We start from the raw sequence: 72089 nt of genomic DNA on the forward strand, positions 1-72089 counted from the left end.
GATAATTTTGAGGTTCTGGTACTTTGACATTTCCAATCTGGCAACACTGACAGCCTTCTTCCTCTTGCTTTTGTTCACTGATAATGAAATCGAATAAAATAAATACATATCATCGTCTTATACAGCAGTGGTTATTTCTAAGTGCTCAGGTGTGTGCTTTTTTTAACAATGCTGTGACTAATAGGAAAAAGTACAGAGATCCCCATGGTAATTGAGGCAAAACAATCTGCTGGAAGAGAGGTGCTCACTGGGTGTGCATTAACAGGACACCACCTCATTACTTTAAAGGATCAGCCAATCAAAGCTTATGCTTCACTGACTGCACAGATGAGCAACATTAAATTTTAAATGTGAAAGTAATGGCAGTGAAGGCATTAAATTAACCTTCCTTTAAATCATTTCAATAAAGGCAGAAGGTGCGCTTAAGTCCAGGGTTATTAAAATCCAATATTTCATTGATCCTTCACCAGATTTCTATGAAGAAATAACTAAAAATGTTGATAAAGAGCTTTCAAGTGATTCCTAATGTCCTAAAAGCACATCAAAGACATTCTATTCAAAGTCCCTGTCATGAAACCAAACCGGCTTTCAAAAGTATTTGCAGTAAATCAAACAAAGTTGTCATTCATGACATGTAGCCAAATAAGTTGACCCATACTCAGAATTTGAGATCTGCATTTAATTCATCCAAAATAAACACAGCCGAGGACACAGAGGGAGCAGGGTTGTCACCTCAGTGATGATAGTGAGGATAAAAGACAGAACTGGATATACCAACCCAGGCTTATTCTGAATATGTACCTCTATAGATCGTTTTTATAGATAAAAAATACCCATTATGTTTTATGTGAATGCATAAGGAGGATGCTAGGAACTATCGATCAGCAGTTTCATGCGTATAGAGTCACATTTGGACACCTTTGAAATGATTTTACTTGCTTTTTAATGTTTTTGAACTAATACTGCTGTCGATCAGCGCCACCTCCTTGACTGATTATTTAAAAATGCGAATAATCAGTGGAATGAAAAACAACATCTACGAGTCATTTACTCTTACTGTCAAATGGCATCTTACCGTTTTTAACACCTCATCGTCACGAAAGTCATCTTTTTCTGTTTTTTTTTTCAAATATATAACCAACCCAAACAAATGGGTTTCACCAAAGTGTTTGACACACATGTACTGTCCCACTAACACATCGATTATGAGTGTCATAAAGTGAAAATAAAGTAGCATTTTGAAATGGCATACACATAACGTAGTAAATACTACTAATTATACAATACAAACTTACTGAATGGCTCCCGATTAGAATCAAGATGCAAATAGCCAGCAGAGTATGAGTAACTTACTTTTATTTTTTGGAAATTGCATGGCTTTTTTTTAATAATAATTTTTTAGGGGGCGGTTCATTCCGCTCTGGCGGGCAATGTGTCAGAGACCCTTAAAAATGTTCAACTCAACAATGAAACATTAAACATAGCTTAAAGACTGTACATAGTCAATCAAATTAACTTAATTTAAAAATTGCATAAAATATTTGTTTGGCCCCAAAATACAAATCTAAGTGTAAAAAAAAAGGTATTAGGCCTAGTTTTGCTTAAGTTGCACATTAGTTTGGTCATGTATAAATATCATTATAATCATATTGTAGAAATATTATTGTAACTATAAGCCCTCATCATGTTGACGAACAAAAACAAAATGTCATGATATCCCATGGGATTGTCTTCTGACCGAGTGCATGTTAAAATACATGAATGACACTCTTCATAGAGCTTGAGAAGCATACATTCTTTATGATATCCTCCTGAGACCCCACCCATTGACTTGTGACTTGTAGTGGACGTTGCATTTTTATGAACTTTCTTTGAATTTTTTGAGCTACTAGCTAGTCTTGAAGCCCTAAGATTACAATGAAATTCATTTTAATGTCATCCTAGACTTTCTAGTGATATGTCATTTGATTGGCTGGCATGCTAGGAACCACTTCTTACACTGCATTCAAAATGGCTGACATACAAAAAAGCCAATTTTATGGGAAGGAGAGAGGCATGTAAAATTTAGCTTTTTAAATGTTTTTTTTACTATTATTATTACATATATATTTGTTTATTAAAGTGTCAGGAACAATACATTTAGCTTTCAAAGCTGTTAACTTGTTTGTGTTTCAAAATATCCTTTTTTAAATGTCCACTATAGTAGACACCAGGACCATCTTAATGTAATTAATGACTGCATGTTGTAGGGGGCAGAACTGAAGCAGAGAGGATTCTTTATAAGATAGTTGAGGGAGACTCTGATTTAGAGTCTGGCAATCAGATAATTAGAGAATTAGAGACAATTAGAGAATGACGATCAGTTTTAAATCACTTTTATGTTAATTTGTTTTGGATTAACATCACTTTTTTTATTGTTTTTTTTTTTACTTCGGCTCTTTTTCAGACTAAACTGTTTTAGGAATTTCAATACAAAAGGAAAAAATGGCTTTTGTTTTGTTTTTGTTACATTAATGTTGGATTATTATCCCTTTACAGCCATATCCTGTACAGTTTTGTTGTCTAAGTCAGTGGTTCTCAAACTTTTAAACCAGCGACCCCCAATGTAAGATCGTCAAGAACTCGCGACCCCCCACTACCAAAGCATATACAAACAATAAAAATAGCTTTTTTAAGCTGTTCACAATACTTTAACTATATTTACTATACATTACAGGGCTTGAAATTAACATTTTTGCTTGGTAGTACTGGTGCTCCTAACTTTAAAAATGTAGGCGCACCATTTATCGCTATGTTACTACAAGTTTTATAAACAGATTTACTGCATTTGAAATCAACACTAATCAAAACTAACAAGCAAAAAAATATATATTCAAGCGTGAGGAAAATATGTCTCAATGAAATCCTGTTATCACAAGAAAATACATTTTTATAACATTATTGAGTGATCAAAAGATACACGGACAGACCACTCACCGGCCCTGCACGCACTGTTTGACATGAATTCATTAATGAATCTCTTAACGATAACTGTGCTGTGTTTCTCACGGGTGCTGTCTGATATTGCACAGATGCTTTTGACATATACCTTATTAAATGCATACCCCCAGTTTGAGAACCACTGGTCTAAGTGGCAGTCGTTTTGAACTAAAATGGTCCTGTGGTCCACTACAGTGGGCATGCTGTAAAATTAAAAATAAAAACAAAATGTAAAAACTCTAAATTGTAGAATTTTTTTTAACCCAAAGGATGTAGGAGATCACAGAAAAAAATGTTTTTTTTTTCTTCGGGCCTCAGGAAGATAAATTGTAAAATAAATAAATATATATAAATTGTAAAATAAAGACTTGCAGGTTAAAGAAACAGCATAGGAGGAAGTTGACGTGGGCCTTGGTGCAGATGGAAAGTAAAGAAAAGTATATTTATATAGAAAGATAGGTAACTAGATAGAATAGACAGGAATATATTGATCTGTGCTCCACTGCACACTGCAGATGCAAAAGGCAAACGCCTGCTCGCCGCTTCTGCTCTCCATACACGCGTGGGGTGAGAAACAAGCGTGACTCTTGAACTATTTTGACAAATACACACTGACGTTGCACACTTACACAGAGCCCAAAATGGAAGTTTGCGATTGGGTCAGCCCAATTTCAATGAAGAAAAGAACCAATGGGCTGCAGATTATGTCACATGGGCCGGTCTGTTCGAAAAAGAAACATCTTACTTTCAGAGCGTCACAGATCACAGCATCGTCAATTAATTAGCCAGAAAAACATGGTCTGCCAAGTGTTTTATGGGCCGATCAGATCATAAGATGATGATCAACCCGGCCAAAAAAGTACATTGGCCCAGCAGAAAACTGTCCAGTCTGCCAGATGGCCAGTCCGCCCCTGACCTATTTTCTTCCTTAAACCCAACCGACAGTGTTTTAAAAGCAACCATTTACTTGTTTATTTATTTTCTGCTTTTTTCTTACCTGCTTTCTTGTTCTTTTCCGGACTTGAACCTTATAGTCGCTGTCAACTCCACATCACATCACAAGTCCACCAATATACACAGTGAGCCACTGGAGAAACTGGTAGAAGCAGAAAAGCCATCAATATGGAGGTAATCGGCACCCTGTAGCATTCATTTTAAAGTAAAAATGCCACCATATGTACTTCTGGCTACATTATGCATGATCTCCAGAAATTTATATAGGGGCACGTTTTTTTTTAGAATGAGCCTATGTTGGGTTATAAACCACATACAATCACTGTCAGTATCAGGACTCAAACCTGTGATGTTTGGATCACAAGTCCAACAGTCTAACTGTTAGGCCACAACTGCTCCAACAGCTAAATAATATAAAAAATGTCTGGTAAAGTGTGTGATTTTTCCATTGTTCACAAAAGGCTGTCCACTGAATGAACATTCTGTAAATGAAACACATTTCAGGACATGCTGGGTGGATCTTTTTCCTTTTGATTTATGAAATGCAATCATCCTTTCTTTCCGTGTGTAAGAAATGGAATGATTAGTCAGTGTGTAAGCAACACCCTGCACCACAGAACCACTGTGTTACTTTTTTATTTATTACTTTTGAGAAATCAACCAAAGAATGGCTTATGAATAACACTACTTAAAAATCAGCTTGCAATATCTGATACATTCTTTTGTTATTGTGATTTATGTTTAACAGCCCCTGTTTACCATCTGCACTGATTCCATTAAGACTAGAACCGCCATGGGGTAAATTTTAACCATTGCTGTTTTCTTTTTTTCAAATATACAAAACAGAGCTTCAATAAAACTGTCAAGCCTCCCACTCATTGACTTTTACTAATATTATCTCATTTACAGTTTCCTAATGTTAAAAACTGGCAGACAAAAAAAAGGGCATCTAAGAGCTAGCATGGAACAAATACACTGCTATATAATGCCTTTATTGGGCGCTGCTTATCATTTAATTTTGTTTAGGCGATGGCTGAATTAGGCAAGCACACTGAATTAATGGTTGTCATAAAGTCATAACAAGTAAATAATTAAATTTGTAGAGGTATTAGAAGCACAAAAATGCAAGAATGATTGAGAGTCTGGCAGGAAAATAAGGGATGTGATCTGGGTGACCTCAGTTTATGATGTCTCATCTGACATCTGATCCAGAGCCTCCGAGACACACTTCATGATTGAGTTTAGACATGTTATCCCTCTCATGAATGTTCCAACTTTATTAATGTCGTTCTATTATTTAAACTATAAGTTATGAAACTAAACAAATGAATAATTATTAAGGTTAAGTTTTGCCCTTGAATTTGGCATTGATTATATATCATAATTAGTGGTAATTTATGATTCATTATTGTCTATAGCAGTGTTTCCCAACCCTGTTCCTGGAGACACACCAACAGTACATATTTTGGATGTCTGCCTTTTCTGACCCATTAACTTCGGTGTTGGAGTCTCTTCTGATGTTATGATAAGTTGATTCAGGTGTGTTTGATTAGGGAGAGGTTGAAAATGTGTACTGTTGGTGTGCCTTCAGGAACAGGGTTGGGAAACACTGGTCTATAGGCTATTGCTGGTTTTATTAATATATAATTAACAACCCCTATCACACTACCTGACAAAGTCTTGTCGCCTATGCAAGTGTTAGAAACAACAAATAATAACTTGACTTCTAGTTAATCTGTCACGATCACCAGCGATCATACTCCCAAGATCGTTGGATCTCACACACTAACACATTTGGACTACAACTTATGGACTACATATTCAATCATGCCACACACACACACACCTGCTCCAAGTCTCCACTGATTAGACTCCCACAGCTGATGCTGCTACTGGACTGATTACACAAACTACTTTAGCAGCGCACACACTCATTTCATTCGCTGAGTCTTGTTTTCTGTTACAGTGACAATTCAACGCGTTTCCTAGTCTTGTTTGCCCGTGTATTTACCTCGCCTTGTTTATCCAGTTCTCCCTGTCTGCCGCCTGCCTTCCGACCTCTCGCCTGTTATAGTGACTACGATTCTGGATCGCCTTTATACATCTGTTTGCACCTGTGTTGACCCTTGCTTGCCTGACTTCGAATAAACCTGCAAGTGGATCCAAACTTAAGTTGTCTGTGTCACTCCTCGTGTTACATAATCATTTGGTATCAGAAGTGGCTTATGAAAGGCAAAGGCCTGTAGATTTCTCTATACCAAAATAAAATATGATCATGCCTTAATTATTAATTATTTAATTAGGACAGTAAGGTCTGACTTTGCTTAAACAAAAGTCTTGTCACTTAACAGAAATAATGTACAGTATAGAATATAAAGTCACGGTGCAGTGGAAAAAGAATGAATATTGTGTATGACTCCTGTGAACTTGGAGGACTGCATTCATACATCTCTGCACTGACTCAAATCACTTAATAAAGTCATCTGGAATGGCAAAGAAAGTGTTCTTGCAGGACTCCCAGAGTTCATCAAGATTCTTTGGAGTCATCTTCAATGTCTCCTTCATCTTACCCCAGACAAGCTCAACCATGTTCATGTCTGGTGACTGGGCTGGCCAATCCTGGAGCACCTTGACCTTCAGGAACTTTGATATGGAGGCTGAAGTATGAGAAGGAGCCCTCTCCTGTGGTTGGTAATGTAATGGGCAGCACTGCTGATGTTGCCATTCACTTTGCAGATCTTTTGCACACACCCATACTGAATGTAAACCCAAACCATGATTTTTTTTTCCTTCACCAAACTTCTTGGGTCCATGCGGGTTCCAATAGGTCTTCTGCAGTATTTGTGATGATTGGGATGCAGTTCCACAGATGATTCAACAGAAACATCCACCTTCTGCCACTTTTCCAAATGATCAACTAGAAGTCAAGTTATTATTAGTTGCTCTTACAACTGGAATCAATGACTTTTGTCAGGTAGTGTATAATATTACACCATCCAAACATGTATTTACTACTAACTCTCTTTGTCAGGGCAGACTTGTTTAGCTTAAAGCTTACCATTCTGCAAGTAAAAGTGTAGGCTGCATAAAATACCTAAAAATATTGTTGATTACTTTTCATGATTCCATACACATCTTTGCTAACACATTAGCATAACACAGTAAAATAATTGTTTCTAAACAGAATTCATGCATGGGTAAAATTTGCGCATCCACAATTTTAGGTATACAACGACCTCTGGCGGTTCTAGTGTTAGGAGGTGCAGCTTAGAATTACTGCAAACATTCCTGTGTTGCTAAAATGAAATTAAGATCACTTTCAAACCACTTGAGAAAAAAAATATAAGTAACTTTTTGGGTGAACTCTTCAGAATGATGTGACAAATAGCAGCTTTTAACCAAACTAATGTACCTTTTTTTTTCTTTTGTGACATTTCATTTCATTTTCCTTCAGGTTAATCCCTTTATTCATCTAGGGTTGCCACAGCGGAATGTAGTCAACTTATCCAGCATAAGTTTTACACAGTGGATGCCCTTCCAGCTGCAACCTAGTACTGGGAAATATCCATCCACACTTATTCAGACACATACAGTATACTACGACCAATTTAGGTTATTCAATTCACCTGTAATGCATGTCTTTGGAAACCCTTTCGTGGAAACCCTCACGAACACGGAGAGAACATGCAAACTCCACTCAGAACGGACGCAGCTGCGACTTGAACCAGCAACCTTCTTGCTGTGAGGGGACATTGCTAACCACTGAACCACTGTGTCACCATTTTCTGACATTTTCACTAAAAATAACAGCCATTAAAAACTTATCAGTATGTTCATCAGCTGTTTTTCCTATTTGAAATAATCATCTAATTATTATTATTTATGTCTAATGTGTTAAACATGCACTGTAACATAAGCTCAGTGAAACAAATATTACGTTAATCAACATAACTGTGTAAAATGAACAATGTCTAATTAGTCACATAGGAGCAACTGTCCATCATATGGCTTGGAAAAAAATACTTGCTACCATTTCCGTGGCAAATAAATATGTACAGCAGGTCATGCTATTAGAGGGAGAGGGATATTTTACCATGCAACAGTGGGTGTCATCCAAACCAGTCAACCAAAGGAACACATGTTCAAGTTAGCCTACTTCATTAGTACTAATGTGTATAATAAGTCTGTGTGAATCATTAATATGTTTATGTGAAGCGATCAGAGTTCATCTTTCGGAGTTTGGGCGGCAGGTGTCCATCCATGCGGCCTCCTCCTCCAGACAGTCTCTGTAGTTTCGGTGGCAAGTCGGCAACTGATTTGCTGATGGCCTCGCTGGAAATCCTAGTCGTCTTGGTAACCTGCATTTCCTCTGAGACCCCAGGCACTGAACTGATGCGCTGGAGCTTTATAGGCAGTTCGCCAAGGCTGTATGTCATCTCTGATGTGGTGGAGCTCATTCTAAGGAGCTTTCTGGGAAGCCCATCTCTACCTGTCATCTTCTGAACTTTGGCTGGTAATTTGGTGGTGCTCTCTGGATCTTCCAGTAGTTCTAGGCAGTCAAGGGAGCTGTTCTTTTCTCCACTGTTGCACAGAGATGGGGCCATGAGTGGTGAGGACATGAGTAATGCCTCGTCCTGTTCCTTTGCACTGTAGGGAGGTGTGGGAACTTCAAATGTGGCATGGAACTGAGAATAATCCACTTTAAAGAAGCCCTCCTCCAGAGAGATGACTGGGAAGAATCTGTGGCCCCAAAGCACCTCGTCCTCTGTGTATGATGTCCGCGCTTGACAAGTCATGCCTATGGACAAAGAGACATAAAAAGGAATGTGAATAAATAGAGTCGACAAAATCAAAGATTTATCAATCAGTGTAGAAGTCTGGACCTGATCAGATTTCTTGCGACGTGGGGATAATTTTCCAAATAAAACGCGGTAGCGGTCGGTACCTCTAGTGTAATTTGAATGGGAGTGGGCTGGCTAACAGAATAGCACTCCTTAGTCCCAGCGTTATTTCAGAACAGCATATCTGTGATTTCCTCATTCTTATTGAGCACCGGTACAGCCAGTGCTCTTAACTTTTACACTTGCTGAACGCATAAACCAGTGCTTACTGCACATGCTTTTTCCACACACGCATCGTTTAAGCACGCATCATCTGTATAACAGTCCTCACAGCTGGCTTTACCAACATGGGAGAGCAAAGTGAAGATGTGCTGTCCTTCAGCTTACATTAGAAAATGGTCAGTTTACTGTTAGGAAACCCACATCAGGCAAGTCTGATGTATGGGAGTCTTTTTCATGCATCATAGACGCAAATGGAAAAAAATAGGCTACCATTTGCATGATGTACTCTGTCACGTACAAGACTGTAGAAATGAGTAGAAGTTCCGAATGAAGCTTTCTAGAAGAATGGTCAGACAGGGAAGGGGTAAAAACAGGAGCAAACAACAATTTTAGCGGTAATCCAAAATCTAGGCAGAGGTCGTGGCAGGCAGCAATCAGTCAAAAAACAAGAAACTGCCCAAGATCAAAAACACAACAGGGCAAAAACACAGAGACAAGGAAAAGCTAAGTAATGTACATAACAGTAACAAGACTTTACAGTGACTGAGTGTGATGTTCAGGTAATGTGTAATAAGAGTCCAGTTCATATGAATCTGGTGAGATGCAAAGCATTGTGGTACATTTAGTCCAGGACAGTGGCTAATGTGAGAAGTAAAGTGTCCTCTAGTGTGTCTGGCGGGCACTCTAGCTAGTGATCATAACACACTCTCAACTACAGGGTATTTTTAATAAATGGGTCAATTTTATCTTGCAAAAGATTGGATGTTTTTATTGGATGTTCGAATAGTTGCAGTATTACAACTGCAGTGCGTACGCCTGTTCAGATCTTGACACCGCAGTAATTTTCAGTGTTTTATAAATATAAACGTTGTTATGGATTTAAGTGCACACACACACACACAAACACAACACACACACACACACACACACACACACACACACTAATGCTGTGTTAAAACCAGACATGGAAGAAGCGTCAAGCACAAGTGATTTACATGTTAAGTCAATGCAAAGGCGCGAATAGAGATCCTGCGGTGCGATACGAGCAAATGAGGCAGCATGAATGGCACGAGTTGAGCGTTTTGTAGGAGTTGGAAAATCTGAACTTCAGCGGACATTTGCGCCGCATTAACCAATCAGGAGCTTTCTCATGTAGGGGCGTGCATATGACGTAGCACCTGTTGTTGGTGTCACGGGGGGAAATCCTCCTGCTGACACGGACAACAGTTGATCAAACTGGGCTCGGCTCAGTTGGAGGCACGGCTGAAAACCTCCATCATATAGGTATAATTTCTGGAGGAGTTTATAAACTCACAGAGCTGGGTGCACCTCTGAAAGGATTTAGTGAACTCAGACAAGGCTCCTAACGAATCAATGCTGTTTTTCAGCCTTCATAAACCACATAAACACAGTTATTCCCTCAATAAAATCTATGTTAGCCATTTAGCAATGAAGCTAGAGTCACCAGGCAGACTGAAGCCTCGGCCATGATGCAAATCTGCATCGATTATGAAGCGGATTTGATGCGCGAATGAAGCGAGTAAACTCAGAATGTTCATGTGTCTATTTACATGTACTATGTACTGCGTCTGGTGTGAACACAGCATAAGATCAAAGCTGAGCATGCACACATTTTATAAATGAGGACACAGCTCTGCCTCTTCATTTGTTTGACTGGTCCCCTGACTGAACCTGGTTTCTCTCAAGGTTTTTTTCCTCACTTCCATCAGTTGGTGGAATTCGCATTCTTTGTCACTGTTTGAAGGAATTGGCCACATGTTGCAAAAATGTAATAAAATAAATAATAATCATTTTACAACAACTTTAACATAATTAAACATGGACAGGACTTAAAGTCTACTACTACTAATGTCAAAGATAGCTATATTTACATTAGTCAGCCTCCACAAAAACAAACTTGTTTGTTGCAAAAGTGTTAAAGGACAATATCTTCTCCCTGCATCATCCATCTCCCTTGTGTGCCACTGAACTCAACCTAAATGGCACACACACACCAGGTGAGTGCTGGAATGACAACAGGACATGTCAGCACCTAAGTGGACAAGTGGTTGACACATCCCACAAGGACAATGATAATACCACGCAGCCACAAAAACCACTGCTCATGAACACCTGCAGACAGAGCTCAACACAGAAAGTCTCTGACATATTGTAACAGTTTCAATACTTCCCTTTCAAGGACAATTTCCTGGAAATCACCCAGGGAAGTCAGGATAATGTATTTCAGCATCAAATAACATCAAAAGAGTCAAAGCTGTCTTAAATGGGTGATCAATACCTTTTTTGAGAGCCAGGTGATCCTTTTAAGAACTACTTTGCTTTTCCACTGTATAGAGAGCCACTGTAGAGGCACATAAACAAATGTGTCCTCAATGATATCAATATTAACCCTTTCACGTGTACAATCACATCAGTGTGATCACCCTTGGCTGGTCCCTGAATCGTATGATCATACCAGGGTGATTAGAACATTCAGAACGCACGTCATCAACTGCTAAAATGTAAATCTTTCTTGCGATGAAGCTTGGAAGAGATGCATGGTGCTTTTTTTAAATCACTATTTATTAGGTTGTAAATGACGTTTATTTTAGGTTACAGACATTCAAATACACTATTCAAATACCTAAACTAATCAAATACTAGTGTTTGAGGGCAGCACAGTGGCACAGTGGGTAGCACAATCGCATCACAGCAAGACTGTCCCTGGTTCGAGCCCCGGCTGGGTTAGTTGGCATTTCTGTGTCAGTGCGCGCGCAGTCAGTGGAGGTGCGCGATGCAGCGCCAGGCGAAAGTATAAATCAAGCTTAAGTTGGCAGTTCATTCTGCTGTGGTGACCCCAGATTAATAAGCTGAAAAGAAAATGAATGAACTAGTGTTTGAGTGTAAAAAATCTTTGCACGTATAATGTATTCCAATGATTCTTGGCTTGATGAGTCTGAGATAAAACTTTAAATTTTTTCTTTCACAGGAAGCAGTTTGATGACATTAAATGAAATAATTCCCACAAGTTCAATCTACAAATGGGTTCTTAAGACTTCTTATACACACTATTGTATTACACACAATCATTTATTGTATTCTATTTTTTACAGGGTAAATGCTCCAAAAAATCATGTTGTAAAAAGACATAGGATACAAGAATTATGTACTAAGGAAAAAAATATTTATTTGTTTTGTTTTGCTTATTTCCAAGTATCATCTCTCTCTGGATGTGCTTTATACTAGGATGCTGATGGCACCTCATTCATGGCACTCACCAACTAGCAAAACCTGTGCAATGTGTTCCTGGATCAACATCTCTGTTGCACCTGAAACAGCATTACAATCAACCAGTCAGATTTGAGATACAAAATATTGACACTTTATGTCACGGTAAGGTGCTTTGACATAGTTATGCACCTATTATTTCCCTTTGATTTTAGTAATAACTTATTTGTAGGGTTAGGTTTATGATGTTCAATAAAATATGCTATAATATTTAAGAAAGTCTTCAGACACACTGTGGGTTCACTCTTTATGCATGATTTACCACCTTTGTCAAGAAAACTCTTCAGTCTTCGATTGCACATACAAATTCTGCACCCCATCAGTCATCAATGGGTGGAATGAAACCACATCAATCATAACTTATTATGAAGGACTCAGTACTTTCCTGCGACAACAGATGACGATATATACGGTTATGTCATTGGTCATCTCAGCCTGAACACTCAATCAATCACCATATGACAGTACCCAATACATTACCATTTATTAAAATGGATGACATTGTAATAACCCCCTCAGCATAGCCTACATAGATTGCATAGATTCTGCAGGTAATAACATTACATCTTCGAAAGAAACCATGTTCACAACCTCTTAATTTCCCTTCAGAACCCATCTGTGTGCTGGAAGAAGTTGTGATATTCAACATTGGGCAACAGATTGTTTTGATAATTGTATGTCTTTCAAAGTTCATACACATTTTTACTACTAAAATTCCATGACTTTTCAATTACTTTTCCAAAACTTCAAGGTAAATATTCATGATCTTGTTTCGTGTTTCATGTAATGACTACGTACATGTGCTAAATAAGAAACAAATGCATGTTCAAATTTATTATGACACAATCTACACTGTAAAAGCGCTATAGAAGTAAAGATGAATTGAACTGAAGACATATCAGAATATCATGTGGAGTACATTTTGCAGGGCACTTATTGTCGCAATAGAATTATCTTCTGAAGTGAAAAGAGCAACATGTGAAATGTGGAGCATGGTGGGGCATGAGGACATGGATTGAGAAATGCTGCTCTAGCGCTTTAAGCTTCTTTGTTGCTAAGAAAGATAGCAGTTTATAACCCTGCATTGATTACCATGCTCTCGATTCCCAGACAATCACATTACTGTTAATAGTGAAAGCTTTGACATTTGATGAATTTACATGACTTAATATAACAGCTCTCAAGAGATTATTCAAATGTGACTGCCCTTAATGTGTCCCATTAAAAATGTCCTTTAACAATATAAAGACCCACACTTCAGCAGAGCTATTTATTAATGTATTTATTTTTATGATACAGTCATGATATAAATACATCACTGTGTCCTATTTAGCATGGCAGGCCTGGAAATATATAAACTAACACTGGAATTACTCAAACTGATGTTAAGATCCTTTCTGGAATGTTAGGAAGGAACATCTAAAAATGTCTTGATTTTAAAAAGGCTATTGATTCCTGCACGTCACAATCAAAACTTCTTCCACTAGAGAGGTTTTGCTTTCCATTTAGGTAAAGCTGAAGAAGAGAGAGGACATTCCTATGTAGAGTGTCACTTGGATAGATTGAGAGAGACAGAGTAAATGAGGTTGTCCAGCAAGGGAGTTCAGAAAAAAAGGAGCGAATGACCATTCCTTTTCTGCTTTTTAGGGTGTCTGACAGGTGCAGCATAACAATGGGGCCCTATTCAGGGTTGCCAGGTTTAACAACAAAAGTAGCCCAATTGCCAATCAAAAATGGGAAGGTGGGGGTTATGGGGTATGGGTCTATGTTATATATCAAACTTTTGATTACTCACAAAAAAAAAATGACTCACAGATTAAAAGTAGCCGAAGTCTATGGGAAAACCATGGACTTGGCAACACTGACCCTATTATGCCCCCTTTTTAAAATAATTTTGCTATTATGTTTTGGTGTACTACAAAAAGCCCCAATCCCAATTCTACCCCTTAGCCCTACCCCTCGTTTTGCGCGTTCACATGAATATCAGGATGTTGTCACTTTGGTCTTGTCAATTCTTGTTTTGGTGGCAGAGTCCAGACACTAGTCCCGTCCTGTCTTGTATGTTGTGCTCTGCTCAAGTTTTTTTCAGGTCGAGCACTCTTATTCTGTTCTTGTCTGTCTCTTTTTTTTGTACGAGCGCCGTCTTGGTATGGTTGGGATGCACGCACTCGCCCTGGTGTTTGTGCTTGTTCTGTCTGCAGCGCGCTGATTCATTCTCAGAGTCTCTCAGAGCTCTGCCCTGCCAAGCTTGTTTGCCTTTTTGTGTTTTAGTTATGTTTTTCCCCCTCTGGGTGGTTTTTGTTGTCCTTTTGTTTTATTTTAATTATTAATAAACCATCTTTTGCTGCACTTGAGTTCTCGCTCCCTCATCCTTCCTGAGAAACCTTGACAGTAAATGGGTAGGGGATCCCACTTCTCTTTAGCTTAAAGGCTTAGGGCAGGGCTATTCAATTAGTTCGTCATGGGGGCCAGTTCATGAAAAGCATCCCAAATGAGGAGCTGGAGAGATATGACTTGCAATATGAGTGATGACACAACAGCATATAAGAGCCCATATGTTGTATTTTTGCTCTTTAAGACAGCCACGTTGGATTTTTATACATTAATATGTTAATATATTGTATTTTGAAACTAAATAATATCAGTACATTGTACAATAGGCCATTTTTAAATAAACATTCAAGTGTTGTATTTCAAAGCACAACAAAAGCAGTGCATTGCTCAAGTAGGCTTCTTTTACATTCAGACACATTCATATGTTATGTTTTGAACTGCATGACAATTAGGGATACAACAAGTATAGATTTTGTTTGTACGATTATATAGTCTAAAGAATAATCATGGTTTCACGGTTATCACGTCTAATGTTTTATATTGTCTAATGTAAGTTTTATATTAGGTAAGTATTTAAATGAACTGTTGTAATCATCTGCGCTCATACATACATGATCATTTGTAATAATTCGTTGAACATATCTTTTGTTTACACTGCACTGAAAGCCACGCACAAGTCTCATCGCTACAGCGTGAGATGTTTTTTAACTCTGTGCGTCTGGAAGTCGCGAGCGCATCGCTCTGCTTGCGCACACATTTTGGCATACATTCTAATATTGGAAATAACGAACTTGCTCCTGGAAAAGACTCATTATGTGAAGGGCCTGCTGCTATAGTTAATCCAGTGTGCTTGCGGATTAGCCTTGCTGTTTGAGCTCGGAACTTTAAACTAGCGCACAGGTGGCATAACTTTAAGCTTAAGTATCCAAATGTTTTCGGCTGCTCACGCAACTCACTCGCTTAAAGCCAGGTGACTCACACTCTACGCAGCCTTTAACTGCAGCTCGTGCTGTATTGAACAGACGCACGTCACTTTATAACTATAGCGACCGTTTTTCGACTGAACTAATTTTATTTTTGATGGTCACACTATTTGAAGGGGTGGACCAAATTGCCTTGCAGGCCAAGTTCGGCCTGTGGGCCACCAATTGAATAGCTCTGGCATAGGGCTAAGGGGAAGGGCTACATAGCCCTTAAAACATAGATTCTGTGTTCACACCAGACGCGGAAGATGCGTCAAGCGTGAGTGATTTACATGTTAAGTCAAAGCAAAGACACGAATAGACATGCTGCAGCACGATACGCGTGAATGACGTGGCGCAAATTGAGCGTTTTGCGCATTTGACACACAACGCGTGAATCGCTTGAGTTCGAAAATCTGAACTTCAGCAGACATTTGCGCCGCGTTAACCAATCCGGAGCTTGCTCTTGTCGGGGCGTGATTATGTAGCGCCTGTTGTTGGAGTCCTGTCTACACCGATAACAGTTAATCAAACTGGGCTTGGCTCAGTCAGAAGCACCGCTGAATGCTTCCATCATATAGGTGAAGTCTCTGGAGGAGTTTATGAGCTCTGAAACCTCTGAAAGGATCTAGTGGACTCAGACACAGCCACAAACATATCGACGCTGTTTTTCAACCTCATAAAGCACATAAACACAGCTATTTTCTCAATAAAATTCATGTTAGCCATTTTACAATGAAGCTAGTCACCGGGTAGACAGAAGCCCTGCCCATCATGCGAATCTGCGTCTGTTCTGAAGTGAATTTGATGAATGAAGCGGATTTTGACGCACGAATGAAGTAAGTACAATCAAATGTTCACGCGTCTATTTACCATTTAGCATTTATCCGCACATTCCGCGTCTAGTTTGAACACAGCATTAGGGGTAAAATTTAAAGCCCTTCCCCTTCACACTCTGTTTCAAGGGCCAAGGGGAAGGGGTAAAAAATATCATTGAGATTGGGCCTAAGTTTTACTGGTTGATTGTTTTTAAAATACTCATTTCCTAAACTTATTTTATTTTAGCACATCTCTTGTCAAACCCTCCGTTTAGGTTCTTTTTTGATTAAGCTGCTCCATCCAAACCCACAAATGGGTTGCAGCTGAAAGGGCATCCGCTGCGTAAAACATATGCTGGACAAGTTGGCCGTTCATTCCGCTGTGGCAACCTCTGATTAATAAAGGTACTCAGCCGAAAACAATTGAATGAATGCTCCTTGCAAAATGTGAAATGTGCTCTGATTGGTTAGCTGGCCCAGTATGTGGTGGCTGGCAAACACCTTCAAGTGTGTTCCAGAAATGTCACTATTATTTTGAACCCTAATCAGACCCTGACAATTAGAGCTGCACCCTAATAGTCGACTAATTGCTAGTCAAGCAGAACAGGCTTGGTCGATTAAGTTTTTGTTAGTAGGAAATAAATATACAACAAGTGGCACAGTCAGTGCACGTGTCCCCCGAAGAGTTTGTGCGCTGCAGAAATGTGAGCAGAACGCTGCCAGACTCTGAGAGCTTTGACAGTTGGAGAAGTGTTCACAGCTGAGTGTTTCCAGTGCTCATGTTTCTGCAGAGCAAAAAAACAGTTCTGTGAACAAGCACAGATCTGGCAAAATCACCTGCTAATAATGTTGGGAAGAAAATCGAAAGTGTTGGATCATTCCATAGTTCCGTCCCTTCCACATCTACTTCATTGGAATGCATTTCATTTAAGACTGTGTTCATTCAGGCTGACTTGTGTTTTCAGCAGTTTTGGGCTGTAGCGTTGCTAGAAGTAGTGACGCTACAAGCTTAACTACATTTCTCAGTAGCGTAGCGGTAGTGTCGCTACTTTCTAAATAACATAGCTTATCAGTAGCGAAGCTATTTTATTAGTCAAGTAGTGCAGTAGCGTTCACAAAGCTACATTTACCAATCGCAGATCAATAAGTGACGGCACCGCCATTCACAGAGCTGTGAGGCCGGTGTGTAGCTGATGGAAGTAAATCCATATGATGGCGAGCATGATGATTTCTTCTTCTTCCTGTTTTACAGTGGTTGACAACAAATTTTTTGGTGCGTTACTGCCACCTCTGGTCGGTGACATCACCAACCAAATTAGGCTAACACGAGAAACTTGCTTGATGGAAAGACGACTAAGGGAGAGGAGTTATTTCTGAAGCAGGATTTTTCGTGAGCATACCTCGAGAAGTACATGTTAAGATGCAATAATTTAACTTCTGATGCTGTGCTCAAAAATACTTCAGTAATTTATAGTAAGTACTTCTATAAATTACTGCATTATGTAGTGTAATTTATTAATGAAGAGTTGTAAATATATATATATACAATATGCAAAATGGTTATGTCAAAATATTTCTCTTTAGTATAAATTACTATAGTATTTTAAATGTGTAACACCTGCTTTTATTCGATTTTTTTGTTTTAGCTGTTATTTACTATAATTTGTTTCTGTTTAGTACAGCATATTATTTACAGTAAATAATTTAACTGAATTATGCCTGATATGTTTAATTGACAGTTCTATTGACCTCTAAGATATGATTGACTTGGATTTAAGTTGCTTCGATTTAAAGATAAAAAACTAAAAAAGATAAAAGATAAAAAGACAAAAATTGCTTAGATGTAGCTTTTGCCATGTAGCATTTAGCTTAGCTTGCTACTGTTTATTACACAATAAACAGACAATTAGACGACTAATGGCTGAACTACAAATGGTTGACTAAGAAAATCTAGCCCTACTTTCAATGTCATTGTAAAGTCACAAGACCTATTTCCATCGATTTGTTGCATTTAAAAAAAAAAAGAATAATGTTAAATGAAGGTTAAAAGATGAACCACTAGCTATTTTCCCTCGTAGCAAACTAATAGTACGAGTAGCATGGTTACGAACACTGTGGCTGAAGCCTAAACAAAGAACTGCCATTCCAAACTCGGAAGCAAATGTCCAGACTTTTTATTAGATTACAAAACAAAATAAAATTTCAGTGGATTTAATTGTTCATCTAAAGACTAACAATGTGCAAATAAACAAACAAACAATAAACAAAATAAACAATGTAAATTTTGACTTTAAATGCAGGTTTTATTCACAATTGATTCTCTTGTTCTAATTTCACTCTGCAGAACACAATTTGTATTTATATATATATATATATATATATATATATATATATATATATATATATATATATATATATATATATATATATATATATATATACAACAGTTCTGTCTGGTTCTTGAATATGATTGGCTGATAGCCATGCAATATTCAGCAATAACAGCATTTGTACAGCCTCCTCACTCTTCTGTATTACTCCGCCCACATACAGCAACAAGAGGACACTTTACAGTTTGACAAATATTGCAGCTATTGAACAACATAATGTAAACATAAAGTTGTTTAGATTGCAACTATGCAGTTTATTTATAAGAACAGTGCCTATTTTAAAATATTTATTATTTCTAAGAGCCATTAGCCTGCCATATACTAAGCTGACCAAAGATGACTGACGTTGTCTATCCACAAGATGGCGACAGGACTGCATAATAAGCCCTTAAAAGATTATAACAGCCTAATTTCTAACTGCAGCTGATCAAATCATTATTAAACTAGTAAGCATACCTGCCAACGCTCCTGTTTTTTTTCAGGGAGTCTCTTGTATTTCAGACCAATCTCCCGCAACCATCCCGTTTTGTTATTTCTCCCGGAAAACTCCTGTAAATTCACCTCTCCCCCCCTTTTTGGCACAGTCCGTAACACCCTGGGTTGCCAACTTTTGTACAGTATCCCATCGCAGTGGCTGCCCAAAACCCGATGCAAAATACAGTTACTTACAAAACAGTACAGTTACTTTCCGGTTCTCAACAGTGTTATTTAGAGACCTGAATATACTGCTCATATATATATATATATATACAAAATTTTGTTTCGTTTTTTTCGATTTAAGACTATTAAGAGTTTTTGTTTGTAAATATATTCATTCATGTATTCATGTATTCATCATTGCCATATAAAGATCATAAGGATTTTGTTTTTCACAAGCATTACTGACTGTATTTCAGATGCTTGCAATGCTGGTGAGATAATCGCATCATTCATGAATGTAAAATCACACAAGCCTATCCCTGAAATGAGAACAAATTGTGTAAATAATTTGCTTGACTGAACAACATCAGCTGCCAATTATTGCTCTCTCTCTCTCTCTCTCTCTCTCTCTCTCCCTCCCCCTCTCTCTCTCTCATGGCTATTTAGGGGAAAATACATTTTATTGCCTTGATTAAATCAAGAATTATAATGAATTACACATTTTATCAACTTAGAGGGAATTTACTTGGTGTGGGAATGAAGCTTTATGTATGTTATGTGAACAGGACATGCTATTTTTGTATGATGTTTGGTGATCTTGGTGATGTACTTTTCCTTTTGAAATATTAATGTAAATTAAAGAGGTTTTAAAGACTCTCTCTCTTTTTTAGGTGTTTGACAGAACTTTCGAAGATATTTTTCCATCCCATGATTCACATGGGGCTGTGTGCCACACTCTTAAATAATGCCTCACCATTTAGCTCATCCATGGAAATTCCCTAAAGACTCAATTACCAGGCCTATTTCACGTATGACACAACACACAGATACACACAACATATACACATCAGTTATCTTCATTGGTATGTCATTTAGAAGCAGTTTGTTTTTCAGCATGACCAATTATTGCATGCTAACACATTGTCTAATAGAAATAAAGGGGCAGTTTAAATAAGTGTTAAAAAATCCACTAAGCATGTATTTATTTAGTTTGTTCACAGTTAGTCTATAATATGAACCATTGAGCATTCAATATCCAGTTACAGTAAACATTAATTATGCCAACTGTATTGCAGTGCTGTCACTGATATACTTCTGAAACCAATGGCTGTTTATGTTTTGTCTGTTTTTTAGAAGGGTGTAGGGCGTATCACTGAATTGAATTGAAGTGAATTTTGTTTGACAGATTTTAGATAAACTACAAAATTGAAATTAAACCGTCGAGGATAAAACAAGCTGTTAAAAAAACAAAGTATGGCTGAAAATACAGTTAATCCATGGAAAGCCTACACATTTTAAAGAGGAGGATCAAAATTATTCACAATATACAATAACATATAAAAAAGCATCATCATCCACCACAACTAACTATCCTCATCAAACAACCATCGTTTGATCTCTTTTTTGAACCCCCATAAGTCTTTTATTTGCTTTGTTCCACATGGCTGCACTTGTATATTAAAAAAACATATTTTTCCCTACTAGACTTTCTAAATTTAAATAAACAAATATTAAATCTCAACCACTTGTATTATATGAATGCTGTTGCCTCACCATTTGAAAATAGTTTACCAAATAACTAGGAACCACATTATTTTACGTATCATAACATATCGTAACATTTTACATATCATTCCGTTTTAAAAAACATACTCTTTTATTGAAAGTTAGAATACCATAATATGGTTCATACCATATTCTTTAAAAAGCTCTTTGTGCAAATGTGCTTCAGGATGAATTTTTAAAATGATCCCTACTAATTTATTTTGTACCGTTTGCAATTTTTTCTTCATACTCTGTGAGCAGCTACTATACCAAAATGAGTTAGCATATTCAAAATGGGGTTGAATCAAAGAATTTTGTACTATAAAATATGAAATGTAAAATATGAATCAATTGCTTGCTTTTTTAAGGCAAGGCAATTTTATTTATATAGCACATTTCATTCACAATGGTAATTCAAAATGCTTTATATAAACACAAATAAAAGAAACAGTAAATAAAAACAGCAAAGAGTAAAATGATTAAAACAGATAAAAACAGATCAAAATGTGTTAAAAATCTGGCTTTAAATGAATGAAAAAAAGAAAAGAAAGACATAATAGTGTGATCTGTCGGACATATCACATTCCTCATTGAGTAAAGACAAAGGTGTTTTCAATCTTGATTTGAATATGCCTAATGTTGGAGCACATCTGATCATTTCTGGAAGCTGATTCCAGCAGGGCTGATTCACCCTGATTCACCCTGCTTTGACTCAACTCTTGGAATTTCTAATTTACGTGATCCTAATGATCTAAGGAATCTGTTAGGTTTGTATTCAGTGAGCATATATGTAATGTATTGAGGTCCTAGGCCAGTTAGTGATTTATAGACAAGTAATAATACTTTAAAATCTATTCTGAATGTAACTGGGAGCCAGTGTAAAGACCCGAGGACAAGTGTGATGTTCTCTAATTTTCTGGTTCTGGTCAGAATCCTGGCAGCTGCGTTCTGGATGAGCTGCAACTGTCGGTTTTTGGGAAGGCCAGTGAGGAGTCCATTACAGTAATCCACCCTGCTGCTGATAAAAGCATGAACAAGTTCCTCTAAATCCTCACTGAAAACAAAGTATACACTTTTTGCAATGCTTTTGAGATGGTAGTATACTGTTTAACTTTCTGCTTTGATGTGACTATTGAAATTCATATATGACTCCAGAATAACACCAAGATTCTTGGCCTTATTTTTTTGATTGTTTGACCCCTAGAGCCAAGGTACGCATTCATCTTGAGAACCTCATCTCTGCTAAATGTCTAATCATCTTGTTTAATCCCGCCCCTTTTCGAAGCGTTTTACGACAGAATTTTGCATGCTCAAACTCTAGTGTGACCGCAGCATTAAGCTATGGTCACACTGGGGTTTGTGTGTGCGAAATTCTGTCGTGCGGCGCTGCGAAAAGGGGCGGGATTAAATAAGATGATTAGACATTTAAAAAAGTGAGCGATTGCTCCATGTTTTAAATTTCTGTCCAGAGAGGTTCTGTTTTGATCCTCGATTGGTCTCATGCAGTCAAGTGATGCGATTTCGCAGGTTAGAGTTCACCAAGCTTGAACTTTGCACTGCAGCAACATGCGAAACTTGACGCATGACCCTGCGTTTCTGGTCTAACGCATTCGCGTGCGTATGAATGGAAGTCTATGGGAGGAAAAGCCCAATGTGACCGCAGCTTTCGAGTGTTCAAGATATTTTAAAAGTAGGGTGGCTTCATTTTTTATAAGATGACTGAAACTCCCAAAAATTGCCCCAGCATGAGCCTCAACTTTCACCAGCAAGATGTCAATTTCAGACAATTTCAAAAGTTTTTCTGTTAATTATTATTATTAATTCATGCTCATCATTCTAAAGCATAGTAAGCCAAATATTGGCATGTGGTCTTGTGTATGGTAATGATATGAATTAGGGGCGTTTACAAGACAGATCTGACTGCAGTCAGCTGCACACAATTTAAAGCTCATTTGCTATTTATAAATGTCACATCTGGAGGACAAGGCTTTTATGCACACGTTCATTTTCTCTGAATCACATTTTTGAGAAATGACCTTAGCACAAATTTACATTTACATTTAGTCATTTAGCAGACGCTTTTATCCAAAGCGACTTACAAATGAGGACAAGGAAGCAGTTTACACAACTGTAAGAGCAGCAGTGAATAAGTGCTATAGACAAGTTTCAGGTGTCAATTTCAGGTGTCAATTTATCATGATTTCCGCACATTTTATAAATGAGGTCAAACATTTTTGTTGTAAGCTCAATCAACATCAGTTTAGATTGTGTTTAGATTACATAAATTGAAGTAACCGATACCCCGAAAATAAAAAATTAAATAATAACCTGACCTAACTCTTCAGGTTTTACAGCAGTCAAAGACCACTAGCATATCTCGACATCTATAATTCAGTTCATGGTTTTGCCAGCAAGATGTGCTATATTTAGTCCACTGGTTTCATCATTTATGGAACTCCTTATCACCGCTTGCAAAACAGCTGAGCAATGCTCAAAGCTTCCAGTCTGTATTTACGAGAGCCTTTATCAGACTGATCTCAGTGCAAGGCTAAATTTACACTGTGCGTTTAAGAGGATTTTGATTATTCTTTGTGAAGGGATTTTTGCTGCAGGCTGCATCCTTCTAGAAAACATCAATAGGCTTCGCAGAGAAAATAAGCAGGAAATCCTCTTCATGAAAATGATAATGTGGACAGGGACACGAAATGCTGGGATAAGTTTAATGGAAAATATAAACAAACAGCATTTGTGTATGACTAAAAAGGACGCAGACTCAATTCATTCTTTCTTGGATCTATGGATAATAGGTTTGCAATTTAATTGATAAAAAAAGCAAACAATTATATAAATATAAACTTCATATTAGATTAATATTGTTCTCAATCTTCTCCAAACAATGGTCAGTGTTCTCAAAGCATTTAATACAGCCGCCTGAACACTTTCTCTTCATTTAGAAGTACTGTGTTCTTTACAGCCAAAGCACATAATCGTAACACAATCCAAGAGTTCTCCATTGGATAACACTGAACAATAGACACAAGAACAGTATTGAAAAATCACATTATGACTCCTTCTGTGAATATTTCTCCCCCTGCACTGAATAATTTAGTCTCTTATTTTTGTCTGACCATTGAACTTCATCTGCACAAAACTATAAAATGCATGAAACAACAGGACACTATTCCTAAGTTGTGGAATGCAGGCATTATTGCTTACTGAAGGGTCACTTAAAAAAAAATATGTTGTGCAAACATACATTTAATATTTCATTAAATGCTGGTATGTTTTAAGTTATTAAAGGGATAGTTCACCCCAAAATGAAAATGTACTCAATCTTTACTCACCCTTCCAAACCTTTATCAGTTTCCTTTTTCTGTTGAACACAAAATAAGAAGTTTTGAAGAATGCTGGAAACCTGTAAGCACTGACTTCCATAGTAGGAAAAACAAATACTATGGAAGTCAGTGGTTACAGCAGTGTTTCCCAACCCTGTTCCTGGAGGCACACCAACAGTTCATGTTTTGGATGTCTCCCTCATCTGACCCATTAACTTCAGGTGTTGGAGTCTCTTCTAATGTTCTGATGAGTTGTTTCAGGTGTTTTTGATTAGGGAGAGGATGAAAATGTGTACTGTTGGTGTGCCTTCAGGAACAGGGTTGGGAAACTCTGCATTAGAAGAGACTCCAAAACCTGAAGTTAAAGGGTCAGATGAGGGAGACATCCAAAACATGAACTGTTGGTGTGCCTCCAGGAACAGGGTTGGGAAACACTGGGTTACAGGTTTTCAGCCTTTTTTTTTAAGATACTGTATCTCTTTTTGTGTTCAACAAAAGAAAGAAACCCAACAGGTTTGTGACAAATTAAGATTGAGTATATGATGACAGAATTCTTCAGATTTTGGGTGAACTGTTTCTTTAATTCATTAAAACATGTACACAGTAAGTGCATTGTATCAATTGAATAATATAAAGAGTAATGATATAAAGGTAACGAATGATTAATGGTTGTGCAGCAAGGTGATTGGGACTCTCTGTGTAATTTTTCTTTCACCACTTCATGAAATAACTCATGGTAATAATGTACCAACAGCAAACTTACCAAATTCTCTCTCTCTGACCTATAATCAGACTCTAAACCAGGGATGTCCACACTCGGTCCTGGAGGGCCGGTGTCCTGCAAAGTTTAGTTCCAACCCCAATCAGACACAGCTGGCCTAGCTAATCAAGCTTTTACTAGGCTTTCTGGAAACATTCTTGCAGGTGTGTTGAAGCAAGTTGGAGCTAAAACGTGCAGGACACCGGCCCTCCAGGACCAAGTTTGGACACCCCTGCTCTAAACCCTATCGATATGCCAACTCACACAGATATAGTGATGTACACATCTCCATCTTGCCAGTATTGTTCAACCTGACATTCATATTATTATCAATTACTTCTCTCTCTGTTTCTCTATCTCCTGTACTAATTTCAATAGGCTCTGTGCAGTGGGGTCATGAATTCAATTGAATTGATTTAAAAGTCAAAAATGGTTGCATACTAGCATAATGGTGCAAAAACAGGCATACTGACAGCATTTAATATCTAAGTGTCACATATACAAATGCTCCATAAGATTGTGACTACTTCCCTATTAACCAGTAGAACTTTGGTTCACAAAAAAGCAACCACAAAGCAAGGCGTTAATTTATCAAGGTGGCAAAGGTTCTTCTGTCATATCTGGTACCTGTCGATAATGTGAAGTATTCCTCTCAGCTAGCTGCTGTTCAAAAACAGCGACACCGCTAAACTATGGCTTGGAGTGGCTCAATCAGAGTTTTAAATTGACCTATTTAGTCCCCAGTAAGGGTAAACAGATGTCCTGTTTTTCCACAGGAAAGTCCCTTATTTCCCAGGACAGTTGCTTATTTCAGCTTTACCACGAGAACGGTCCAGCCAAAGGTAGGCTAACCAAGAGCATCGTAGAGCGAAAAATAAAATTCAAACAGTATCTGTTATTAACGTGCAGTAGGAGAGCTCGGGATAGGTGGAATCATGCAGAATAAACTTATAACTGAAGCGCTGTCTGGGCTGCCACCACACAATCCCTCTCATAACCGAGACTGTGCAAAAAAATCGAATAGCCTACACAGACAGGTATCAAAATTTCCATCACTGCGGAGTATCTACCTCTAGAAAATACATGGTTTAGGTCTTATTGAACCAGTTAGAAAGCAAACTTTTAAATTAGTGAATAAAAATGGCAGTAATAATCCGGAGCAATGAAATATTGGCGCTGGCTTTGATCAGACAGTCTATGTGAGGAAAAAACAAAAACATGCTAACCTTGTGACTAAGTCACCTAAGTGACTGACTCAAGATCAATCGGGAAATTAGACGCAAGGGTTTTTAAAGATATTTTCTGCTCAGCTAAAGTTTAAAGTAAACTTTTTAAAGATAACCCTATTTAAAGTTTTTATTGTAAAGCACTCTTATAGGAAGTATTGGAAACGTGTTTTATTTATTTACTTTTTCTGATTTTGGCAGCCTTTTTTTAATATTTTAAAAGTTAAAATAAATTTTGCATGCTTGTACACCTACTTTAGTAAAATACAAAACCGTTATAATAATCAAATATAAATGAAGTGGAAACTTAAATTATATAATAATAATAATAATAATATAAATTAGCAAATAAATTATATTAATTATAATAGCAAAAAAAATATACTTTTGTTAGGCGATAAAATAAATTTAATAAAACCTTGGGTTTGTTATGGCTCCAGGGCCCAATATGTTCTTAATCTTTCCCTGATTTTACTGGGGGTGGTCATAATGTTAAAGTCTGAAATGTAAACATATTTCTTAACTCCCTCCCCGACATAACCACTTCTCAATAATAAATGAATGAATGAATGAAACTGAACAGAAAAAAGCACACTAAAATTAATATAAACAGGATTGCTCAAAGCCTAATTAAACAAATAAGCCTAAAGACCTCGATTAGTTTACTCAGGTGATTAAGACTGGGGCAAACCTGAATTTTATGAATCCTAATACATTTTATCACCCCTTTCCTATTTTTTATATTAAGTGTTTACACTTGACATAAAAACGACATATATATATATATATATATATATATATATATATATATATATATATATATATATATATATATATATATATATATATATATATACGATGTACTGAAACTGAAGTATTAAAAAATACTAATGAATATTTAAACTTAAAGCCTTAGATACTGTAGTTACAGTACATAACAATTTAAGTAGCAAATATAGACAGTCATAAACATAAGAAGTAAACAGGGAAATTTTTCAAAAAGGCGTTCTACTAACATTCCTAATTTATTTTAAATAAAAATGATTAATTTTACAGCACAATCAAAATAAACTGCAGTTTTTGTAGTTACACTTGACAACACATTCATTTGAACCACCTCTGAAACCTTTGTTGATGTGTAGATATTCAGAAATGTTTGGTGAGTGAACTGAAAGCTCAGTTAACCTCACATAAGTGTTCAAAAAAATGGTAAGGTTTGATGGATTATGGAATTTGTTATTGTTATTCTTTTGAAACTGTAAAACCACCGGCATAAAACAACTTGTCAGTTCCTGAACATCAATTTCACCTGAATATATTATTAATATATGCAAACTTTTAGCCTTTTAGTAATTTGACCCCTTTCTCTGGTCTCTCTGATGCATGTCCTGTCTGTTGGAGGAAAAAGTACTTTTTACACAGTTTTCATGGCCCCATAATGATCATACGTTGGAAAGGAAGCAGCATGGAAACATACATGGGTGGGGGAGGGGTTTACAAAGTGGGTTGCCATAGAAACAGTGTTACAGCCACCAGAAAACTGGAGTCTTGGGATTGGGTACTTGCACTGTTCATCAGTTATTAACATTGTATTGTGCTCATGTCACATGACTCTCTTACAGGAGAAATGCTTGTGAAGTGATGTCCAAGATACTGGAATTGTGCATTGATTAAATAAATATGTTTTGTATACTCTGCATTTTTGGTAATAAGTCCTTCTTTCACTGCTTCTTTCTAAGCAAATAATGTTGTTCCATGCATTAATATATTCACAGAGCTTGATTTAAGTGGGGAATGGGGGGATGGCATCCCCCTTACTGAAAAATAATGACAAAAATAATAAATAAATCTGGAAAACTTGTATCCCCATTAGATTAATCGAGCAGATTGAACATTAAAATCTTTTATCTATGATAATTTACCAACTAAATTACAGCAGCTGGCCAATTAGAAGTGACTGTAATGAGCTGCACACAAGCTTTTATCCTTTATGTTTCATCTGTTGTTCAAAAAGACTCAAGAGCAACTTTTGTCATACTTCTGAAAGAGAAGAACTGACATCTTTGATTAAAACATAACTGAAACATCTTTGATATATAGACATTCCTCTGATATAACATTATGTGTACTGTATGTGACTGTTAAAGACACTGAGACAAGAGAGAGAGAGAGAGAGAGAGAGAGAGACAGAAAATAATTGGCTCAGCAGAGCAGCTGATGTTGTTCAGTTGTATTTGTTCTCAGTCCAGAGACAGTCTCTTGTGATATTACACTTGTAAATGATGCGATTAGCTCACCTGCATTGCTAACTTTGGAAAATGTAGTCAGTAATGTCTGAAATAAAAGCATCCTTGAATGACATGCATACTGTCTGGCAAAAATGAATACACTTACAAACCAAATTGAATAAACACTCCTCTTAAACAGATGTAGGATAATAGGATGATTGAGAAGAATCAAGAAAAATTCAATCCGAACAATAAACTGCTCAGCAGAGAGTAATCAGAGCAGGAGAATGGTAAGGAGCTAATTAAAGCCTGAAGATTTAACCTTCACTGAAATACTGCAGCAATTTCTGAATTGGAGCTGTTCTATTATGGTACCTTGTTGTTGATGTTGTTGTTGTTTCTAGTACAATTTGTCAAATAATAATACTAATAAATATAATTTAAGTGTAGTTTTTTCAGTTGCATTCTGAAAACGTACCACTATTTACATTTCTGGAGATCGCAAAATATGTCCCAGGAGCTATGTTTTTTTGCTATTTTTGTTTTCGCGAATCCAAAAACTTTTATTTTTTATTTTTGTGTTACAGCGAGGCCGCTGTGTGCGCTTTTTGAGAGTTCAAAATTTCTCTCGCAAGTGCCATTCGCACCTGCTGTTCTCACGTAAATCCACCAGAGGTCGCTGTTGACACCCATCCGACAGTTTTAAAAACAAATCCAGAAAAATGCCTAACTGAGTCTGGTTTCTCTCAAGGTTTTTTTTTTTCTTCACTTTCGCCAATTAGTGAAGTTTTTTTTCCCTCTCCGCTGTCGCCACTAGCTTGCATGGTTCAGGATCTATAGAGCTGCGCATCGTTGGTTTTGCTATTCAGTGTTTGGACTCTCAGTAGTGATTTTAAACCACACTGAACTGAGCTAAACTGAACTGAACTTAAACACTACAAACTGAACTACACTGTTCCAATTTACTATGACCTTTTATGTGAAGCTGCTTTGACACAATCTACATTGTATAAGCGCTATACAAATAAAGGTGAATTGAATTGAATTGAAAAAGAAAAGCCCTCGCCTGTTTTTTGCCACGTTTTCAGATTTCACCACATTCTCACACTGTATTTATTTGTTTATTTAATTTTTTGGTTTCTGATTTTGTTCTACCCGATTTCAGGAGCCGTTCTTTGCCGGACTCGAACCCCATCATCATGATCAACTCCTCTCTGCATCGCAAGTTCACCGATGTACATGGCGAGCTACTGGATGAAAAGTGGAACAGAGGGAAAGTTGTCCATACAGAGGTAAGCAGTCAGCTGGTAAGCACGAAAAGGAACGGCAATATACCACCCTATAGCGTTCATTTTAAAGACGAAATGCAGCCATACGTACCTCTGGCTTCATAATTCGCGATGTCCAGAAACATATATAGGGTTACGTATTAAGATTAATCCTATGTTGTTGTTTTTTTTCTTTTAAATGTTGTCCACCTCCCTTGGTTATCTATCCATTGTCACTATGGTTTTTGATTATTAATGCACCCTTGTTATCCTGATAGCTCCTGTATAAATGTTGTCGTTCATTGTTTCTTGTTGTTTCATCTGATATGTACTAATGTTTCACTGCATTCCTGTTTCTTTCTAAGCCTTCTTGTTTGGTTTTGATATACCTAATAAATGGCTAAATTTCCCTGCAACATAACTGAGATTCACTCATAACTTGATTGATTGATTTTATTAATTCTAAAATTTTGGATGAGGCCTTGTGATAATGTGAGTAAATAATAAATCCAAAGGGATTCCATTTCTAACGAAGGCTCACATAAAAAACTAAAACAACACAATGATAATCTTCATTCCGTTTCACACAGATTGTGATTACCAGCAGAACACATATTCAGAGAGAAAGAGAGAGAGCTAGTGTGCAATCCCTCTGTTCTTTTTGCCATTCTTTCACTATTAGTGCTTTGCAACTCTGGACAATTTGGAGCTTAAAAAGATCACTTGGAACTCATTCATTAAAATAACTCTGCTGTGCGATTATGATATTGATTAATGCCAAAGTGCAAGAAACAACAGACCGCCAGTTATTTTAGATGTAACATAGTCTCCTGTCTTCTGTTTCACACATAAATAAAATTCCAAACTAAGAAAGATCAGAACAAGTCTTCATCTCAGATCAACAAGGCTATGTTTGCTTCCTGAATGATTTTGCTGAACAAATCATATGTGTCAATGGCTGAACGATCCATTTATAAACGAATGAATGATTTATGATTCAGTGAATTACTCATTCACACGGAGCTTCAGCGTCAACTCTTAATGGAGGCCGTGTCTGAAGTTGGGGCTGACGTGATCATCATAGCAGCGTCAGCCAATGAAATTAGTTTGCAATCAGCCACTGTCTGAGCTGGGATATTTGCATAAAGTGACCTGATTGGCTGATTTCCTTAATTCTACAGCAAGCAACAACACTGAAGTGGCGCCAACGGATCTACAATTCAGTTTGCAAAGCTTGACATCACCCATTTAAAGTGAATGGGAAGCATTGACGCTGACGCCCCATGTGAATAGGGCATAAGACAGGGACTTGGACTTGCTGCCACCTACTGGCAGTGCAAGCGTTATATACAGTTGAAGTCAGAATTATTAGCCCCCTGAATTATTCGCCCCCCTAATTATTTTTTCCCCTAATTTCTGTTCAACAGAGATTTTTTCAACACATTTCTAAACATAATAGTTTTAATAATTCATTTTTAATAACTGATTTATTTTATCTTTGCCATGATGAAATAATAAATGATATGTAAATAAGTAAATAATATTTGACTAAATATTTTTCAAGACACTTCTATACAGCTTAAAGTGTCATTTAAAGACATAACTAGGTTAATAAGGTTAACTAGTCAGGATAGGGTAATTAGGCAAGTTATTGTATAACGATGGTTTGTTCCGTAGACAGTCAGAAAAAAAATAGCTTAAAGGGGCTAATAATTTTGACCTTAAAATGTTTCATAAAACATTAAAAATTGCTTTTATTCTAGCTGAAATAAAACAAATATGACTTTATCCAGAAGAAAAAATATTATCAGACATACTGTGAAAATTTCCTTGCTCTGTTAAACATCATTTAGGAAATATTTAAAAAATGAAAATAAAATCAAAGGGGGGCTAATAATTCTGACTTCAACTGTATATACCTTATATAAAAACTATGGATGTATATACAATACCCTCACTAATATAGTAAAACAAATGTGTGTGTGTGTTCATGAAAATTCAGCTATTTTGTACAAAAACAAGATTTTGGCTCTGTTACTGCCCACCTAGAGCCAAATTACCAACAATTCTTTCATTCTTGGAGGAAGATAATGAGAATTTGGAAGAGATCTGCAGCTGAGACTTCCTGTCGTGTTCTTAGCAAAATGACAAAGAACAGCTCTAATGTGATATGCAAACATGCAGGCAGTATCGTTAAGCTGACATGTTACTAATAACTAAAATGTAGGATGACATGTCCACCTCCAAATGTCTGATATGAATGTTTTCTCTTTGATTACATTCCAATATAAAACATATCACGAATAAACAGTATCCAACTGTGAATAGTGATAGTTATCAGCAATTAGCACATTTTAAAATGATCTATTTTGCCTAAAAAATGTCAAGTATTTGCAAAGTGTGAACTAAATGGCTATAATAAGCATTAATTACATATAAAAAGCAGGGTGAAATACTATTGAACACACAGCACACTTTGACTTAAAGATGTGTTTAAACTACTGACCCCTGTTATCTGTTTGTCTTGCGTTTTGTGTTAAGGGATACACAGTGCTAGAGACTGGTTTTACCAGTGTCCCCAAACAGCATGTTTACAATCACACTTCATTTGCTGATCAATAGAACACAATCAATTGTGTTCACTTCAGGGCCAGTGAGATACCCCCATGTCTCCTGTTTTAGTAACTCGCCTTAACAGGAGGTAAATAGCTAGTACACTGTCCCTTTTTCTAGTGCATGCAGCGTCATGCTGGAAACAACTTTTCAAATCTAAAAATATATTACAAAACAGGGCATCATATCTATTTTGACTTCAGTTTCAAAGCACAGACATAAAAACATCCGCTACTTTTATGGAAGAAGCACGATAAATGAAAATAAGATGTTCCAAATGTTTGAAACTCTAAAAGTTTTCAGAGAAAATTGTGTTGTGTACGATGCCCGCGCTACAGTGGCCGGGAAATGCAAAACAATATTACAAAGTGTGAAACACTTTTACAAAGCTCCAGACAAATTTACATTTTAACCCATCATAAGACACAATTACATAGGAAAAACTATTTTACCAAGGACGAAACAAATGTACAATTACAGATTCCTTCCGGAAAGTGAATGTACCACACACCCAGTGTGTGACTTTATAGACGCAGGTTAATATGAGTCTACAAGTATAAAAATCATGGTTTGACCAACTGCGATAAAACATCGTTTTGCCATTTCAAGAGTTCACACTTAGCTGATAATCAATAAAGCGTATTTGGCATGCTGTCCCGGGAGAGAGCCCTGAGCTCGTAATATCCTCGAGCCCGGGGCTCCCTCCCGTTAGAAGGGCGAGAGGGGAGTTCGAGCTCAGGTAGGTCTCGAGAACTCCCCTGCTTGTCGCCGCATGAGAAGTGTAAACTAGGGTTGTTTTCGGTGATAATTTGGTTTAATCTATTGCTATGGTATATGTTTTTGGACGGTGGGAGGAAACCGGGGGACCCGGGGGAAACCCACGCGAACACGGGGAGAACATGTAAACTCTGCACAGAAACACCAACCAGCCTGATAGGAGGTTGGACCAGCGGTGTTCTTGCCATCATGACTTGTATGTCATGACATCATGTCCACGATTACAGCGTACGAGTGGTCCTCGTTAAAATATTGAACACATTGTTGAAGTATGTCTGGTGTTTCCGTCTGGTCCGCGTCCTTCAGAAACTCCAAACACTGACCACACGTAAAGCAAAACCACGTTAAGCTGCTCATGCGTTTGCCACAAAACGGGCAAAACAACCCTCGACCGCAGTCCATGTTCTGTCCAATTAACTGCTCTCACCACGAACAAACAACAATTTTGTTTTGCACTTCCCGGCCACCGTACTTGCAGACTTTTTAGAGTTTTTGAGACGCTGCACAATTTTCCAAATCATTTATCACCATCGTTTCCACACTGCATGACTATCCGGTGTAGCATTTAGTTGCTGCTGTGTTCATGCTAAGGTTGCACAATCAATCAAACGTTGTTATCATGTGCATAAAAGCCGGTTCTGTAATCAGCTGTAAATCTCCAGCACCTGCTTTCAGAAGGAGCAGTGTTTCCTTATGCCCTATGTCGTATGTTGTGAAAAGGGGCAGGATTAAACAAGATGATTAGACATTTAAAAAAGCAAGCGATTGCTCCATATTAAAAATTTCCATCTGTAGAGGTCATGTTTTGATCTTCGATTAGTCTCACGCTTTCATGTGATGCCATCTCGCAAGTCAGAGCGCACCAAGCTTGAACTTTTCAACGCAGTGAACTGCTAAACTTGTCGCACAAGCTTGTGTTTTCTGTCTGTTGCATTCACATGCATACGACTGAAAGTCTATGGGGTGAAAAGGGCATTCTGACCGCAGCTTTAGTTCACTGACAAGCCACGCAAAAATGACAGACAATTTAATTGATGTGATTTTGATTTTTTACAATTCCTTGAGGCAGGAGAAAAGGCTTTTTCATGGAACTGAATATGCTGTTTTGAAAGACATATCTGAAGTAAAGTTATATTTTTGCCAATAAGTTTTTTTAATACCAGGAAGTTGCTAGGCAACAGAGGCACACATATTTAAAGTCACAGGAAAAAGTAGCAGACAACTGAAATGCATGCGGTCATGACCTCTATAGTAGTTCTAGGACTGCAAAAAACTATTGTGCCAATTAGTCATCATTGCTTATTATTTTGAGTTAAGTTAACTGTTAAGTTATATGGATTAAATGCGTTGACATATTTTATATATCAAAGTTTTACTCGGCTGAACATATTAAACTTAAAAAAAAGTCACATATATATATATATATATATATATATATATATATATATATATATATATATATATATATATATATATATATATATATATATATATATACAGTTGAAGTCAGAATAATTAGCCCCCCTGAATTATTAGCCCCCAGTTTATTTTTTCCCCAATTTCTGTTTAACAGAGAGATTTTTTCAACACAATTCTAAACATAATAGTTTTAATAACTCATTTCTAATAACTGATTTATTTTATCTTTGTCATGATGACAGTAAATAATATTTGACTAGATATTTTTCAAGACACTTCTATACAGCCTAAAGTGACATTTAAAGGCTTAGCTAGGTTAATTAGGTTAACTAGGCAGGTTAGGGTAATTAGGCAAGTTATTGTATAACGATGGTTTGTTCTGTAGACTATCGAATAAATATAGCTTAAAGGGGCTAATAATTTTGACCTTAAAATGATTTTTAAAAAATGAAAACTGCTTTTATTCTAGCCGAAATAAAACAATTAAGACTTTCTCCAGAGGAAATAATATTATCAGACATACTGTCAAAATGTCCTTGCTCTAATAAACATCATTTGAGAAATATTTAATATAAGAAAATAAAATTCAAAGGGGGGCTAATAATTCTGACTTCAACTGTATAGAGAGAGTTAACTCTACAGTGTAGAAATAATCATAACTCTTTTGTGTTTTGTAGTTTTAATAAAATAGCAATGTTAGAAGGAAATATACACATATAAAGTCAAGGAATCATAGATATGCATGCTTTATTTCAACAAATTTATTAGATTTCAAAAATTAGAAAGGATCAGAATGACGGCCTCTGTAGTTCCAGTGTTAAATCAATAATAGCTATTAAATCCTCTGCTAGATTCCCTGGGTCTTTTCTTTGTGGCATATTTGCAGTTACACACTGAAAGACTTGAACAGAAACAATTGACGAATCTCTGCCTCACACATAGGGTGATAATGAAATAACTTGCATGTGAGACTGCAAAATGGTACCCTTAAGTAAATTTGTTAAGGAGGGGAGATGCAGGAAGAAGCGTTATGCATTCTGCTAAGAGAGTTGAAGGTCAATAAATAAAATTTTCTGTATAATGTTATTGTAAAGCTTATATATTCAGAGATTGTAATCGATACGCTTATTTTGACTTAATCTCTAAAGCGGGACATTGATGTGACAATATCGTGACAAGTCTAATATAGGGAATGAATCAGTTCATTAACTTTTGAGTTTGATAAATGGCATCTAAAATGTGTGTTTGGGAAAGAAAACGCTAGTTAACTAGTGCCATTTACCTTACCTTAGCTGAAAATGAGGTCTGATATCCATTTTTATTTTCACTATCCATTCAGAACGGACCTTCAGGTTATTTGGAACGTGGTGAAATGATAAATTTGTGTCACTTTCTCTTCCCTGAAAAGATATATGGCCATGTGAAATAAGTCTATAACTCCTCCCCAAACTTCCTGATGCCTTGTCTCTTGTTCTCTGATCATCGCCGTTGTGTTTTTCAGTCAGAACTCATTTCACACAGCATGATTTAGAATCTGTATACAGGCAGTGTAGTGTATTCTAGTCTCTAATTAATCTTACAGTAACTTATTGACTAGAAAATGGTAAAAAAAAAAAGGATTGAAAAAGCAAAAAAGAAACTTACCAGTTGTTTCAACAATACCCTCCAAAATCACGACAATTTCGAACTGTTCTGTCTGCATGGAGTGTTGTGAAAGTTCATAGAAGGGGCTCTTAGTGTCAATCACATGGCAGATTGTGAGTGGCGACACAAGAAAGAGCTGGTCCGCTCCAGTGCTGAAGCCAACATCCAGCTCCAGCTGATCCAGGGGGAGGAACTCGCCCTCAGGCGTCTGACGGGACTGCAGGAGCGAGAAGAGAAAGGGGTGTAAACATTGCTTTAAACACTGCACCGTGAACTGAGAGGGTAGACAGTCATTAAAAGGGCATGCAGGTTGAAACTTTAATTTTAATACAACTAGTGACACGATGTAGCATTCATTTTGATGTACATTCATTCATTCATTTTCTGCCGCTTTTCCCGGGCCGGATTGCGGGGGCAGCAGTCTTAGGTGAGAACCCCAGACTTCCCTCTTCCCAGACACTTCCTCCAGCTCCTCCGGGGGGATCCCAAGGCATTCCCAGGCCAGTCGAGAGACATAGTCCCTCCAGCGTGTGCTGGGTCTTCCCAGAGGCCTCCTCCCGGTGGCACATGCCTGGAACACCTCCCTAGGTAGGCGTCCAGGAGGCATCTGAAACAGATGCCCGAGCCACCTCAGCTGATTTCTCTCGATGTGGAGGAGCAGTGGCTTTACTCCTCACCCTATCCATAAGAGTGCGCCCTGCCACCCTTAGAAGGAAACTCATTTCGGTCGCTTGTATCCGAGATCTTGTCCTTTCGGTCATGACCCAAAGCTCATGACCATAGGTGAGAGTAGGAACGTAGATTGACCGGTTAATCGAAAGCTTTGTCTTTCGGCTCAGCTCCTTCTTTACCACAACAGACCGGTACATCGACCTCATTACTGCTGACGCTGCACCAATCCACCTGTTAATCTCATGTTCCATCATTTCCTCACTTGTGAACAAAACCCAGAGATACTTAAACTCCTCCCCCTGGTGTAAGGACTTTCCTCCAACCTGGAGATGGAAAACCACCTTTTTCTGGTGGAGCACCATGGCCTCAGACTTGGAGGAGCTGATTCTCATACCAGCCGCGTCACACTCGGCAACAAACCGCCCCAGTGCATGCTGAAGGTCCATGTTCAGTGAAGCCAACAGAACAACGTCATCTGTGACTAACAGAGATGAGATCCTGTGGTCCCCGAACCAGACCACCCTACAGCCCTGTTGCAATCAAAATGATTTACCCTCCCTCAGATTGAAACTTTTTCTGAAGCTCTAGTAGTTTGTGGTGGTATCAGGTTCAGTTTAGTAGCATAGAAAAAGTTATTAAAAGTTATAAACCCCCATATTCAACATTGCTGTTTTTAAGTCATCTGTTTGTGTGCTAGGGGGAAAAATGTTAAAACAACACTCAAAAAAATATTTTTGCTGCTTGTTTAAACTACTTACTTAAGAATCAGTTTTTTGGAACAACTTAATTATTTTATGTTCACTTTTTATGTTGTAAAAACCATTAGGTTAACTTAATCAGTTTGCGCTGGGATGACATGAAGGGATTGTGTGAAACCCAGCATCAACATGACGAAAATATCTTGAGCTGCTACATATACAACAAATACATTTACCCAGATATTCAACAGACATGGCCAAATCCAAACTGGTCTCGCAAAAGCTATAGAAAAGGTTGTTTTATTGCATTAGAAACTCCATGGATTCATTTAAGGTTCTATTTTAATGTGATCTAGGCACAAAGTCTACAGTGCAGGGCGCAAAAGCATTAAAGGCATGTTTTTTCAGTTTTCCAAAATAGCAGCGCGCCAACAATGCGCCTCAACACACCTTTTTAGACCAGCACACCCATAAGACCCCAAAGTGACGCAAATTAATTTGTTATTTAAACAATGTGGTGCAAAATGTGAAAATTAGGGTTGCGCTGGTCTGAAAATAGCAACAAATCGCTCCATACATGTCTTGTGCTGTATTGCGCCGGGTGTATGATAGGGCCCATAGACATTAACAGCTCTAAGAAACACACATGGAAGCTTTATTAATGTCTGAAATTTGTTTTACCATAAAATCATTGAGGACTTTGAATAAAAAGCATGTTTAGAGACAATATGTTTTATCTTTTCCTTTATGTTCTCTGAATCATATAAATGTATATTTAGAAACAATTTAAATAGTTTACTGATGAAAGTAAATACTTTCGAAAATAAACTCTCATTAACAGCAGCAGAACGGCTTGCAGATCAAGAGGGGTGAATAATCTGAGGAATTGTGTAACAGTGAAGACTGAACTAATGGCTCCAAAAGAATTCAGCTTTAAGAAATAGCATCTAATCAAAAACAAAACAAAGAGAACAAAAGCATTAGAGCACCTTGAGTGGTAGAGTATGATGTGGTAAGCATAGCGACTTTACTTTGGTTCCATTCTTAATTAAATGTTAGACCATTCATTGTAAAGATGTGAAAAGAACCACGTTCCTGAAGGACCACCAGCTCTGCACATTTTCCATGTCTCCTTAACTAAACACACCTGATTCAGATCATCAGCTCATTAGCAGAACCTGAAAAACCTGCAATGGCAGTGACAGACAAAGGAGACATCCATGTGGTGTTGGTGGTCCTCCGGGAACGTGGTTGAGGAACACTGGTATAGGGTACATCAGGGCTCTATTTTAGGGTCACTCCTTTTTGTCTTTACATAATTCATCTGGGAGATAAATTTGCCATTTTGTATTGGCTAGGTTTGCTTATGACTCGCAGTTGTAGCCCCTATTTAAGGCAGGAAATAATGCAGCTAAAACCTTTTAATGTTAAATGATGAAAAGACTGCAAATGTGCTCTTTGGTAGTGAAATATCACATAGTTTGTGTTTTTTCTCTCTCTAAAAGCAAGTCTCAGGCAGTTTTCATCATGTGTAAGGAATAATGTCACTAATTTAGGCATAGTTTTTGACTGTGGTCTTATATTCAGTCGCCAAATAAACAATATAGAAAGAAACATCCTTTTAAAATTGAGAAGGATTGCCAAAGTCAGTTCAAACGAAGAATGACGTTGAAAAATTGCTAAATGCTTTTATAATTCGATCTTTTTGATAATTGTAGTGTGCTGTATGAATGTTTTAACAATCCCCCCTGAGGAGGTTACAATTGGCTTAAAATGAAAAAACTCCACTGCTGGCCAGTTAAACAACAGATAGTTTTGTAAATTCTGTTATTCATTTTTAAAATGTACATCAAGGATCTGTGGCGCAGTAGGTAGTGCTGTCGCCTCAGAGCAAGAAGGTCGCTGGTTCGAGCCTCGGCTAGGTCAGTTGGCGTTTCTGTGTGGAGTTTGCATGTTCTCCCTGCGTTCGCGTGGGTTTCCTCCGGGTGCTCCGGTTTCCCCCAAAGACATGTGGTACAGGTGAATTGGGTAGGCTAAATTGTCCATAGTGTATGGATGCTTCCCTGGATGGATTGCAGCTGGAAGGGCATCCGCTGCATAAAACATGTGCTGGATAAGTTGGCGGTTCATTCCTCTGTGGCGACCCCGGATTAATAAAGGGACTAAGCTGAAAAAAAATGAATGAATGAACATCAAGGATCTGCTAGTTATTCAATCTTCATCAAGATCATTAAGGTTTAATGTGCACGTCTTAAGTGTAGGGGTGATTGAGCATTCTCAGTTTTGGCACAGGAATTAGATGAATAGATTTGACATGTTTTCTGTATTTTAATTCATTGTCGGTTTTTCCTGTAAAGCACTTTGATATTCCTTCATGGTTTTCAAAGTGTTCTATAAATAAATGATTGATTCATTGACTGATTGTTCTCAGAAATATTAAAAAAATCTTAATCATTTCAGACTTTTCACCAATAGCATACATATTTTTAAATATATGTCTACTCAAATGACTCATACATTATAAAAATACTCTAAATATGTTATACAATAGACGTAATTTGCAGTATTAACCCATTTAAGCTCACCGGCAACTATAGTTGCCAGAGTTCATAGTTGCCACTTTCCTTTTATGAGTAATTTTCGGCTTGTGATCCATGTTTAATTTCTCAATGACTTGTAAGCAAATATTTCCAGAAAGAAAAAAAGGGTACTTCCTGTCATATGAGGCCTTCAACTTCCTCAACAACCTCTAATTCCAGGATGCAAAATGGAGGCAAACCCTCTCAAATAAAGGAAATTTTCATGCTACTTAAAATTAGTTGTTTACAAATATACATCAACATAATCATGAAGGTTTCTAGATTCATCCAAACAAAACAAATCTTTCAAGAGATCTATAGTTTTTTGTATACTTTGTCAAAAGTTCAAGCGGCAACTCGGTGGGCAAGTACCTTATAAATAATGTGGAATTATAGAATAATGTGTTAATAAGTGAATAAATAAAGGTTATTGGTTTTGTTTAATGATTTTGCTTAGATAATACCCCATCTAAACATAACCATTTAACTGATATCTTTACTTTAAAGTAGCCTTTTTTGATACACAATTTAATACACAGCAAAATTCCTCAGAGTAAAATCAACTTCTTCCACTGGCCCCGCTCCTACAAACAGTTAAAATAACAGAGAATAATGAACTCCTGATGTTAAAAAGCAGAATCACTGAGGAAAAACACAAAACTATAACCAAATTCAGTCACAACCTCAGGCCCTGCTGTCCACACAAACATGGGTTTTGTCTGAATTGCAGCTTTTTTTTTCTACACAAAAACACAGTATCAGGTCACTGAAAACCAAATTTTCAAAACTCTTGTCAGGGTGACGATTTTCAAAAGCACCAGGGTCTGTGTTTTTTAGAAAATTGAGAAAAAAAAAACTTTTTGTTTGCAAAAATATCTGTGTATGTGTCGACATGGGCTTGAACTCAACTGGAACCTCAATAAATCTCTCAAAATCTCAGCCCATCAGAATCATTAAACTCCACAAACATAATCAGCAGCTTTACTTATTACTAAGCTGTTTGGCTATTTCTGATCATTTTTCAATTATCTTTTTGACACACAGTAGTCTCTTGGGGAAACTAGTGTGTGTGTTTCATCACGTTAAGACAAAACACTTTGTGCTTTCATATTTATGAAATTTGATCATTTTCAAGGGGGTTCATATCAAATGTTTTCATAAACTAATTTTGAGAGGAGCACGTGATATGATTGAGCACGTCTGGCCACTCATCTGTAATCAGTAATAATCCAATCAGATTGATCCTAGTTTACTATAAATGGATCATTTTCTTCCTACTGCTCTATCTTCGTTTGGAAGAATCCCCCCTTCCACCCCATCTCCTCCTTTTCCTCCCTTTTCTAAAGGGGGAGCTCTCGAGACCTACCTGATCTCGGATCTCCTGATATGCTTATCGACCGGGCGGGAGCCCTGGGCTCAAATATCTCCGAGCTCAGGGTTCTCTCCCGGGACAGCATGCCAAACCTGCTTTATACGCCAAGCATATCTAAGTGGGAAATCTTGAAACATAATAAATGTGTTTATGAATTGATCTGTTGAAAGCAGTTGTTTTGAGTAAGAATGCCAAATGTTCTCCTCCTATTGAATTTTTACACTGAACGGTTCTTACAACATATTTGCCCACCGATTTTCTTGAAAAAAAAAAATTAATGGAAAAAATGTATGCAAAACATGTTCATATAGGACACTATTAGCAAGGCTACATGCATGAAACTATTTTAAAAGAATTTGGCACAAATGGGTATAAGTATTTACATGCAATTTCACATCGTAATCTGATTACATAAAACAGGTCCATACCTTGAGTAATTTACATCGGATTTGGGCTGAAACCATGTGGCTGTTGCGCAGGTTTCCCACTCTGAACATCAGCGTGAGTTTGCCGTCACGCATGGAAATGGCTGCATTTTCACTGAACATTAGAGTTTCTGCCCTCTTCTTGGGTTGAGACATCTTTATGAACATACAGCCTATTAAAAAGGCATCCACTATGGAGCCTAGGATGGACTGAAATAAAAAAAGAATGATTCCTTCTGGACATTTATCTGTGATGTATCTGTGGCCATATCCTATAGTGGCCTCCGTCTCAATAAAAAAGAGGAAGGCAGAGGGAAAGTTATACACGTTGGCCACGCATGGCGTGTACTTCTCATCATGGGTTCGGTTTAGGTCGCCTCTGATATATGCAATGACCCACCACATAAACGCCATGAATAACCAGGCCACTGTGTACGTGAGGATGAAGATGAAAAGGTTCCACCTCCATTTGAGGTCTACCAAAGTTGTGAATAAGTCAGAGAGATATCTGCTGGTCTCTCCACCCAAGTTTCCGTGTTGGACGTTACATCGTCCGTTCTTATCCACAAATCGTTGTCGTTTCCTCCTCTTGTCCTTCAGATGGCTGGAGGAGGTAGTTGTCACTACCTGATAGTCATTTCCAAATTTCTTACGGAGTGCAGACATCTTATCCTGCAGAAACAGAAATAAAACCTTTGAGCAGCCAGTTAGACCTCTCATTGTCTTTCGCTGAATTAAAAGAGTAGACCAAAGCTAATCTGTAACTATATAATGTATAACCGTATAATCTTGTATAACTTGTAAGTACCGTACAAGTATGGAGAGAGATTAGACTCAATAATAATTCACGCAAAAGACACGATGTACACATGCGTAGCCAAATTCACGTACGTAAAATATTTATTTATACTTACAAAAACAATTCACATGCACAAAATAAAAATACATTTTCATAAAATACGTTTCACAAATGCAAAACACCATTTGCAAATATATAAGAGTGTACAAAAAGTTTTGAATGTTTAAAATTCACGAGTTCATCCTGAATGAGAATGTGCAAATCCTCTCTCACGTAGACTCACCCTGAATACCAGTGTGTGCATTTTTGAGACTTTCCTGTCAGTACACACCTCCCACCAGAGTCACTCGTGCCCTGTAGCCAATAAGATGCGAGCTTACTGTTCAACCAATCACAACTCCCTGAGAACGCGGGAATGACCGAAGCGCTTCACTGTGCGCACCATTTGCGCAGTCTGACTTAATTAACGGAGATGATCCTCTAAGATCCACTCAGATTCTACTATAAAAAGCGTATACACAAACTAGTAGGAAACAGTATTGACTTACAGAAGTATCCGCCATGTTGGTTAGAGGAACAGACTGCGCAAAAGGAGCGCAGAGTGGTTGACATCGAGTACAGCTCTCATCTGATTGGCTGAGAGGTACGAGTTGCCTGTTTCTGGCAGGAAAGTCTCAAAAATGCACACACTGGTATTCAGGGTGAGTCGTACGTGAGAGAGGATTTGCACATTCTCATTCAGGATGAACTCGTGAATTTTAAACATTCAAAACTTTTTGTACACTCTTATATATTTGCAAATGGTGTTTTGCATTTGTGAAACGTATTTTATGAAAATGTATTTTTATTTTGTGCATGTGAATTGTTTTTGTAAGTATAAATAAATATTTTACGTACGTGAATTTGGCTACGCATGTGTACATCGTGTCTTTTGCGTGAATTATTATTGAGTCTAATCTCTCTCCATATACAAGCTTTTGAATAATATATTTGAATATATATAATGATATAAACCCATCATGGGTGTATTGTTTTTTTAAAATTGAGATTTATACATCATCATACATGAAAGCTGCATAAATAAGGTTTCCATTGATGTACAGTTTGTTAGGATATAAGATTCTGATGAATAATAACCTTGGATAAAAATACCACGGTTTTACGATATTGTGATTCTGCTCTAAAATATATTCTTTTTAAATGTCTGGCTAAAAAACAACAATTTTTCCCCCTTTGAGCACAGCATATTTTACTTTGAGAATTATTTAAAATATTTTGGAGCAGTAAACATGTCAGGCTATATAAATCAAATGAATCATTCACTTCTGCTGTCTTGATTAGTTTTAAAAACACAGATTTCTTTAGAATCTAAAATGGAATCTTTGTTGCTGGAGATACTGTTGTCCTATAAAATTTTTAAACTAATCTAAATAAAAAAATCGTACACATATCTTGGGAATGATATAGCAGAAAATTTTGGCGGTTATAAAACCTTGACGTTTCCAAACTGAAGTATACCTTAAAACGGGTATTGTCCCATGTCTAGCAGAGATACCAACACAATCTCACGGCAATGAGTAACTTTTTGATTTAGTGGCTAATTTATATGAATTCGTACAATCTAATTTGTACAATTTAATACGATTTGCTCATCCCAAAATGACGGTTGGGTTTAGGGGTGGGGTAAGGTGCCACGCCTCCTTTTTAAAATCGTACAATTTCGTATGACTGAACTCTACAAATTCGTATGAATTAGGCACTAAACTCAGAATTATTCAGAGTCAGAATTATTAGCCCCCTTTAAATTTTATTTTCTTTTTTAAATATTTCCCAAATGATGTTTAACAGAGCAGGGAAATTTTCACAGTATGTCTGATAATATTTTTTCTTCTGGAGCAAGTCTTATTTGTTTTCTTTCGGCAAGAATAAAAGCAGTTTTAAAATTTTTAAACCCCATTTTAAGGTCAAAATTATTAGCCCCTTTAAGCTATAATTTTTTTCGATAGTCTACAGAACAAACCATCGTTATACAATAACTTGCCTAATTACCCTAACCTGCCTAGTTAACCTAATCAACCTAGTTAAGCCTTTAAATGTCACTTTAAGGTGTATAGAAGTGTCTTGAAAAATATCTAGTAAAATATTATTTACTGTCATCATGGCAAAGATAAAATAAATCAGTTACTAGAAATGAATTCTAGCTTCAACTGTATATATATATATATATATATATATATATATATATATATATATATATATATATATATATATATATATATATATATATATATATATATATATATATATATACACACACACACACATAGATACACACACATTACTAATAGGTATTTAAGAACTGGTTCTTTCGGTAGCGTTGCATTTTTTGTAGAGAAGAGTTTAAAAAGACTAGCCTAGGTTTAATGAAAACCTGAAGAACGAGAAAGACAATAGTAAAAACTTACCTATATTTCAGCATGCAGGACTTTCCTCTGTTTTCATTGCCTGCGTTATCTGATTTCAAAACAAACCGTGGCTTGAAACAATCGTCCTTTTATTCACGGAAAAAGCAGGTTTCCTCTTCGGGGATGAAAGATGCAGGAAACTGTCCACATGCGCTGTCCAGCAGCTCTGGTCCTGAAACACACGGTCTGTCTTCACGCATCTGTTCATTTGAGTTTCACAAACCCAGCTCAAAGTTGTGGCTGATTACCGATCACAACTGAACGGTCTGATCGCAGATGAGCGCGGTCGACTTCTCCAGCAATTGGCGCAACTACTGATTAATACAAAAAATTAGATGATTTTCGTTTTGTTTTTTGTTTTTAATCTGCCTCTGCTTGCTCGCCAGTAGACAATTTGTCAACTTAACCAGATTACGTTTCTCAGAGACTGCGTTTGCGTAATACCCAAATTAATAATTATGATTTCAACCGGACGCGCCTCAGTCTTACATATGTACAATAGGCTTCGTTCCCTAACCTAAAGCTCCGTAGTAGTTCCTATCGTTCTCGTTTCTAAAACAACAAAAATTAAAAATGAAAGACAAATGGTCAAATGGTTCCAGGGACATGCAGGTCGCGTCCTTCAGACCCTCAGCGTGAGCGCGCGAGGCTGTTCTTTGTCTCTTCTGCGCGTTTCTCTCGCAGCGTCCAAAAGCTCCTCACGGTGTGTATCATTCACCAGAGGAGGGCGGAACTTCACAATCACAATTCGCGTTTATTGGTTAAGGAAGTTACACTTACAAGGGTTTTGACCCCACAATGTAATATTAAAAATCAACATGCCGTGTACACAGTCTACCATCTGTGTAACGCATACGCAGGTAATACAGTGCACGTTAAGCTATATGCACATACTTGATGACAGCCGCTCTACCAAACGGTTGACCATGTTTTTACTGTTTTAAGAAATAACTGCTAAAGTAATTTAAAGAACGGCTGTTTCAAATAATGTTTTACACACAGCATTGTTGATTTACAAAACAACAAACAAACAAACAAACAAACAAACAAACAAACATAATACTGTTGCACTACACTGTATGCGTGGGTTCCACACAATTCATTCATGTTGTTCCAGCACAAATTAAGTTAACTCAACAAATTTATGTGGATTGAACATAAAAAATTAAGTTGTCCCAATGAAATCCCAAATCTCTTTTTAATTAAGTAGTTTGAACAAGTCAATATATATATATATATATATATATATATATATATATATATATATATATATATATATATATATATATATATATATAATCAAGTGTAGGATACACTAAAAAAAAAAAAAATATATATATATATATATATATATATATATATATATATATATATATATATATATATATTTTTTTTATTTATTTATTTATTTTTTTTTTATTTTATTTATTTTTTTTTATTTTTTTTTTTTTTAGTGTATCCTACACTTGATTTTGGTTTTATTGTAAAAAAAAAAAAAAGTTACATGAGAATCTGAAATATTATATGGCATGCTTTAAAAAATAAAGATGATTTAGTATTCAAAAAGGTTTTATTTTTAATATATATATATATATTTCATATGTAATTCATTACACTTCATATTTTCAGATTTTACATAGTATATGCATTAATTCTGGTAATTTTACCATAAACTGACATATCAACCATTTGGTAGAGGTTTATTATGGGATGTGTTGAAAAAAAAAAAGTATTGAGTGTGTTAACTAACCACATAACTAGGAGTTAAGAAATATAATCCATTCTTTTCCTGGGGTAGTTAAAGGGCTAATCCTTATGAGATACTTAATGCTTATTGGTAAGTCAATAATAAAAAAAATATATATTTTACATCTTCCTGACTTAAAATTTTGTACAATGGTGGTTTATAGAAATATTTATTTATTATCATTAATAATGATTAATTAATTATTCTAATATGGGTATTTTAGCAGGCATTACCCTATTGGCACTTATTTATCAGTGCATGTTGTACATATACACATTGTTTTAGCAAAAGGTACTGTATGCAAGGCTCAGTTTGCACAGCCAGATCTGCGTGAATACAATTAGATCTTTTTTTCATTAAATTTTTCTTTTATTTTGTATTTTTTGAACACAGAAAAACATGCAGTAGACATCAACATATAGCAGTGTGCATAGATATACAGTTGAAGTCAGAATTATTAGCCCCTCTTTGAATTTCTTTTTGAAATATTTCCCAAATGATGTTTAACAGAGCAAAGAAAATTTCACAGTATGTCTGATAATATTTTTTCTTCTGGAGAAAATCTTATTTGTTTTATTTCAGCTAGAATAAAAGCAGTTTTAAATTTTTTAAACACCAATTTAAGGGCAAAATTATTAGCCCCTTTAAGCTATATGTTTTTTCAACAGTCTACAGAACAAACTACCGTTATACAATAACTTGCCTAATTACCCGCGTATCCCATCTAGACTTTACTGAGTTGCTAAATGGATGAATACAATAATATACCAAATGAATAATGGTTGTGGATAAATTTGGAGAAAACTCATGAAAACATTTGGTGAAAATATTCTCTGGTAAGTATTTCCGCCATCTTGCCAACAACATCTCGTTGGTTCAATGGGATGTCAATAACATCAAGTTACGCCTCTAACTTACTACAAATGACACCTGTTCATCTTACGTCTTGCAATCTTGCAGTCCGCAGACTTGTAATCAGTCAGTTGGTCAGTCAGTCAGTCAACAGCGGCCTCTGGTGGATTTACGTGAGAACAGCAGGCATCAACGGCACTCACAAGAAAAATTTGTTATCTGAAAAAGCATACACTGTGACTTCCGGCAGATTTGTGAAAAAAACTGCAAAAAAAAGTAGCTCCTGAGACGTATTTTGCTCTCTCCAGAATTGTATACAGGGGTACATAATCAGAATGAGCCTGGGTTGAAATTAAACTATGGTTACACAAAAAAACAGTCCAACAACACAAATAATTGATTTACATTATAAGGTTATCTTTCTTTTGTTAAGATCAAACGTCTCGTTTTGTGTGTGCGTGTCTATTTATAGTTTGTGTGGATGTCAAATGTAATTTACCCATCAAAGGAGAGCGATGACCAGCCACCTGCCTGGCATATCGCTGTAGTCTACCTGCCTAATTCGATTTGTGTTGACAGTCTGATTTACGAGGCAGTGGGAGGATGTAGATGCACTTTGAAAATTCTCAACACTTTATGTAAACAGAAAAGCTCTTCGGGTCTTATCTAAGAGGAGTGGACACCTGAAATCATCCATTCTTTCAGGGAGCCGTTTGCAAGTTTGTTATATGGAGACATAAATGGTAGTGTTCATAAATCATTGCTGTTATATATATATATATATATATATATATATATATATATATATATATATATATATAAACTGTTTATTTGCAATCTAAAATGAATTTCTCTCTCTCTTTCTAATATAACTTATGCTGTGATAACCAAGTATCATCATAAGAATAGTAAAAGCAAACATTTTTGATGAGGGAAATTGTAAATCTACAAACTCAAATGCTTAGATCAGTATTAAGCGATAAGTCCCCAAAAAGATAGCTGTACAAATAGCTGTGTGTGTGCGTAAGGAATTTTCCATTTCACTACACCTGACAAAATGAACTGCTCCTCCCATCATTCATGGATAAATAGATTATTGATCTGTGTTTGCTAAAGCTAGACACTTTCCTTTAAAACCACTGAAGCTGACTACTGAAAGCTACTGGAAGCACTGATAGCAGCAAATAACAGGTGTGTTGTCTTTATGGCAGATTGCTCACCAAAAATAAAGACCGATGTGTCTCCTTTCAGATTCAGGCTAAAGAAATCTCAATGAAATGTAAATGTTACATAGTGTGTCTGTGGAAATAAAGGTTGGATCTCAGTGACTTTGGGTCAAAAGTCCAATCAAACAAATGCAAGTTTCGTTTATTATTTTTATTTATAGATTTACACACAGTATGTGTTTTTGTGTTTAGGTAATTTGATACATTTTCTGTATGCCAATCCAAAATTAAATGTAAAAATGTAACCCAAACTGAAAAAACAGCTTAAACCAGCCTAGACTGGTTGGCTGGTTTTAGCTGGTTGACCAGCCTGGTTTTAGAGGGGTTTTGGCCATTTCCAGCCTGGTCTTAGCTGGTCAGGCTGGAAAATGACCAGCTAAAACCAGCTTGACTAGCCTAGCCAGGTTGGGAGCCCAGCCAAAACCAGCTATGTCCAGCTTAAACCAAGCTGGTCAAGCTGGTTTTAGCTGGATTTAGCTGGTCATTTTCCAGCCTGACCAGCTAAGACCAGCCAGGAAATGACCAAAACCCCTCTAAAACCAGGCTGGCCAACCAGCTAAAACCAGCCTAGGCTGGTTTAAGCTGGATTTTTCAGCAGGTACATATAAAGATGCCATAGAATGCATTGATACATTGTTTAAATTGTTCTCTTATATCTACTTCTAAGGTATGTGGCCTAGATAAAGATACAAACAAATCTCCAGAAATTATTTTACAAGTGTTGGGCAGTAGACTTGCTACTTAACTACATTTCTCAGTAGCGTGATGGTAGCGTTGCTACTTTATAAGCCCAATAGGTTTTCAGTAGCGAAGCTATTTTTTAGTCAAGTAGCACAGTAGCGTCCACACAAGCTACATTTACCGATCGCAGACAATAAGTGACCGCACCAACATTCACGGAGCTGTGAGGCCGCTGTCTAGCCGATAAAGGTAAATCCATATGAGGGTGAGAAAGACGATTTCTCAGTAATACGTTTTTATTATATTATTATTATTTTTTATATTTTTTATTATTTCATCTTCATTTACACGTAGCAGAGTATTTACAGCTACTGTATATTTCTGTTCGTTCGCATCCTGTCCCTGTATGCCGCCAGGGGGGATACAGGGACGGTTATACATACAGTCACAAACTGCGGTTATACCAGCCTGATTTCTCGAGAAAACGTAAGTATTTTGCGTTTTGTCAGTTTAGTGGCTAATTCGTACGAATTCATACGAGTTCATTCAGACGAAATTGTACGATTTAAAAAAAGAAGACTTGGCACCTAACCGCACCCCTAAACCCAACCGTCATTGGGGGATGAGCAAATTGTACTAAATCGTACGAATTAGATCATACGAATTCATACGAATTAACCACTAAATCAAAAAGTTACGAATTGCCATGAGATTGTGTTGGTTATAAAAAAGTTACGAATTGGCGTGAGATTGTGTTGGTTATCAAAAAGTTACAAATTTTTGTGAGATTGTGTTGGTTATAACGTACATAACATCTAATTCGTACGATTTAGTACAACTTGCTCATCCCCCAATGACGATTGGGTTTAGGGATGGGGTTAGGTGCCACGCCTCCTTTTTAAAATTGTACAATTTCGCACGACTAAACTCGACTGAACGAATTAGCCACTAAACTGACAAAATGTAAAATACTTATGTTTTCTCATGAGATCAGGCTGGTTATACCTAAAAACACATTCTTAATCCATTAGTCTTGTCGTGGCGTCAAGAGCGACGGTAATGGTCCTATTGAACTGTCACCCACTGTATCTACATTTTCATATCACCTTTTCCTTTTTTGCTCGCCTCAGCAATGGTTTATGGCACTTGCCAGCTACACTAATAAATTTACTTTAGTTACTAAATATTTGTCAGCAATCTGCTGTATGCTGATATATCCTCCATTGACAATAGATTTGAAATGGAACTTGCTCTTAAAATAATTGTATTTTATGTTGTTAATATTTTTCTGTCACACATTAATGGATCATAAACAATCTTTTTTTAAATATTACCCAAATGATAATTAACAGAGCAAGGAAATTTTCACAGTATGTCTGATAATATTTTTTCTTCTAGAGAAAGTCTTATTTCGGCTATTTTTTTAAAAACCATTTTAAGGTCAAAATTATTATATATATATTTTTCGATAGTCTACAGAACAAACCATCGTTATACAATAACTTGCCTAATTACTCTAACCTGCCTAGTTAACCTAATTAACCTAGTTAAGTCAAATATTATTTACTGTCATCATGGCAAAGATAAAATAAATCAGTTTTTAGACATGAGTTATTAAAACTATTATGATCATGTGATGAAAAAATCTCTCTGTTAAACAGAAATTGGAGAAAAAAATAAATGGGGGCTCAATATTAAAGGGGGCTAATAATCCTGACTTCAACTGTATATACAGAGGGAATAATTCCTATTAAACGTCTTATTGAAATGTTCTGATACTGTTTGGGATTAAAAAGGTTAATATCTTATAAAGGTTACCCCCCTAATGTAAAAAAAGAACTGTATACATGCGTTTTTCACCAGAACTGTCCACATGCACTACAACATTTATTCAGACTATCTTGTTGCGTAATTGGATAATGTCAAGGAAAATGTTTGATTTCATTTATAGAGCTATATCCAATTAGCATTCAGATTCTCTTGGCCTTTCTTTCAGAGATAATGAACTTTCCTGTGGCCAGTCTTCTTAAGTCTTAAATATGGAGAGTTGTCAGATTAGAAGAGCAGTAGCCTCAGCTCATGGAAGCGTCAGTGGTTATTAATGAGTTCTGGGTGAGAGCGGGTCAGTGTAACGGCAGCTCTTCCTTTCCTTAATGAGCAGAAGAGGGGCTGTTTGTCTTGAGTCTCTGCTAATGGTGTACTCTAAATAAAAGAAACGGACACCGTCTTGCTGGAGCGATAAAAGATCTGATGCTGATGCCAGCAAGGTATTTGTGAGACCAAAAGACTTTAAAAAATGCATTATGATAACAGCATCGGAGCTGTTATTGTTAACCATTTTGTTCCAGGCCTTTGGAGAATGATTAAATATAAATAATTTGTACATTTGAAAAATTGTAGGAGCTCTTCAGATTTAAAGATTGCTACAAAATATTCGGATGGAAAATTATTAATAAACACCTCAGGCCTAATTTTTAAGTGGCTATTTTAGTAAATGGCATACATTTTTTAATTTATATAATAATAATAATAATAATAATAATAATAATAGTTCCTTACATTTATACAGCCCTTTTCTGGACACTCAAAGCATTTTACACATTTTTGGGGGTATCTCCTCATCCACCACCAGTGTGCAGCATCCACCTGGATGACATGATGGCAGCCATATTTGCTATTGCGCCAGACCAGACCAGCTAATTGGTGGAGAGGAGACAGAGTAATGAAGTCAATTATGATATGGGAATGGACAGAAGCCAGTGGGCAAATTTGGATGCCGAGATTAAACATCCTGGGATTACCTCAGTTTAACATCTCATCTGAAAGATGGGGCTCACTGAGCAGTATAGAGTACACAGACAGCAGGTTGGCCCACTGACATTGTAATGTCCCCTTCACTTTTACTGGGGCATTAGGACTTTAATTAGGACACAGACCACAGGTTAAGCACCCCTGCTGGTCTCACTAACACCACTTCCGACAGCAACCTAGCTTACCAATGTGGTCTCCCATCCAGGTACTGACCAAGCACAGCACTGCTTAGCTTTAGTGGACGACCATGAGAAAGCTAGCTGCCAGCATATATATCTAAAAACTTGATACATTTTGACACTGAAAACCATGTCCTCTGGTGTGACACTATATGTTAAATTTAAATCAATTTCACAATGTGAAGCCCAGATTCTGAGGAGGTAACTCAGATTGTCAGAACTTGTTGTGCAAAATAGATCTGGTAGTGTTTTCACACCACAATTTCACACAGTATTTTTTTATCTATCCTTTGCTGGACTCAAACCCCAGTCCACTCCCAAGTCTAAGAAGTCTAATAGCTGACTTGTATTTCTGTGTTAAGCGCACGCATATGCTCCGGAACAGCCTTCGGGTGATTGCATAGCCCTCGCCGTGGCTGACGCTGATGTGCACCTCTCAAAAAATGTAACTACACGCCGCAACGATGCATAGCGCAAGCTCTGTGATGGTCTGGTCGGCTTTGTAGCGATGACAAGTGTGGCCTGGAACGAGAGCCGCGCAAACCCTTTGGAGCGAGTGTTTACAAGTGCCGAGTTCCGTGAAGGAGCTCCAGGTGGAAACTTTTGTTTTGTGTTTACCTTATGATTAAAGTAGCGTTAAGAAAAAATAAAACACCCACGAAGAAACATGACACAGAGGAATATTAAAAACCTACTGCCAACTAGCGTTTCAGAAGAATTATTGCAGAGCAACACAAATAACTCACAGAAGCTTAAATCAACAGCAACGCGCAAGGTATGCGTCATGGGTCATGGCGATCACTCAATGCAGAAGTATAAACCAACCTTAAGTCGTAGAAGCTGAGCGACCGAGCAAACAGATCTCCCCTGAAAAGTCGTCCATATGTCCATCTTTTCTTGTGAGACGTTAAACCGAGGTCCTGACTCTCTGTGGTCATTAAAAATCCCATGGCACTTCTCGTAACCCCGGTGTCCTGGCCAAATTCCAAATTCAGTGGTTAGGTGGTCAATGGTAGCAAGTTGTTGCCCAGCAAGCATTTTTTGTTTTTAAAAGATGTCTAATAGACGTCTAATAGACATCTAAACATAGTCATCTTGACTAGGCTAAATTTGGGCTGTCAGTGAAAATCTAATAGACGTCCAAGAAAAATAGACTAGACTAGACATCAAATAGACTAGACTAGTCATCAAATAAACAGGAACGAATGACTACACATATAAAGTCTGTTGACTAGTCTAGTTTTGGGCTATTCTTAGATGTCTATTAGATTTTCATTTACAGCCTAAGTATACCCTTGTTTTAGCCAAGCTTTCTACCTTTAGATGTCTATTAGACATTTATTAAACTCAAAATTGTTTGTTGGGTGGTGGCAGCATAGCCCATAACATTCATTTTACATACATAACGTAGCCAGATGCATGCCAGGGCACGTATTTGCGGTTTCCCAAATATGTAGGCCTGGGCATGTATCTGTAACGAGCCTGTGTTGGTTAACTTGAAGGTTGGGAACAGACAATTGCTTGCATTTCATAATGACAAGCAGCAAGAAAAGAAACTGTATTTTATGGCAGTGCATCATACACAGCACAACATTCTGCACAGACACATGCAATGACTGCAGAAAAACAATGACATTTCCTGCTCATACTTCCCACGTTATCTTGATCTTCGTGATGCACAAAAAACAGTCAGGGACAAATGAAATTTGACTGCTGTTATCTCTAAGAGTGACTCTTAAGTGGCGCATTAGGACAGTCTGAACTGAAGCGGTCCCGTCTGTGCTCAGCAGCATATGGCGTATAGCATCTTGCTATTTATGGCCAGCCTCCTGCAAGAGCTGTGACAGGGGACTCTTCCAGCACGGCTCCAGCAGAACAATTATTTGAATAGTGCAGATTATCTCTCATCAGCGAGGAGCAATTAATGCCTTTTAAACTTTCAGTGTTAACATAGCAGCAAAAAGAATATCTGACAAAAGATAAGAGGGTGCTTTGTAAATAATGATTTAATTAGAAATACCTGATGAAACATTTGCCAGGGAGACAGATTTAAATGAACAAGAAAGATTTGCTCGAGAGGAATGCCACAGTTTCCTGGTTGATGATCTTGCCGTTGTTTTGTGGCTTGCCAAGCTGTTTTTACGGTACATTTGCACTGTTGCAGCAGATATCTGCTCAGTGCTATTGATGTCACTGACGACGCTACAGCGCATCAGTGCGAAGCCAATATAATCATCACATACACGCATACATAAGCAGTGTTGGGGAGGTTACTTTGGAAATATAATAGATTACAGATTACCCTATTTAAAATGTAAGTAGTGTACCTTTTCAATTACTTTATAAAAGTAAAGTAACTGATTACATCTGATTACTTTTAAATTTCTAATGGATATTTTCAACTAAATCATTTTCAAGCATTTATACCAAGCAGGTGTGACCTTACAGTCGCTCTGTTTACTGTTAGAATTTCAGAATCTCTCATCAGTTCGATTAAGATTATATTAATTTAATTTTAAAGTACAGCCACCACAAAATCAATTCAATTCAATTCAATTCACCTTTATTTGTATAGCGCTTATACAATGTAGATTGTGTCAAAGCAGCTTCACATAAAAGGTCATAGTAAATAGGAACAGTGTAGTTCAGTTTTTAGTGTTTAAGGTCAGTTCAGTTGAGCTCAGTTCAGTGTGGTTTAATAATCACTACTGAGAGTCCAAACACTGAAGAGCAAATCCAACGATGCGCAGCTCTACAGATCCCGAACCATGCAAGCCAGTGGCGACAGCGGAGAGGGAAAAAAAACTTCACTAAATGGCGGAAGTGAAGAAAAAAAAACCTTGAGAGAAACCAGGCTCAGTTGGGCACGATCATTTTAATTTCTCCACTGGCCAAACGTCTCGTGCAGAGCTGCAGTCTCAGTGGCGGAGGCTGGAAGCTGGCCTCAGCGAAGACTCATCTGTCCCTGGAGCGTCACAGGAATCAGTCTCATGTTCTCCACTCCTCCATGACCACCACAGTAGCTGCTCAGGATACGGAACACCAGGATATGGAAACCCTGGGATCATCTTGTCGTTGGTTTTGGATCGAATCAGTGACTCTGCATAGTCTGAGGTCCTCGGGAAGAGTATCCCCAGGTGGAAATGGAGAATGAAGAGAACAATTAGCGTAGCAGAGAATATTTAGCGTAGCAACACCCAATCGTTTACAACAAAACCACCCAAACTGCAAAATATACTGTAATATGCATAAAATAACTTCAATGGATTGAAACTTTAAACAACAGAAGCATAATTGAAAGAATAACTGAAAATAAAGTATTCTGCACAAAGCATTCTACACTACTCTCCTGCCTGCCTGAATTGGTGGAATGTTCCACAATTTTTTTAAATGGCTTGTTAAGATGCTTTGACACAATCTACATTGTAAAAACAACAACAACAACAAAAAATGAATTTAATGAGATATTTTTCTAAACAGAAGTGTATGCATGCGTGATTTTCCCTCATCGCTTCTTCAACTAGGAAAAGAATCTAAGCGACGCTTCACTTGTCAAACCATATAATTTGAGAGATCATTTATGTCTGTAACACAAACACCACTAATTAGGTCTCTAGCACTGTAGGGCAGAAAACTCTGATTGGATACCCCAATTCTATTTATTCCTGACTTCGATTTGCCGCCCCATTTCTATCTATTTCCGATCCTATCAAATCCTTTGAGAGCAACGACCCCCTATACCTCCTCTCTAAAAGGCATTCTCTGCTCACCAGAGACCGGGGTAAAAGATTTGTGTAACCCATTTCATAAAAATAGTCGGGTTAAAGCCTGGTGGGGGTCTTGGATTTATCTTATTAATATAATCAGCGAGGAAAGGGGACACAAAAATGACTGAGTTTAATTCTCCCACAGCACTTCCATGCCGGGTCACTCAGCCAATCACTCCAGATAATCATCCCCTCGTTTCCCACCGTGGGCCTTAATCACTCTCATCAGAGTTATTGCATGAGGTTGTTCGCCTCCATTTTGAGATCACAAAAGGTTTATTAGAGCATTCTTTTGTGCGTCTCGGAGACTTGCGAGCTAGTTTGGGCTCGCTATTTCACAGATATTGGAATGTGTTGTTGTGTTGTGAAGATATTGATTACCAATAACAGTGTTCTGGGTCACATTTTTTTTTATCCTCAAAGAGGAAATGCTATAGAAAACTCATTTTCACTGTTCTTTGAGCCTTTATTGGTTACTTTGTTGATACTTTAATATGTTCTGTACCTGTACTTGCTGGATAAATGAGGGTGAAAACATTTCTGGCTCTCCAAAGTTCAGCAGAGGTGTTCACATCATTTACTTTCCTGTTTGTTTTGTTTTTGACAGCATCCACTGTAGCATGAACAAATCTGCACCCACTATTACTTATTTCCCATCTTAGATCAGATTACAATCAACTTGTGTATTTTTATACATACCTACAGAAGGTAAAAACATGTTTCTAAAGGTACTGTTAACTTGAAAATTTCACCAGATGTTGGTAACAAACCAGCAGGCACAGGATATCAACAAGACGTCAGACTGACATCATACCCCAACGTCGTGGGATGTTTGCAAACAAAAATTGGGTTGATGTCAGCACTCAACATCAGGCTGACATCAATGTCCAATGTCGATATTCTCGCTAACGACAGTAAAGAGCGGAGTGGTGGGCATTGTGACCACAGATGAAAGTGAACAGCGGTGGGGGGCATGGGTGGTGGGTGGCTAGTGGATGAAAGTGAAGAATAGGGGGGTATGCTGGGGCTTGAAGACAAATGAAGAACTTGGGGTATGGGGGGGGCGCACAGACGAAACTGAAGAACTTGGGGTATTGTTCGGGCTCGCAGACGAAAGTGAAGAACTTGGTGTATGGTGGGACTCGCAGACGAAGTAAAGAACCTGGGGTATGGTTGAACTCACAGATGAAAGTGAAGAACTGTGGGTATGGTGTGGCTCGCAGACAAAAGTGAAGAACTTGGGGTATAGTGGGGCTTGCAGATGAAAGTGAAGAACTGTGGGTATGGTGGGGCTCGCAGACGAAAGTGAAGAACTTGGGGTATAGTGGGGCTCGCAGACAAAAGTGAAGTACTTGGGGTGTGGTGGGGCTTGCAGATGAAAGTGAAGAACTGTGGGCATGGTGGGACTTGCAGACGAAGGTGAAGAACTTGGGGTATTTGGGGGGGGGGGGGGGGGTCGCAGATGAAAGTGAATAACTTTGGGTATGGTGGGGCTCGCAGATGAAATTACAGAACTTGGGGTATGGTAGGGCTTGCAGATGAAAGTACAGAACTTTGGGTATGGGGGGCTCACAGACGAAAGTGAAAAACTTGGGGTATGGTGGGACTCGCAGACCAAAATGAGGAACTTAAGGTATGGTGGGGCTAGCCGACAAAAGTGAAGAACTTGGGGTATGGGGTGGGGGGGCTCACAGACCAAAATGAAGAACTTGGGGTATGGTGGGGCTAGCCAACGAAAGTGAAGAACTTAGGGTATGGGAGGGCTTGCAAACAAAGTGAAGAACTTGGGGTATGGTGGGACTCGCAGACGAAAGAGAAGAACTGTGGGTATGGTGGGGTTTGCAGACGATGGTGGGACTCGCAGATGAAAGTGAAGAACTTGGGGTACGGTAGGACTCGCAGACAAAAGAGAAGAACTGCAGTTATGGTGGGACTCGCAGACGAAAGAGAAGAACTGTGGGTATGGTGGGACTCACAGACGAAAGAGAAGAACTGTGGGTATGGTGGGGTTTGCAGATGATGGTGGGACTCGCAGATGAAAGTGAAGCATTGTGGGTGTGGCGGGGCTCACAGGCGAAAGTAAAAAGTGGGGGGGGGGGGGTGTATGGTGAGGCTCGCTGACTAAAGTGAAGAGCTGGGGGGGAGGGGGAGGGTGTAGGGATGGGTGGTTTAGGTGTTGCAGACAAGGGTAGGGGCTTGCGGACGAAAGTGAGGAACGGGGCGGTACGGGATGGTGTTGTGTGGTCCGGACGAAAGTGAAGGGTCGGGCTACGGTGTTTCTGGTGGGCCCCTAATAATATCTCTGGGGCGCCAAAATGCTGTGGGCCCTTAGAATTGCCCCAACTAATCTCCCCCTAGAGGTGCCTCTGGGTGCAGGGATAATCAGATTTCAGGTGATTCTGATGACTGTCAGTGGGGAGAACATTGCCTGGCTGTGACAGCACCTTTAGTAATACATTTACCAGGAAAAATCATGACATGTTTAGTACTTATTTTACACTCGCTGTATGTTTACATATGCATTTGTCTATGCTTAGGCATATTATTTTGTTGTATTTACAATCCGGCTTCCCAATGAAACCTGTAACACCCACCATTTAAAAGAGGTTTGTTGTTCTCTGCAACCAAACCACAGGCACTACCCCAATTAAGAGCGGAAACATTTCTTAAATCAGTGGGAGAAAAAGAAAAATGAGACACTGACCTGTCTGGGTTTTGCTTACATTTTTACAATCATCTCAGTTTTATGAAACCACAATACCTAAGGGAGAGTACACACACACACACACACACACACACAATGTTCAGACGCTGTATTCTTAATCATGTCTCCCTCTGCTTTTTACTGTCGTTCTCTCTGGAGAAATAATCTTCAGCAGTTATTTTGCAGTGTTATTTAAAGAAACAAAAAAACAAGCCTAAACACGAAGAAGAGTCTTACTGGGGTCTTAATAATGGCCCACTTTAGAGAGAAGGCCTGTCAGTTCGTTTGCTGATCCTCTCCTCCTTAATATGGTTTAAATGTCACGTCAGGTCACATCTGACAACAAGAAGAGTGTACATCCATTGAGATGACATCATGAACAAATTAAAAGTTCATTCTTTTGGGGATTCTTTTAATAGCTCCAAAAACACCTAATATAAACATATCACATTGAAATACACTAACCGGCCACTTTATTAGATACATAATTTATTAGTCTAACTGCTTGTTAACGCAAATTTTTAATCAGCCAATCACATGGCAGCAACTTAATGCATTAAACCATGTAGACATGGTCAAGACAATCCGCTGCAGATCAAACCAAGCATCAGAATGGGGAAGAAAGGGGATTTAAGTGACTTTGAATGTGGCAAGGTTGGTGGTGCCAGACGGGCTAGTCTGAGTATTTCAGAAACGACTGATCTACTGGGATTTTTTCAGCGGGAGTTCTGTGGGCGCAAATGCCTTGTTGATGCCAGAGGTCAGAGGAGAATGGCCAGACTGGTTCCAGCTGATAGAAAAACAACAGTAACCTAAATAACCACTCGTTACAACCGAGGTCTGCAGAAGAGCATCTCTGAACGCACAACACGTCCAACCTTGAGGTGAATGGGCTACAGCAGCAGAAGACCACACCGGGTGACACTCCTTCCAGCTAAGAACAGTAAACTGAGACTATTATTTACACAGGCTCACCAAAATTGTCTGGTCTGATGAGTCTTGATTTCTGCTGCGACTTTCAGATGGTAGGGTCAAAGATTGGCATCAACAACATGAAAGCATGGATCCATCCTACCTTGTATCAACTGTACAGGCTGCTGGTGGTTATTTTCTTGGCACACTTTGGGCCCATTAGTACTAATTGAGCATCGGTCAACACCACAGACTACAATAGGCTGCGGATTGTTGCTGACCATGTCCATCCCTTAATGACTACAGTGTACCTATCTTCTGATGGCTACTTTTAGCAGGATAACACACCATAAAGCATGAATCTTCTCAAACTGGTTTCTTGAACATGACAATGGGTTCCCTGTACTCAAATGGCCTCCACAGTCAACAGATGTCAATCCAATAGAGCACCTTTAGGATGTGGTGGAACGGGAGATTCACATCATGGATGTGCAGCCGACAAATCTGCAGCAACTGTGACGCTATCATGTCAATATGGAGCAAAGTCTCTTAGGAATATTTGCAGTACATTGTTGAATCTATGCCACAAAAAAAATAAGGGAGTTCTGAAGGCAGTAAGGTGTACCTAATAAAGTGGCCGGTGAGCGAATATCAAAGCTTATTAAGTTCAAGTCTTTTATAAATACATTACTGTTAAATTATCAAAAGTTCACTGAAGGGATAGCATCTGCACTGGACGAAATACTTAGCACAGCCTTGTATGAATAATTTGAACAAGAAAAAATATTCTTCCTAAAACATTAAATAAATGTTATAGAAAGCAAAACTGTAACTTTCTCAAGCATCAACATATTGTTATAACAGCAAATTATATATATTTTTAATTGTATTTCTTGAAAAGCAATGCTTCAATGAATAATCTGCCAGATAGAACCGTATAAGTCCAAGCAGAAAATGACTTCTCAGAATTAGAAGGTTCTATCTGCATTTACCGTGGTTTCTTTACTCCAATTTGCAAATGTAAGCGGTGTGTTTGATAATTTACACGTAGAGTACATTTAGAGTCTCTGTCATGTTAATGTATGAAAGAAAACTGTTACACACACACTGTTTGCTATATGGAATGCAAAAACTTTGAAGCTCAATATCTCAAAATCATTCAGAACGCAGATATAACCTTATAATTCAAAGGAGACGAAATGTGTTGAAAAAAATCTTCTCTCTGTTAAACAGAAATTGAGGGAAAAAATAAACAGGGGGGCTAATAATTCTGATGTCAACTGTATATGAAGATGAATAGGGAACCCAGCTATAAGCTTTGGGGCGCCCCAGTGGTTTGCTAATGTGACTTGTACTCAACTGCTCTTTAAAAATTAATAATAAATAAATAAATGATCTTGAGAGTCCCGGTTCACAAGGTGGACGGGAAGATGTGGTGTGTCGAAAGCGGTTGACAGGTTTCAAAGCAAGAGGACAGATGATTTAAAATGAGCTCCAGTCAGAGATCCAGTAACTGACAGCAGAAATCAGATTGCATTATTAAACCTTTTTGTTGTCAGATTTTGTTGCATTTTGATGGAATATATCTTGTTTAAAGCCACCTAAATCAATATTGATTGGATGGAATAAATACACACATACAATGTAATTAAATAGATATAAACTAAGTAGAAGACTTCTAGTGCTATACAGCTGAGCACCATGTGCTGTAACAGCAACTACAACAGTAACAACAAAGTGGACAAGCTATTTTAAGCCCCTTCAAAGATTTAATTGCATGAAACTGTTCAACAAACTGGTTAAAAAGACTAGTAGTTTACCAGGTTTGCTAAATAATTGAAAAATTCTGCATTTTCATTAGGCTACTATTCTTTCCGGCACATAATTACCTAATAAACAATGCATATCTAATTTTTTAACAGTTCAATTTTAACATTTTTTAATCCATTCACAAAGCTTGTTTAGCTTAGCTTAGCTTAAATCATTCAATCGGATTAGACCATTAGCGTCTCGATTTTCAATAATTTTCCTATTTAAATCTTGACTATTGTGTAGTTACATTGTGTAATAAGACAGACGGAAAATGAAGAGTTGCTGTTTTCGAGACCGATACAAACCCCTTAGGGACAAATGTGTAACTTTTAAAAGAGTACTGTCACTCTGGCAGCTTGTGTACCTTTTTCTGAGCGTGTAAGAAGGATATCAAGGCCATGTCTCCATGGAGAAAAGGTGTTAAGGCTAGGTTCCCATGGTTAAGAGGGGGGTTTCTATCTAGCACAGGAGGCATGTTGAGCAGCCAGAGAGGAGAGAGATGTTGCAGAGCTCTTAAAAAATCCTTCCCAGAGCTTTTATGGTGTGATAGATCTGCATGTATTCATGTGTTAATCATTATCAATATAATGAGGAATTGGATCTGTGCAAGTGTGTGGGATCCAGTAAGAATTGTTCAAACTAAATAATGTGGAAATAAAAGATGCAGCCGGTTTATATCTGGTATAAATAGTGTTGCAGTAGGTGTGCATCTATTAAAAACATTTTGAACATTACAATTTTCTGAATTATTCCAACACAATCTCACGGCAATTCGTAACTTTTTGATTCAGTGGCTAGTTCGTACAAATTCGTACGATCTAATTCGTACAATTTAGTACGATTTTCTCATCCCCCAATGACAGTTGGGCCACGCCTCCCTTTTCAAATCGTACAATTTCGTACGACTGATCTCGACTGAACGAATTAGCCACTAAACTGACAAAATGTAAAATACTTACGTTTTCTCGTGAGATCAGGCTGGTTATACCTAAAAACACGTTCTTAATCCGTTAGTCTTGTCGTGGCGTCAAGAGCGACGGTAATGGTCCTATTGAACTGTCACCCACTGTATCTAGATTTTCATATCACCTTTTCCTTTTCTGCTCGCCTCAGCAATGGTTTATGGCACTTGCCAGCTATACTAATAAATTTACTTTAGTTACTAAATATTTTTAGTAATACAAATTCATACAATCTAATTCGTACAATTTAGTACGATTTTCTCATCCCCCAATGACAGTTGGGCCACTCCTACTTTTTCAAATCGTACAATTTCGTACGACTGAACTCGTATGAATTCGTACGAATTAGCCACAACACTGACAAAACGTAAAATACTTATGTTTTCTCGTGAGATCAGGCTGATTATTCTTTTCAAAAACTCAGAAATATTCGGTTTACATCACAAAAGCTACAAAAACCCTTTTAAAAAGCAAGCCTTCCAGTCTTAGTACGGCTAAAGATCTGCGAATTGTGTAAGCTTCAATGATTCCATTTCTCAAAAACCTCCTCTAATATTCACCTTTGTTGGAGTGAAACAGCGAGTCTTAGGACCTACTCACTGGCGTAATCATATTTTTTTTATTAAGGATTTTCAAATAGTACAAACAATAAAGACAATCAGACAAACAAACAAACCCCAAGCATTGCCAATTAAATCAATTATACAAATGTATTGATTTAACAAAATACAGAAGAAGTCAGAACTCTCCTAAAATATAAATTTCTAAGTTTGTGTAGAAAGAATTGGCGAAGTTCCCAAAGTCCCCTGAATTAATCCTTTTCGTGGTTGATTCATAAGTTAATTTCTCCAAGAGAAGAAAGACTGACAACTGAGAAATCCACATTGAAATAGCTGAATTTGAGAAGTAGACCATTCATTTCATTAATTCATACGTCATTCATTTTCCTTTGGCTTAGTCTATGATTTATCAGAGGTTGCCACAGCGGAATGAACCACCAACTATTGCAGCATACGTTTTATGCTGCGGATGCCCTTCCAGCCGAAACCCAGTACTGGGAAAGTAATCATAATTTTGACCTAATATTATATGGTAGCGATACTCAAACTGTTGAAGTTGTGCAGCAGAGCATGACATATCACCTTGGAATTATAAGGTTCTATCTGCGTTGTGAATTATTTTGAAATATTCGAAGTTTTTGCATTCCATATAGGAAATAGTGTGTGTGTAACATTTGTTTTTCAAATAAAAAGTCTTAAAATGTAAACAACTTATATAAAACATCCTATAATGTGAATAAATTGTCATTTAATAAGAATGTCAATAACTCAATTTTGACAAAAATGTCAGATAGAACCTAATATTTCTAAGCTGACGATTTCAGATCACTACAGAACATTATATACTCTTCTATCTTTTGAACTGATAGGTCTACAAAACCAGTTATTATTTATAAATATGATAGAATGATCACCTTTAGCACTAAAGATTAGTAACTAAAGGTTAGTAACTAAAGACAGTAACCTGCCTGATCTTTTTAATTTCTTTAGCATTCCAGAGAGCCTAGAACTTGACACTGCGACTAAACCTATTGATTCTGTTCTTTCGAGCACTTGATACACAGTTGCTTTGTTACATTTAAAGAAGATTAGATGGCCAAAAAACAGACACCGTGGCACAAGGAGCACACCCGTGCCCTAAAGAAAGCAGCTTGAAAAATGGAAAGTAGATAGAAGAAAACAAAACTAGAGGTTTTTCATCTGGCCTGGAAAGAAAGTGTACTTAACTTTAGAAAAGCTTTAAAGTCTGCCAAATCTGCTCATTTTCCCAACTCTAATAGAAGAATAATATATTGTTTGATAAAGTGACTAATCTAACTAAAAATTAAGCACCAACATGCATTTCTCAACACAGCAGTAATGACTTTATGAATTTCTTCAATTGCGAGATTAATGTTCTCAGAGATAAAATAAGCACCATCAATCAGCATCGTCCCAAATTCAGCACTGTAGATTTTAAATGGATAAACTTCAAACTTTCTCAGCAGGAGAGGATGAACCATCTAGACTGGTAAAATCCTCCAAATCAACAACATCTATGTTAGATCCTATACTGACTAAATTAATAAAACATTTGTTTTCAGAAGTTTCTGAACCTGTCCTTAACATTTTGAATTCATCCCTACTTTCAGGATATGTTCCTAAAACTTTTAAACTAGCTGTCATTACCCTCTTATTTAAAAAAGCATAGCTTGACCTGAAAGAACTAGAAATTGTATAGACCTATTTCAAACCTGCTCTTTCTAGCAAAGATACTAGAAAAAGCCGATTCTACATGATTATGTTCCTTCCTACAGAGAAACAATATTGTCAGAAAATTCCAATCTGGATTTTGAGCATTTCATAGCCCTGAAACGGAACTCCTGAGAGTTATTAATGACCTTGTGCAATTGTGGTCGCATTTCTTTCTTAATATCAATTGCAGCACTGAGGTCCAGCAACACTACGGATCATAACATTCTCCTTAATAGGCTTGTAAATTCTGTTAGTATTACTTGAACTGCATTTGCTTGGTTAAGTCTTATATATCTGAACATTATCAATATGTGTTAATGAAGAGGTGTCATACCAATCAAAAGTACACTGTAGGGTACCACAAGGCTCAGTTCTTGGTCCCTTACTATTTACACCTGAACAAGCTAATCAAGGTCTTACTAAGTATACTTGAAACACCCAGGCAGGTGTCTTGAGGTAAGTTGGAGCTAAATCCTGCAGGGACACCGGCCCTCCAGGACCGAGATTGGTGACCCCTGATTTACACTATATATGCTACCGATAGGTGATATCATTAAAAAACATGGTGTTAGTTCCCACTGTTATGCTGATGATACACAACTTTATATCTCCTCTCATCCTGTAATTTTGTATTAACAGAACTGATATTGAGAATTGGATTACTAAAGAGGTTCTAATTATTGGATACAAAAACTTATCGTGCAAAAACCTAGAACCCTTGATGGATTTTCAGTTTAGCCTTCATCTTTGGTCAAACATTGGGGGGTGATTTTTTTTATAGTTGGTTTATTTAAAGGTCACATTTCAAGCATCTATAAAACTAAAAATTATCCTAAATATGTTGTTAAACTATACACTACAAAGTGTATTAAATACATTCATGCTTTCATGACCTCTTGGTTCAACAATTGTAATTTACAAATTCATCTGGTTCAAAATACAGCTTCTGAAGTGCTTTCTAGAACCAAGAAATATGATCATATTACTCCAGTTCTTTCATGATTGCATTGGCTCCTTATTAAATATATCATTTTCTAAATCTTATCGACTACCTACACAGGCCTGAATGGCTTAGCTCCCCAGTATTTGAGGGAGCTTCTGGTGTATTACAACCCCTCATATCCACTATGCTCAATTAATTCTGGACAATTGATTATTCCCAGAATATCGAATTCAACTGTAGGCGGTGGGTCATATCTGGCACCTAAACTCTGGAACAGCCTTCCTAGCAGAGTTCGGAAAGCAGACACACTCTTTCAGTTTAAAACTAGATTTAAATCTTTAGCTTAGTTTAAATAACAGTTCAAATCTCTTTGCATTAGCCTACACATGAAACAAACGCATACCTTTTGAAATCCAAATCCTCCAAAGGATCATTAGTCTGCATGAATTAAGGCAACTGGAGCTGGGAACACTTCCCAAAAAAAACGGTATTATTTGAACAGCGTCTATGCTTATGTTAGTCTGTTTCTCCTTATCCCGAGGTCTTCATAAGCTTTTATCCAACCAGTATCCTGAGCAGATGGCTGTCATGGAAGAGAAGAGAGTGTGAGATTCCTGCAAAGAGCACAGTGACAGATGAGTCTCCGAATTGATCCTATGACCTACTCAGATCTGCAGCTTCGCCATCGTTCTCAAGCATCCAGCGCCTAGACTGCAGCTCTGCACAATAAGTTTGGTCAAAGGAGAACTGGTCATTCCCGGTTGAGCCTGGATTTTCTCTAGGTTTTTTTCCCTTCACTTTAGTCAATTGTTAAAGTTTGTTCCTTGCTTGGTTGGTTTGGGACTTGTGGAGGTGCACATCGGTGGATTTGCTCTTCAGTGCTTTGGCTTTCAGCAGTGACAGTTACATTACACTGAACTAAACTAACCAAAACATTAACTGTTACAACTGAACGGAAGCCGTTTCAATTTACTACAAGTTCACCGATGTTAAGCTGCTTTGACACAATCTACATTGTAAAAAGCGCTATAGAAATAAAAGTCACAGAGGTTTTGTAATAAACAAGGTGATGCATTCAAAAGCAGTGGTTTAATACAACAGTTATATTATATTAAACTCTTAAACATAAGTTTACGTGAGACTCGAAATAGAAAGTACAAACAGTTAACATTAAGACAAGTACAAAGTCACATATTATCAGCTTCTGTGATTTTAAGGGGGGAAAAAACATGAAAATGAGACAGGTTGCAAATCTTTAACCCCCCAATTCAACTGTTGTTGTTGGAGACTGACAGAACATTGACAGAAAACGATGATTTAATAGATATAGTATCAATTCAATGGAGCTGTACAGTATTCAACATCTTTTATACACACCAAGCAGTATCACTCACATTATTTTTCACATATCGTAAAAATAGATTTTCTTTGATATGTACATCAATGCTCAAAAAGGTCTAGTTCATCATTTTCATAGCTGTGTTTCCAGGAGCATCTTGCAGAGCTTTGAATAGTTACTTTTTGTTTTCCTTTACTGAAATGTCTGTTCCAGTTACAGTTTAATTACAAATGAAAGCACATTAACTACACAAAATAACACATATTATTACACTTAAACTAAGTTAAATAATACTCAAAAAAAAAAAAAACACTTCAGTAAGCCAATTTCCTGAAAACTGAAATGTCCAGGTCATAGTTTACCCCAAAATCTCATTTAATAAATAAATAAATACACATCTTGCATAAACAAATGAAGTTTGTTTGGACCATTAAGGCCATTTTTGAATTGTTTTAAATATTAAATAATTGTATCCTAATATTAAGTCCTAAAATAGACTACAGTTACTACATTTGATTTGATCAATAAATCAAATAATAATAATAATAAATATATAAATATATATATATATATATATATATATATATATATATATATATATATATATGAGTGTGTGTGTGTGTGTGTGTGTGTGTGTGTGTGTGTGTGTGTGTATGTATGTATGTATATATATATACACACACACACACACACACACATACATATATATACATATACACATATATATACAAGTAAATATATATACACACACATATATATATATATATATACATATATATATATATATATACATATATATATATATATATACATATATATATATATATATACATATATATATATATATATATATATATATATATATATATATATATATATATATATATATATATATATATATATATATATACACACACATATATATACATATATGTATACATATACATTTGATTTGATCAATAAATCAAATAATAATAATAATAAATATATAAATATATATATATATATATATATATATATATATATATATATATATATATATATATATATATATATATATATATATATATATATATATATATGAGTGTGTGTGTGTGTGTGTGTGTGTGTGTGTGTGTGTGTGTGTGTGTGTGTGTGTGTGTGTGTATGTATGTATGTATATATATATATACACACACACACACACACACACATACATATATATACATATATGTATACATATATATATATACACATACATATACACATATATATATACATACATATACACATATACACATATATATATATATACATATATACATATACACATATACATATATACATATACACATATATGTACATATATACATATACACATAGTAATGAGCATTTATATATATATATATATATTTACATATATTTACATACATATATACACATATATATATATAATATATATATATATATATATATATATATATATATATATATATATATATATATATATATATATATATATATATATACATATATATATATATATATATATATATATATATATACATATGATATGTGATATGATTAAATTCAACTTCAAAATGACCTCAGATTTAATAATAATAATAATAATAATAATTTTAATAATAATAATAATAATGATGATGATTTTTCCCTTTAATATCTGATGATGTTTGGCTTTACAGTTTTTCTTTTTTGCTTTCTACATGCTTTTTCCTTAAGGCAGTTATATTGATATATATATTGCAGCCTCACTGAAAGAGATCAAGATAAATTCAAGAAACAAGCAGCAAGTCATAAAGTCAGTGTACTGACCAACACTTCAGGTGCTTTAAAGAAACCAGCACTGCGAATTCAGCCCAGAGTTGAATGTACTTCAGCAGAGGCTAACACTCCATCTCTGAAGATACACGTGAGCTACTGTAAGAAAGAAAGAGGAGAGTATGACTAGCAAAGATAGTCAGTCAGTCAGCCACATATGCTTGGATCAGAGACAAAAAGCACTTAAAGCACATCTGGCCTGTGTGTGTGTGTGTGTGTGTGTGTGTGGCTCTTCTGATCAAAGCCTGGCTTAACAAGATCATGGACTAGAAAATGATAGTTCACAGAGCTGTGAAGAAAACCGTAAACCTGACTCCAAGTCTTGTGTTGTGTAGTGTGTAGCAACTCTGGATGTTTTCCGGCACTGTCAGACTCCTAGTGTCATGTTCCTCAAGATCCACTGCTGTGAGCGCCTGCCGCTACAGTCTTTGAGAGTGGGAACCATCTTATCCTCTTCAGAAGGCATGTCCAGACACTGGTTACTGTTCACATGGAGCAGAGTCAGACGCTGTGGGGACAAAGAGATATAGGAAGATGAAAAACAAGCAAACACAGCTTTTCTTATTTCAACCCTTATGTACTGTTGGGTTGGTTTTTATCCACTCTGGGGTGATTTCGAGTCTTAATTTGGCCATAACTTTTTCTGTGTTTCAGCTAGCAGAATGATATTTGGTGACAAATCTTATTTTGACACATATTTTGAGAAAATGAGAGTTTTTTTAAACTCAATGATACACACTGGGCAAATTTACTACCCTTTTGTTATGTTAGGGACATAGTTGGGTGTAATGTGTTCCACAGTAATGTGTTACTGTAATCTAATTACATTTTTGAGCAACGCTAATGTAACGAATGACATTTTACATGTATGTAATTTGATTACAGTTACTAAAGTCAATGTAATTGCGTTACCTACATTACACATATAATATTTAGAAGAAACAAATGCTTCTTTTAAATCCTGTCTCCCCTACAACATCAGTTTAAATAGTTGGAGAACGCCAGCTGTAATGGCTGCTGTCGAGAATGACTGCTTCATGCAGTGGAAATACAGACCATACTTTGATTTCATTGAGCGTAAAAACAGTCTATGTCCAGTCTAAAGAACTTACGACTGCTTTTAACTCAACCAGCAACTTGTTCAAGCATTTGAACAGAAAACCTTCTAAAACAATACTCGTCACCAAGGAGGACACCGGCGACACAGAAACACAGCAGCCAAACTAGGCTTAATTGATCGGGAGAGAAGGTATCTTCTGAATATGAAGAGAAGCGTAGCTGCTTATAGGGCCGTTCATACAGTTTAAGTCAGAATTATTAGCCTCCCTATTTATTTTTTCCCCAATTTCTGTTTAACTGAGAGAAGATTTTTTTCATCATATTTCTAAACATAATAGTTTTAATAACTCATTTCTAATAACTGGTTTATTTTACCTTTGCCATGATGACAGTGAATAATACTAGATATAGATATAGATATAGACTAGATATTTTTCAAGACACTTCTATACAGCTTAAAGTGACATTTAAAGGCTTAAACGTAACATAAAAAATGTGGAAAAAATTAAGCGCTATGAATACTTTCTAACATTATCTGTTGATAATGACATCGAGATAATCGTTCTACAAAAATGGGAGCTATTTGCAAAGCTTCTCAATGAAAATTGCTTCTGTAGTACATTTCGCACATGAAATTACAACAAATAACATGGTTTTATTCCAAAATTGCCTCAAAACTACAGTATAGTGTTTGAAATAAATCCTTCTGTGATATTTCCAGCCTGATCTCAAGAGGAAACTTAACTATTTTACATTTGAAAATGTACGATTTTAAAAGAGGTGTGTCACCCAGCCCAGCCCCGCCCCTAAACTCAACTGTCATTGGGGGATGAGAAAAATCGTACTAAATTGTACCAATGAGATCGTACAAATTCATACGAATTAGCCACTAAATCAAAAAGTTATGAATTGCTGTGAGATCGTGTTGGAGATTTCATAGTTGTGTGTTTATTAATCACGTTGAATCAATAAAAGCAGTTAAATCTTCTGTTTATTCAGCAACCTCTATTTTTCCCAGGCGATTTCCTGAGTTTGTGTGTATTTGGACAGGTTGATGGGTTCCCATGAGCGCACCCTCTGGCCTTTTGAGACTTACTACAAGTAACAATCACATTTTTGCTCAATTGCGTTTGCGATTTGAATTGGATTAATCGTACAGCCCTACTGTTTAGCTATTTGGATCTTCAAAGTAGCATTCCACACGATCTCCAATGCATTGTGCCGTTCAACAGAACTCCAGAACCAGATAATGAAAGCTGCTGCCCTGCTGAGACCAGACACCCTTCCAAAAAGCCCGCAGCCTGCGGGTGATTGCTTCTCAACAGCTCTGAATGAAGGTAATCAGTCACTGTCTCACACTGAGAGATAGGTGAAAATATGCACTGTTCTGCCTCTATTCAACTGTAGACTGCTCAGACTCTGACATTTTTTTTTTTTACAGTTCATGAGGGAGACAGCAAGACAAATGAGTTGGTCGCATTCGGTGTCAAGTTTAGTATGAATCACTGAGCGTTTTGAGCTCATCATGAACAGAAGCTGGTTACTATTTGAACACAGGAAGCTCTCACAGGAGGCTGATACCTACCGTGATGTTACACGGAGCACACTTGCTAGAGTGAACAGACTGTGTCAGGTCACGGGTGGCAGGAAAGCCATGCTGAGTTCCCCTGAATCAGTTGCTCTTCAGTGCAAAGCTGATTGGACATTAATTCATTCATTTGCACTTTT

General features: G+C 37.1%; 2 protein-coding genes across 2 annotated transcripts in view; both read right to left on the reverse strand.

The window, feature by feature from the left end:
* Positions 1-4626: 4626 nt before the first annotated feature.
* On the reverse strand, positions 4627-45905 carry kcnj3a (potassium inwardly rectifying channel subfamily J member 3a). The gene is made up of 4 exons (XM_056465740.1): positions 45253-45905; positions 41992-42660; positions 36243-36459; positions 4627-8731 (listed from the first exon to the last, which is right to left on the reverse strand). Exons 2-4 carry the CDS (start codon positions 42652-42654, stop codon positions 8139-8141), a joined length of 1473 nt encoding a protein of 490 aa, XP_056321715.1. The 5' UTR covers positions 42655-42660; positions 45253-45905; the 3' UTR covers positions 4627-8138.
* A 23184-nt stretch (positions 45906-69089) lies between these two features.
* The window catches only part of galnt13 (UDP-N-acetyl-alpha-D-galactosamine:polypeptide N-acetylgalactosaminyltransferase 13), an 82391-nt gene continuing 79391 nt past the window's right edge, over positions 69090-72089 (reverse strand). The window contains exon 12 of the mRNA XM_056466104.1: positions 69090-69810. Within this exon, the coding sequence (XP_056322079.1) occupies positions 69670-69810 (141 nt within the window). The 3' untranslated portion in view covers positions 69090-69669. The remainder of the gene's footprint in view (positions 69811-72089) is intronic.

This window comes from Danio aesculapii, chromosome 9 (assembly GCF_903798145.1).
Source record: "Danio aesculapii chromosome 9, fDanAes4.1, whole genome shotgun sequence".
NCBI lineage: Eukaryota > Metazoa > Chordata > Actinopteri > Cypriniformes > Danionidae > Danio > Danio aesculapii.

Excerpts from the sequence above, each read along its gene's own strand:
- kcnj3a (XM_056465740.1), bottom strand. The coding sequence starts at position 42,654 with ATGTCTGCACTCCGTAAGAAATTTGGAAATGACTATCAGGTAGTGACA. Across the intron at positions 36,460-41,991 it reads TCCGATGTAAATTACTCAAG|TCCCGTCAGACGCCTGAGGG; the intron begins GTATGGACCTGT and ends TCGCTCCTGCAG. Across the intron at positions 8,732-36,242 it reads GGGTATTGTTGAAACAACTG|GCATGACTTGTCAAGCGCGG; the intron begins GTAAGTTTCTTT and ends CTTTGTCCATAG.